The 60,948-nt window shown below is 57.8% G+C and overlaps 1 protein-coding gene across 1 annotated transcript; it reads left to right on the forward strand.

Moving 5' to 3' along the window:
* Positions 1–38,577: 38,577 nt before the first annotated feature.
* Positions 38,578–53,270, forward strand: SHISAL1 (shisa like 1). Its single transcript, XM_057743727.1, has 3 exons — positions 38,578–38,673; positions 42,267–42,480; positions 52,949–53,270. Exons 1-3 carry the CDS (start codon positions 38,610–38,612, stop codon positions 53,268–53,270), a joined length of 600 nt encoding a protein of 199 aa, XP_057599710.1. The 5' UTR covers positions 38,578–38,609.
* The last annotated feature ends 7,678 nt before the right edge of the window (positions 53,271–60,948 follow it).

The raw sequence follows: 60,948 nt of genomic DNA on the forward strand, positions 1-60,948 counted from the left end.
CCCATTCCTCCATGCACCACAAGTACTTGTCACTGAATGCCCAGTCCTCTGCTTGTTTCCCAGGATACAAAGATATGGAAACTTGAATCCTACACCAGAACTCTCAGTGTCATTGGGAAGGGCAAGCTCACACAGAGCAATCATCTGTCAGAACAAGGGTCTCTGTTCTAAAGGCCAAGGGAAGAAGAAAAGGCCAATCTGAGTGGACGAATCAGGGGGGTCTTCCTGGAAGAAGGAGAGTTGCCTAAAACTGTGATTTCCCAGGGCGCTCCCCAACACCAGTTCACCCAGCTAGCTTGCACAAACAGGCTCCAGTGCCGCCCCGCTCCACGCACCGCCCCTCCAGTTGCCTCTCACCTCTGCGAAAATTATCTTGTTATCTTTCCTGATGACAAAACTAAGCTGTTGAGACAGCAGGCTCGTGCTTGGCTTTATAATAACAATAATACGTTAACACTCTATCCAGAAGGTTTTGAGCCCACCTGCCGGCCCAGGGGAGGGAGAAGCAGGACTGGGAAGGGCCCAGGAGATGGGGAGAAGAGGGTTCTAATTACACCGTGGAATGAATCACAGCACCTGTACGGAAAAGACTTCACACATCGTTATCTGCCGTGGGAAGAGCAGCTTATCTGGGGTGTGGGGAGAATTAATTAAAGTTGGGGAGGTGCTCGGAGAGCTGAGGATGAAAGGCGCAAGGCAAGTGCCAAATGGGCTTATTAATAAAATATTGGTGCCAAGTTGCAGACGTGGCCAGACTGTGCGCTGGGAGCACTGGCGGGAGCTGGGAGAGATGTCAATCGCTCCTGGCCTCCTGGGCTGGGCCTGTTAGAACCACTTATGCAACTTCTCACATCAAGGCCTGCTCCAGGCTGGGCCCTGCGGTGGACAGTGCTGGTGACACAGAGCCAGGTCAGACTCAGGCCAGCCCTCGGGGAGCTCCTGGTGGTGACAGAAGCACAGACAGTGTCACTCGGTGTGACCAGGGCTGTGATGGGTGGAGAAGCCCAGAGGAAGCAGGGATCCAGCCTGGCTCAGAGAAGGCTTCCAGGAGGAGGAGACAAATGACCTGGGTCCTCAGAGATAAAAAGGAGCAAGTGAGACAGTCCAGGAAGAGAAAACAGAGAGAGCTGGGGTCTGGTGGCCTGAGAACACGGTCTGTTTAGGAAAGGAGGGAGGCAGAGCAAGCCTAGGCTGGCCTTGTTGCAGGAGATGGAGCTCGGTGGCAGGTGGAATGCAGACTTTATCCTGATGGAAGTAGGGAGCATAGAAGGGCTTTGTGCAGGAGAGTGATGCTGTCAGATTTGGGCTCCACGTGGATCTCTTCGGCTCCCATTGGAGGATGGCTCATTGGGTGGGAGAATGGAGTCGGGGAGACTGTTGGCTACTGTATGCATCCAGGCAGGAGACAGCGGGGCTTGAACCAGCAGCTCCAGTGAATCCTAGGAGGAACAGCTCAGGGGCTGGAGGTGGAGGGTTCTGGGGGCTCTGCCTGCTGAAGCCAAGACACCTGGTGACTGGTAAAGGTGTGAGCCTGCAGGATCGAGGGCAGAGTGCCCACACAGATTGGTCCATGGCCCCAACCCCATCCTGCTCGGACTGCCAGGCTCCAGGTCCCACGGTGGGGCCTTGGCCAAGGGCGTTCACGGACCATCAGCCCCGTGGACTCCACCTCTGCGGAGGTAGGTACCCAGCAACCTGCAACCTGCAGCTGTTGCCCACCTACATCCAGCCCCACCCACTCCCCACTGTGCTTGGTGATGACCCTGCTCCCTCCCTCCTCCGCTAGCCGGCTCGGGTGTCCACTTCTGGGTGGGGGATGAGACCTCAGCTTTTCTGACCAGAGATTCTGGCCCAGGTTTGAGAGCTGGGCTCCGGGGTCAGGCAGACCTGGGTCTGAGGAGCTTCGGGTAAGTTACTTCCAGCCTCAGTATGCCTGGGAGAGGGGTGTGTCTACAGTCCACGTCACGTTAGCCCATGTGATGCTTGTCAGATGCAGAGATCAGTGCCCAACACGAGGCTCTAAGACATTGGTTGTGGTTATTTTCATGATGCTGAAGATGCAAAGCGCCCAGTGTGTGAGTCACATACAGTAGGTGCCTAGTATCTGTTGTTATGACCAGTAAATACTAGACGATAGGCACTAGCCACTAGCGGGCCAGAGGGGGCCCTACTGTGTGCCAGGCTGTGTGCTAAGGCAGTTACTAATGCGGCTGCCACTGACCACTTATCACAGGATCCCTGGAAGGTAGGAATTATTGTCCTCATTTCACAGATGAGGAAATCGAGACTCAGAGAGGGAAAGTGACTTCTTCTGATGCGAGGCAGATCCGAGAGTCTGACTCCAAAGCTGGGTGCTTATTTTGTAATTTTCACATTAAAATAGGACATTAAGGTGGCAAGAAGGCTTAAAGTGCTGGGTGACCCTGGGCAAGTCACTGGACCTCTCTGAGCCTCTCAGTCTCCTCATCTGCAGTTAGGGTTAGTGCTACTGATCTTGGAAGGTTGCTCTGGCAGGCCATCATTCTGGGGTTCCGTCTCTGCAATTGGCATGCCAAGATATTCCCATGATGCTCTGCTGGCAGAAAGCAGCTCATCCTCTCTTTGGCTGGGCTCTGATACCAGGCATGCTGCTCTGGGGAGGCCTTAGAGCAACATGTAAGTGAAACTGGCTGCAGAGGGCCTGGCCCCTCACATGGTCTGCGTCTCAGATGGCGAGGGCTGAGACAAAGGCATCTCCTGCACACCAAAGCGGGGCCACATTTTCTCTGATCAAGAGTGTGATGTAGATGGTATAAAGGGTTCTGAACTTGGAAATCTAACACAGGGCAGGCAGCAGCTTCCACTTACCTGCTGTGTGACCCTGGGCAAGGTACTTAACCTCTCTGATCCTCCCTGTCCCCAGCTGAAATGGGGCAAAAATAATAGTGCCTTGCTTATGGGGGGCTGGTAGGGCTCATGAGGACATGTTTGCGGAGCCCCAGGCCTGTCACGGTGCATGAATCCAGGCTCTGAAAGCTGGAATTTCCTGCCCCTTTTCCCCTCTTCTAAAAGAACCAGGGGAGCCCTTGGGCAGGGCCGGTGGGGCCCAGCCTGTGGCTGAAGGCACACCCCTCTCATCCTTCTTATTCCAGCCACTTCCCATCAGGCCCCTGAGTAGCCCTTCGGAGGTTCTGATTCATCGCAGATGTTGACGGTGAACAGGCTGTAGCTGGCAGGCAGCCAGACAGGCGGGGCTACCTGGCCAGGCCACGGGCTCCACCCTCAGGCTAGGGCAGCCTCCCCACCGCTGGGAACGTCACCAGAACAGAATTCAGACAGATGCTGGAACCCACCACCAAAGGCTCCCTTCTCCCTGGGTTCTGTGGAAACATGAGATTTTGCAATAACAAAGGTCTCTCTGTGAGGCCGAGCCAGACCATGTACAATATCGGCAGAGGCCGCTCAGCAAAATCAAAGAAGCTTGGAATTCCGACCCTGGCCACGGGGGCCTGATCTAGCAAACCCCAGACAACCTGCCTCCCAACAGCTGGGCTGAACCCGCGAGAAGCCAGCGCTGGGCTCAGTCTGCCGGGGCCTCACGCTCGCTGAGCCAGAGGGGCCCGAGCGGCAGTGAGAATGGAGCAGGTGGGGAAACTGAGGCCTGGGGAAGCAAAGACAGGATGTGCTCCCATTCCAGAGCCCTCAACTCTGCTCCTCTTGGCGTCGAGGTCAAGAGCATGGGCCTGGGGCAGGGGCAGGGGCAGGGGAGGGACAGACCCAGGGTCAAATCCCAGCTCTGCCACTTCCAGGCTGTGTGACCCCTGGCAAGTCACTTAACCTCTCTGAGCCCATTTGTCACCTGTCAACAGGGAAGAATAGAAACAATTCCTGGGATGGTCGTGAGGATTCAAGGAGACTACCCAAGTGACATTGCGGGGCACAGAACACCCAGTAAGTGGGAGAAAAAGTAGACTTTTTTCGAGAGAAAATGTGGATACTCATCCCAGAGAGGTTAGGTGATTTGTCCAGGGCCTTATTGCTACAAAACAGCAAATCCTATTGTGGTCTGCACTGCCTTGCCCTGCCCTTGGGGACTGGAAATGACTATCTTTGGAGCAAAGCCCCACCCCAGCCCCTTAGACAGAGAAGGGGATGCCAGGGCAGTAGAAAGAGCACTTGCACTGGAGTCCTCAGATTCCTGCCCCAGGCCTGCCTCTCATGAGCTGTGTGACCTCAGGTCCATTATATAACCTCTCTGGGCCCCTCCCTACAGCTCTGAGATGAAGGTAGATCCCTGCCTTTACTCCCCGCATCTTTTTGGAAGTGTAAATGGGTGTGGGGGGCACGTGACTGAAAGGCTCTGCATATACCAATTATCCTGATTATCTCTGTTATTATTATTCCGGGGCTGCCCGTGGGGAGGCTCGGGGTGCTTGGCTCAACCTACCAATTTGCATCATATTAATTCTCGTCATCTGCGCGCTGGGTTTGAGAGACTCGTGAGACGCCGCGAGGCCGTGAGAGCCGCCAGCTGTGGCAGGATCCAAAGCCGGGATAGACACGGGGACGGATGCTGTCGCCGTTCCTATAAGCTGATGCCTCGAAGGCCCAGAGTGGGGGTGGTGCCCCGGGGATACCGGTGGGGGTCTCTCACTTCCCCCAGAAGAACCTCTCTGCCTTCTGCCATTGGCCTTGTGCTGTGCCTTCTGCGAGGCAGGAGGCTAAGGCCGGCATCATTCCAATTCAGAGATGAAGAAACGGGCTTTGGGAGGTGCCCTGATCTGCCCAAGGCCACCAGCTGGCACGTGGGCAGCCAGGGTTCAAGCCCAGGGGCTGTGAAGCCAGGGATCCCCCAGTCACCAGCTCCTCCTGCAACCCGAGAGCTGGGGTCACAGCACATCACCTGTCTTCTCGCCTCCTTGCCTGCGAAACTGTTACAATAACAGGATACCAGCTCCTACCCCACAGGCTTGTCATGCCTGAGACCAGAGCCTGGTGCTATCTGAGTGGAGGTTATTCTCAGTGACAGTGTACAGATGAGGAAACTGAGGCTCCAGGAGACCAAGTACACACGGAGTCCCTGGGGTCTCTTTTTCCCAGCTTTGGGAAGGGTGATTGGGCATCCACCCCACCTCACCCCATACACACACACACACACACACACACACACACACACTCTCCCGCCAACCCTTCCTGGTTCCTGCTGCCCTTTTGCAGCAGACACGTTCCCAGGGACCTGGGCCACACAGCAGTTCCTGACTCCTGGGCGCCAGCAGGCTCCGAGCCTCAGGGTCCAGAGGCAGGCAGGTCTGCAAAGGGGGGGTCTTTCGAGCTTTGCCGTTTTCTCTGGGATAGATTCCTGTTGCCTGAATCAGCTGACCCAAACTAGCAGCAGGGTCCTTGCTGCCAGCTCACTCCAGACTGACAGGAACGGTGTCTTTTCGTTCCCATTTTGCATTTTCTAAAACGTGGAGTTTGCAACTGTGCATAAAACATTGGCTGTCATCTCCCCAATATCCACACAAGCAGCTATCAGGAGGTGTATGTAAAGAAACAAATGCTTGGGAAGACGTAGGTGCTGAACTCGAGTATGGTGAGCCGTGACGACCCGTGACTCGTGCCTGACGAGGGAGCCAGGCTGCTCTCTGAACAGCACACATGGGGCAGGGCCACTAGTGGGGATGTGGGGGAACAGGGATCAGAACACAGGGGGCCTTGGATGCCAAACCAGGTGTGCAGATACCACCCTGAGAAGATGCCGCCATGGAAAGTCTGCAGGCAGAGGGGTGGCTAAGTCAGGCTGTGTAGTACCTGACTTAGAGACCAGCCCAGGGGCCTCAGGGGTTGGGATGGTCTGTAAAGATCTTCGTCCCCTAAACATAAAGGAATTGGCACAAGTGGTTACTGGGTATATTGGTTTCTCTGTGGCTGTGTAACAAAGTTAGCAGCTTAAAACCATGCCCATGTATTATCTCATGGTTCCGTGGGGCACAGTCAGGGTGAGTTCTCTGCTTAGGGTCTCATGAGGTGGAAATCAAGGCATCAGCCAAGCCGGGCTCTTAGGGGAGGGTCTGGAGAGACTCCAGTCTCCTTCAGGGTGCTGGCAGAATGCAGTTCCTGGTGGTTGCAGGACTGAGGCTCCTGTTTCCTCCTGGGTGTTGGTTGGGCACTGTTCTCACCTCCCTGCCCTGAGACCCCTCCAGCTCAGCAGGAGCCCCACTGATGTTGCATCCTTCCTTTTGCGGCCCTCTCTTTGACTTCCTCTCCGCTGACAGCAGAGAAAATGCTCTGCTTTTAAAGAGCTCCCCTGATTGGCTTAGGCACATCAGATAATCTCCTTATCTCCTGATCTTATTAATCCACTGATTAATAACCTTAATTACATGTGCAAAAGCCCTTTTGCCATAGCAGAGTAACAGCAGGGGGGAAGGTGATGGGGCCCTCTTGGAACTAGGTCTGCCAAGTGCCTTTTTGATGCAGACAGAAGCCCTGCTTCCTCTTGTCTCGGAGGGCTGTGAGTGGTTCTGCCGGGCCTCCTGCCAGGGCCACAGTAGAAACTGTGTCACACCTTGTGACCAGGAGGGAGGCAGGCAGGAGCAGGGAGGAGGCCCCTGGTGAGTTTACAGTCCCCGGCCCGGCACAAGTTGGCATCAATGCGGTGTGTCTGGTCGGGGGGCTTCTGGACCAGATGACCTGCTGGTCTCCCAAATCTCCAGGAAAACAGTCAGACACAGCAGTGGCTTCCACACACCGAGCACCTCCTATGTGTCTGGTCTGGAGCAGTCAAAACTCACATGTCACAAAAGAGCAAACGAGTCTGAGAGCACGGTCCCAGTCACTGTGGGCTCCCAGCTCAGCGCCCAGCGCCAGAGCCAGTGTTCCTAACCACTGGGCTTCCCTGCCGCCCACGTGACCCAGGCCTGCAGCCCCAGAGAGGCTGTGGCTTTGCTGCCACATGCGGCTCCCACGGCCAGTTGGGAGAGCGGGAGCGGCAAGGGCGTAAGGATGGCTGTAACCAAAGCCTCAGGCCTCAGAGGGGCAGGGCTGAGGGGCAGGGCTGGGGGGCAGGAGCCTGGCTCCTCCCAGGTGAACGGGCTGTTGCTAATGCCTTCCAGCAGCAGGCAGGCTGCAGCCTGCGGACCGCAGCCTCTTTGGATGGAGAAAGAAACAGGCTCAAAGACCCGAGGCACTGGCCGGCCACCTCCATTCACTTCCTTGAGTGGCCAGAACACGAGCCCCGAGCCAGGCCAGCAGTTCAAACCCCAGCTCAGCCACACCCTCCATGGGTGACTTGGTTGGGGGGTGGAGCCCCAGTTCCTTAAACCTCTTGAAGTTGGGAAATGGGGGCTTGGAACCCTGAGATCTCAGGTTGGAGAGGAAGGAGGGACTGGGGGGGGGGTCTTGGGAGGGTGGGGCTGCTCCCCAAGGGAGGTGGGGGATGCCAGATGCAGAGGCAGGGTGCCAGCTGATTGCGGCCCCTCCCCCTGCCCACCCCTGGGTCTCCCTCCTCCCTTCCCGAAGGGGCTCAGGGGCGTGGACCTCGGCTGCCCCCAACTTCTAATTAAATGGCAGCAATTTTGACGTGGCAGGTGATCTTCTCGGGAAGCCTGGCTTTAAATTTAGCTCCCTCCCCAGCCAGCCCTTTGAAAAGGCTGCTCTCGGCGGCGGCGGAGGGAGAGAGAGTGAGTCATCCGCCAGGCCGCCCGCCCGCCCGGGTGAGCAGCGTTTGCGGGGGAGCAGGCCTCCCGAAGGCAGAGAAATAGTAAATAGGGAAGGGATTAAAGGCGACGGAGAGCCGGGAGCACCCGGCCCGACCGAACTCACAGTAGGTGCTCAGAAACTGGGGGAACGTTTCCCACCAGGTCTGGGTAATTACCTGCAGAGCCCCGCCCTCTTCACCCCTCCCCCAGCCCCGCCGAGAATGGAGACACACAAATGTTTGTTGAATGGGTCCCCGTAGGCCAGTCTTCACGCTGGTCTCAGCTGATTCCCCCAGCCTGTCCAGATCCCAGGGATGCACAGAGTGTGGGAGGCCGAGAACGTTCCCCAAAGAAAGCCTCGCCCTAATCCCCGGACCCTGGGGACCTTACCTTATATGGCAAGAAGAAAGATGTGATTCGCAGATGCGATTAAGGTCAGGATCTTAAAATGGGAGATTATCCTGGATTATCCGCGGGTCCCAAACGCTAAGCACAGGTGTCCTGAGAGGGAGCAGAGGGGCTCGGACACAGAGGAGCAGCCACGTGAAGACGGGGCAGAGAGAGGTGGGAAGATGCTGGCCTTGAAGGTTGGCGTGACTCGGCCACAAGCCAAGGATGCTGGCAGCCACCAGGAGCTGGAAGAATTCTCCCCGAGAACCTCCTAGAGGCGGCCCTGCCCACACCTTCAGCCCAGTGAAACTGCTTTGTGGATTTCTGGCCTCCAGAACTGTAAGAGAATAAATACATGTTGTTTTAAGTCACCAAGTTCATGAATATTGGTTATGGCAGCCCCAGGAAACCAGTGCCAGGAGTTGGGAGAAGTGAACTTGCCCACAGTGACACAGCCAGTGAGTGGCCAAGCTGAGATTCAATGCCCATTCCGACCAGTTCCAAAGCCCACACATTTTCCTGCCCACTCTGCAACCTCCTGGAAGGACAGAAGGGACACTGATGCAGATCAAGGCACTCGTTTGGCATAATCAACAGGACTGTCTTCTGTTTGATACAGCTTCTCATCTAATCCCCATGTTGACTCTGTGATGGGTGGAATCATTCCCACTTGCAGATGAGGAAACTGAGACTCAGGGAAGTAAAGTGGCTTTGTCCAAGGTTGGGGAGCCTGACCGTGGGGAAGGGAAGGTGCAGGCCCCTGGGAGCACACTGAGGGCGGCTCAGCCCAGCACAGAGGATGGTGCTGGACTCTCAACCCAAGACCCACCTGCCTCCAGCACTGGGCCCTTCCGTCAGTTTCTTAACCTCCTCAGTCCTTGGTTTCCATCATCCCATAGGATGACCATGGTGCCCGCTCTTGGGAGGGTTTGCAGAAGCAGAGCAAAGTGCTTCAAATATCCTGCCTCATTTAATCTTCAAAACATCCTGTGAGGGAGATGCTGCTGTGACCTCTTTAGGGAAGAATGTCACAGGTGGGGAGCCTATGCTTGGAAGTCGGGGGGATCTGGGCCAGAGCCCTGGTTCTGTCCCTTGGCAGCTGTGTGGCTCCGGGCAGGTGCCTGAAACTTTCTGAGCCTCAGTTGCCTCACCTGTAAAATGGGGAAGACACTACCCAGCACTGTGGTGAGATCTAAGTAAAATAAGGTGTATGAAGGGCTCAGCCTAGTTTCCCAGGGAGGTAAAACTGGAGCCAGATGCAATGATGTGGTGGGGACACGGAGTTTGCACCGGTAGAATCGACCTGCCTCGCAGGGCACTCAAACCACTTCTCCCTTCCTGAACGATCAATGCACAATGCCTCATTGCCATTCCCTCTGTGGGGCCCTTGAAGAGGCTGCAGTGTCCCCCCACATGACCTTCTTTACCATCAGAGGTCACTGGGCCAGGGACAGGTGGGGGTGAAGGTGGGGAAACTGAGGCTTAGTGAGGTTGGCTCACTGGCTCAAGGCCACACACACAGTCTAGCAGAGTGTCGTCCTGCAGGTGAGGGGGGAAATGGGGGGGTGGGTGCTGGGGACGGGGAGTGGAAAGAAGGGGGGCCAGAACAGGAGAGGGGAGCCCACACAGTCGTCAGTGGCAGGGGAAGTAGGGGTTTTCTCATTGGAAACTGGAAAGAAGATCTTGCCCGATGTGAAGGAGTCTCCCACCCAAGTCTGATCCTGCCCTGGACCACCTCCCGCCAGGTGGGGCTGGCTGGAAGGAATGTCGTTTAGCGCCGCAGGGGGAGGCGCACTGCAGGTGGGGCCCTCCAGTGGCAAGCTGCAGGAGGGGCGGCAGGAGGGGGTCTGGTGTTCCCGCAGGGAGGGGCTGGGGGACCCCCCCACCGCACCCCACCCTCCAACAGGCGGGCCCGGCCGAGGGCTGGGGAGCAGCCAGGAAGGAGGCAGGTGAGTGCGTGCGGTGGGCTGGGGAGGCAGAGCGCCGGGAGGAGGACAGAAAGAAGAAAGGGAAGGTACAGAAGGAAAAGGAGGAAAGGAAACAAGGGAGGAGAGAGGAAAAGGAAAGGAAAAGTAGAAAGGAAGGAAAGGGGGGGAGGAAGGAGAGAAAGAGAGAAGAATGAAGCACTAAAGGAAGGAAGGAAGCGACTGCACAAGGGAAAAGGGGGAGAGACACACGAACGGGGAGAGAGCGCGCGCGAGGGGAGGAAAAGAGATTGCAAAAGAAAAAAATGAGAAGGGGGGAGAGAGAGAGAGGGAGAAGGGGGGGGAGAGAGAGGGAGAAGGGGGGGGAGAGGGAGGGAGAGGAGGGCGCTGGGGAGGGCGCGCGGCGCGGCGGCGGCGAGGGCAGGACGGCCGGGCGCCGCGAGCGGGGAGAGGGGGCAGCAGAGGGCGAGCGGCGAGCGGCAAAGAGTGAAGTGGGCACGGCGGCGGCGGCGGCGAGCGCGGGGCCGGCGAGCATGAGCGCGGCGGCGGGCGCGGCGCGGGGCTCGGGGCCGGCGGGCGGGCGGGCGGCGCGGGCCGCCCAGTAGCTGCGGGCGCGCGGCGGGGCGGCCGGCGGCCGGTCCGCGAGCCGGAGCCCCAGCCCGAGCCCGCGCCCCGCGCGCCTAAGAGCGGGCGCTCTCCCGGCGCCCGCCCCGGAGCCCCGAGCGCCCGCGGCCCCGCAGCCCCCGGAGCCGGGACAACTGTTGCGGCGGCGGCGGCGGCCGAGGGGGCACCGCGGGTCGTGGGCGGCCCCGCGCCCCCGGTCCGCGGCTCAGCCCCGCGGGCGCCGGCTCCCGGCGGCGGAGCGAGGAGCGAGCGGGCGGCGGGCACGAGGTGAGCGGCGCCCCGGGCGGGCCGGGCGGGGGCCGCGCGGGGGAGGGGCGCGCCGGGCCGGGGTCCCGGCGCGGGGCTTGGGGCTAGGGGGGCGGGGAGAGGGGTCGGGGCGGAGCTCCTGGCGGAGGAGGGTCGCGGCGAGTGGGGGGCGGGTCTTCGGAGCGCCGGCTCCCGGGAAGGGGTGCGGGCGCTCGGGGCGGGGAGGGGTGAGCGCCCTGGGAGAGGCGAGTTCGGTGCATCGGGGCTCCGGGGTGCTGTGCAAAGGGGCCGGGGCCGCCGGGGGTAGAGTCTTCGGGGCAGGAGCCGGGTCGGGCCGCCGGTGCCCTGGCTTTGGGGTCCGCTCCAGGGCTCACCAAGGTCGGGGTCGCTGAACCTTGCAGAGGACCGGGCCCGGGCCCGAGGAGCAGTCCAGGGCGCCCCGTGCAGGGACGCGGCAGCTGGGACCGGCATCCGCGTCCGAGGTGGGGACCGGCGTCCGAGGACCGGTTTGGGAGCGGAGCGAACCGGGAGCCCCGTGCGCGCCGGGCAGGGTTCCGGAGCCACGCTGGGGACCTGAGCGGTTCCGGGGATCCCAACTGGGCGGCGCGGGCAACCAGGAAAGCCCCTCTAAGTGCGTGCCCCTCGCTCCCCACTCGCCGCGTGGTCCCAGTGGAGCCGCCGCCTTCTCCTGGGGCCGGATCAATATTGATCCCGCACCTGGGGCCGGGTGGCCAGGCGGCGGCCTCCGGAGCGCCTTAGCGCCAGCGGCTGCCATGGCAACGAGACCCCAAGCGTCTTCAGGTTATATTTATTTCTAATTATTATTATCATTATTAGTATTAGTATTTGTTACTCAGCCAGAGAAAACCAGAAAGGAGGAAAAGAAGGCAGCCCATCCTGGTGCCTCCAACTGTCATCTCTTTAGAGAGAGCCGTGCTGGCTGGTCGGCCAGGCCGGATCGGTCCCCGGGTCTGGTGCCCTGTGCGGGTTGCCGGAGCGGCACCCCTGGGGCGGTGGGGCTGGGAAGGGGAGTTATATAATCTGCCGTGGGAGTGTGTCTGTGTGCCTCTTGTGTCTACCCAGCCTCTCTCGGCCTCTCTGATCCCTTGGCTTAGTGACTGCTCCTCCTGCCCAAGGAAGCCCAGGCCGGGATGGGAAGAGAAGAGAGTGCCTTGCACCAGGGATCACAGCCAGCGGCCTTCAACCCCCTCTCCCCTCTGCTGTGTGACCTTGAGCAAGGCACTTGACCCCTCCCAGCCTCTGTTTCCCCATCTGTAAAGTAGCACGGGCACCCTTCCCACCTCTGAAGGTTGCTGTGAGGTCACACTGCGAAAGCTCTGTGAGTTCTGATTGTGTGACCCTAGGCAGATGCCTGTCCTCTGGGGCTGTTTCCTAGTCTGTGCAATGAGGGCCTGGACCTCTTTAGTCACTGGCATCCTGTGAATTTCACTTTGGGCTGGGGTTGAAATACTGTTGAGCCAGCAAGTTGCGTTCAGACCAGGCTAAGGGGAGCTCCTCCGTCGCCCCCTGTTCCCTCTTCTGTCAGGTGGCGGGGAAGCAGGCAGCCCAGCCTCGGTCCTTGGTGTCAGCTGGTCAGGGTTGCCTGGGATTGCAAGTCCATCCCCCACCATCCCCCAGACCTGTGACTGCTCTGACAGGACATCTCCCTACAAGAATCCGTCTCCCCAGGGAGGCTGTTGGCTGTGCCTGTCTCGGCTGTGGGTTGAGTGTGGAGCAGGAGCAAGAGGTGGCCTGGAAGTTTGCTGCAGCCAGGCAGCCCCAGCCCCTGGTGGCTCAAGCGGAAAGCCCTAGGGAGGGGTTTCTGTCTGTTTCCTTACTGTCACCATCGTGCTGAATTCTCAGCTCTGTCTCAGGCATCTGGGAGGTATGATGGGGACATTGGGGGAGCAGATTGGCTTGGAGCCATGTGGTGTGTGTGTATGCCTGCATGTGTGTGTGTGTGTGTGTGTGTCCCACCTCCACTCTCCCAGGCCACCAGCCTGGAGCTTATTGGGGCAGCTGGACTGGAAAGGAAGGGGGGTAGTTAGGAAGGGCCAGTGCTGCTCAGACCTTGGTGAGTGAGAAAGAAACGGAGTGAGGCCTGTCCCTAGGGAGATCAGGAGACCGGCTGAGAGCCACTCCCTCAGTCCCAGTTATCCATCCATCCATCCGTTTATTCATTCCTTCACTCACTCCGCTTCTTCAGCCAACTCAGCGAGCCCCCTTGTCTGTCACTGAAGGGCATCAGCTCTGCCCTTGGCAGCTTTTAAGGAAACAGCTCCTGACAAGCCAGTGGGGATGGAGCCCTGCTGGGGGGAAGCTGAGTGGTGGGGGTGCAGGTGGGGAGCATCTTCCCTGAGAGCCTGAGGTGGGTTTGGGGCTGGGGGAGGCTGGTCTGGAAAACAGGCATGAATCAGCCAGAAGAAGAAAGGAGAAGAGGTGTTCCGGGGAGAGACCCTCCATGAGCAAAGATGTGGACACACAGCGGGGAGGGAGGGAGGCATCTTGAGGACAGGTGGGCGGGGCTTGGAGGTGGGGTGTGGTGGGGGGAGGGGAGGGAGCTTCGGGACTGGTGAGCATGGGGAGATGGTGCAGCTGGAGCAGGGCTAGGGCAGGAGAGCTGGAAACCACCACCACCCAGCCTGGGTGTGGGTCAGATAGTGGGGGCGGGGCAGGCAGGGAGGAGGGGAGGATAGTCAAGTTGAGCACTTGGACACATCCATGGCCCGTGGGTGGAGCCTGTGATTGGGGTCGGCAGAGGGAGGTTTGGGAGAACAAGAAGAGTCTGATTTCCGGCTCTCTAGGACAATCAGCCCAACCCTTGCCAGCCGCTCCCCTCTTCCGGCCAAATGGTGGGAGAGGACTGCTTCCCGGCCAGGCCGTTGGCTTCTAGGAGGGGAAAGTAGCAAGTGGACGCCAGAGCTGGCTGCTTCAAGTGTCCGAGTCTATGATAAACAACTTCACTGCCACGTGGCGTGAGGATGTACCTACACAGCAATAGGACTGCACTTGACCATGAAAGCCCAGAAGCCTACTATGATGCGCCAAGCACCATGTGGGGCAGTCACTGAGCCCCATCATCCCATTTAGTCCTCACACCAACCCTGTGAGCTGGCCATTATCAATTCTGTTGTCCTGCTGAGAAAACAGGCTCAGAGAGGTTAAAAATAACCCAGTTCCTCTCACGCTCCTAACCACTACACCACCACCTGGAGCCCAGCCCATGCCTGACGGCAACCTTCGTGGCTCTTCAGACACAGTGCAGTGAGCTGCTGCAGGTCAGGGTCTGCCGAACCCCACAGCTTAGCCATTGTCCTGCCTACTCTCTTCTGGACTGATCCAGAATGTGGCCTGTCTTAGGCTCAGATGAAAGATATCACCTCCCTTCTTGGGGACACTCTACCTCTATTAATTCAGCCTCTTCCTTTATCTCTTCTCCAGCTGAGTCACACAACAGATTCACATTGATCTTAGAATGAACTCAGAGTCCATCTCCAGCTCTCCCAGAGTAGCTATTCCCAGCCCAGCCATTCTTTCTAGAAGTTACTGAAGCAGTAGACAACCCCTAAGAATCAAGGGGCCTTGTTTCCTGAACGCTCTTCTGTAAGGTGGGGTTCTGAACATCTGGAGCCAGTGAAAGTGAGGAGGGTGACCAGAGACCCTGCCCACCCTGGGCCATGCTCTCCTGGGGTTGTCACTTGACTCCCACTCTGTTGGTGTCAGTTTCACCCTGCACAGGGTCTGGCAGGGAAGAGGTCCCGTCCCCTCCTCCCTCCTTCCTCCTCTCTTTTCCTCCTTCCCTGCTTTTCCTCCTCCAGCACACACATTCCTTGACCCCCCTCTCTAATGGTTGACCCCCTGGGAAGGTAAAGAAGAACCCAAGGTCCCTCAAACCTGCCTCTAGACGTGACCAGGGCTCAGGATCTGTTTGACAACTGACTATATGGATAAATAACTCTCTGAGCTGAGACAGTGGCTGTGCCAGCCCCCGGCCCTGCTGGCGTACCCCCCTCCCATGCCCCAGCTTCACCGGCTTGTGACCAGTCGCTCCTTCCCTTACCCCGTAGCTGCAAGCAGGTTGGGAATTTTCCGGAGGGCCGTCTCTGGGTATCCTGATGTTACCACTCACTGGCATAGCCCTTGTCCTCTGAGCCTGGGTTTTCCCGTTCAGCAATGCTGACACTCGGTGCCTGTCTAACGGGTTTCATGAGGGTTGAGGTTGGGAAGGGCATGGGCAGAGTATTCAGCGTGGGGGCCCCCACCTTCCACAGCCTATAGCTGGGAGGAGGGGCAGATAAAATCAGAGACCCCAGCATCTCCGAGGCCCGTGTGCTGTACCGTGATGGTGGGAAGCCTGAAGAGCTGCTGCTTTGGGGACCGAGAAGGAGCTTGAAGCTTGTCCACTTACCCGTGTATGGATGGGGACACTGAGGCCCAGGGCAGACACTGATGGCATGCTGAAGGTCACAGTAAATTGGGCATCCTTGAAGGCCAAGGGTGCTCATGGTATGATGCAGACCCGGGGGGTGTCGTCCAGAGGCCTCTGAGGCTGCTGCCCGGGGTGGGGGAGAGGAGTGCAAACACTCCTTGGGTGGTGAAATTTGCCCTGAAAACCCAGAGGCTCTCCCATCAGGAAAAGCTTTCAGAATCTGTCTCTCCCTGGCCATTCAAGCGGAAAAGCAGAAGCCGAGAGATGAAATGCAAATGCCTCCCGTCCCATGTTTCCAACCATCAGACATGAATGGAGTGTTCCCTTGGGGTGTTCTGGACCGGCTGCCCCCTTCCTCCCCTGCCTGGGGCACACACTCCCATCACCGCCCATCTGTCCGCACGCACACCTACCCCAGCAGAGCCACACAAACTCGCCTTCAGAAATTAAGAAATAATGCATGAGTTTCCCAAATTACACCCATTTAACACTGCATTAAGTTCTGGAAGCTCTTAACAGAGCCCTGGGAGAAAAAAAAAATTTTTTTTTTTTTTTTGGTTCACACTTCCCTGGAAAATGAGACAAACCGTGATCTTTTAAAACCCAGCTACATAATCTGATTATTCCTTCCTGGCAAGCATCTGAGAAATGCCCGATGGAGGGCGGAGATGGCCGCTCTGCCGAGGCTGCGAGATTTGCTTTGGGAAATCACTGGGAAATCAGGCTGGGAAAGTTTGTCTCCTGCGCCAGATTCGAAGCTCTTCGGCGCATGATGGGCTGAAAATAAAGTGCCGCTTTCTTAGATATTGGCACAAATTAAAAATAAAGGCAAATTCCTTCCATAATCCAGTGCGAGAATTTCCTCTACGGCTCCCTGAGCAGGTTACTGAAATGATCGTGATTTGCTTTCACTTCAGGCTCCTCGCCTTTTGTCGGGAGAAGCGTCCATGTGCAGCTGGATTTACAGACTGACAGAAAACGCATTTAAGCGTTGGCTTATCCCACAATTTCCGGGGCACCTATCCTGTGCCGGACACAGTGCCAGGCTCAGGGGAAAACGAGAGACGATTAAAACAGGACCCTGCCCTGGTGGGTTTTGTGGTGTGTTTGTTGGGGGCAGGAGAACAGAAGAAAAACAGACATCTGTGAGGTCCCATCCTGCCTGAGGGGTCAGGGAGGGCTTCCTGGAGGAGGTAACTTTAGGCTTGGCTCTTGAAGGGTGGATAGGAGTGTGCCAGGCAGAAGGGGGTAGAGGGCATTCAGGCTGAGGGGCAGCCTGAGGGAAGTCTTCAAGTGGGTCTCAGACAGGCATGGCCTCCCAGGGGCATCTTTGGATTTTAGTGTTTGCAGTTTCCTTTACTGCAAAGCCCCTTTTTTGTCCATTATCTACCAGCACCCTCAGGCCAACCTCCGAGTCTCCCTTTCCCTAAGGAGGATACAGTCCAGAGAGGGGAAGTGGGTGGCCGGGGTTCCAGTCAGAGCTCTGAAACCCAAGGCTCTGGTTCACATGGGCTCTATGGGGGTAGCAGATCAAGTATTGTAAGCTGCTAGATGGAAATGCCAAAAATTAAATCTAAGAATTACAGACACTAATAGCAAAGTCTAGAAGGTCCCCTTTCTCCCTCCACCTGAGCCCTGCTCCTCCTTCTGGGCTACAGCGCAGGCTGGACTTCGGGGCGGTGTCCCAGGATGCCCACTCCAGAGCTGCCACCTCTGAGCCTTGGTCTCTGCATCCAGAAAAAGGGGAGGTGGGGGGGATGGAGACTCTCTGCCCATTTGCCAGAAGCCTGGCATCATCACCAAGCCCCGGAGGCCTGGCCAGTGGTGTTCAGCCTTCAGCTCAGCAGGAGTCCCGCACGCCCTCCCATGGGCTTGCTTCTGAAGGGCTCCGTTGTTTAGATTTTTCTGGGAGCAGATCGGGAATACGGCATCATCTGGGTGTCACTGCCTGGAATCTGATCCCTGGGACCAGACTGGGCAATGAGCAGGGCCTCTGAGCTGAGGCCCATCGTCAGGGCGACAAGCAGAGCTGCAGGCAAGCTCCTGGCACAGATCCCGGGGGAGCAGCCTGGGATCACCGAGGCTGCGCTCAAGGCTCCACCTTGGGCACGTCTCCCCTCTGCTTGTTCCTAACTCTGTGACCCTGGGCAAGTTACACAACCTGTGAGCCTCAGTTTCCTCATCTGCAAAATGGGTTATTGTGCGAACCAGATAAGATAAATTTGCAGCTTAGTTAGGGCATCGTGTGTATTCAAAGACACATCAGCTCTCTGTATTCTCACTGTATTAACTGCTACTCTGTTAACATTGCTACAGCCCTTCGGGGAAGCAGCCAGGCAGGAACCAAGTCCGATCAGCAGGGAACCCCGAGAGCAGGGGATTCCGAGACTGGTTGTTGACTGAGTGAGGACAGGAACCAAGTGAGCCATTAGACTGCTCTGGTGCCTGCCCGGTGCCATGGCAACCACAGAGCAGGACAGCAAGGAGCCAGCTCTGCAGCTCACCTGCCTGGGTTCACACCCCAGCTCCACCCCCTACCTGTGGCCAATGCTGGGCTGCTTATTTCACTCTCCCTGCCTCAGTGTCCTCATTTAAAAAATAAGTTTGATAAGGTTGATAATAGTAATAATAACTGAGAAGGGTGGTTTTGAGGATTAAACATAGGGACGGTGATTTTCCAGGCCCCTGAATCAATTACAGTGATAACCATTATTTATTATACCCGAGTTCTCGGAGGGGCTGTGAGGATTTGAATCCCAGTCTCTACCCCTGATAGCTGTGTGACCTTAGGCAAGTTATGTCACCCCTCTGAACCTCAGTTTCTTCCTCTAAAAATGGGGATAGCCCTCACCTCACAGGGTCTTGCAGGAATTAAAAGAGTTGATTTGAGAAACACGTTTGGTGCAGAACCTGGCACATGGCAAGTGCTCAGTAAATCGTACTGTTTTCATTATCTCCACCACTACACCTAATAAGGGAAACACCCAGGGGGCACGGAAGCAGTGGAGTTTCTCTCTGTCCTCAAAGGGTAGAGACCACCTTGTTCCAGTTTAGCTCTGTAGCCAGCTTCTAGCTCAGGCACGCTTTGGATAGTTCTGTGAATGAAGGGATGGACTGATGGATGGGTGGGTGGGTGGATGGATGAATGACTGAATGGGTGTGTGCATGGATGTGTAGAGGAATGTATAGATAGATGGATGGATGGATGGATGGATGGATGGATGGATGGATGGATGAGTAAATGAATGAATGAGTGAGTGAGTGATGGCTGTCAGGAAACATCGAAAGCCGAAGATCAGGGAAGCTCAGGAAGGGGCCCAAGGACTGGGGCAGAGACTTCTCTTTGAGGGCCATAGCAATGAGATGGAATGAGTCTTATAGCCAGATAGGATCTCTCTTCTCTGCATGAACATTTGTCTCCCAGGGACCAGGGATGGTGGCCTGAGTCTGGGGACCCAGGTTGCTTGGTGTCCCTGACAGTTTGGTTTTGGAGCAGGACAGAGCTGCATTCAGACTGTGACTTCCTCCTCTTTAGGGCAGGGACGTTCTGGTGCTTCTCTGAACCTTTGTTTCCTCCTCCATAATATGGGAGAATGCTATCTTCTTTTGTGGGTGTGGTGATGTCCAAAGATCACACCTTGAGTGTGGTTTGTGATTTGTAAAGGTGCACGGGAAGTCAGAGGAGGTGTTTGGGCTCCACGTGGTGGACGGCAGGTTGCAGGGAGGTTCTGGAGCTGGGGGGAGGCACGGTGCATGCAGTTGGACCACCAGCCTGTGGGTCATCCGACTCTTTCCCGAGGGGGCACCAGGCACGGAGTCAGGGAAGACGTGAGGGAGGAGGGCATCTCCAACCTGCTGAGGCCATGGAATGGCCCCAGGCACGGGGTCTGGGCCCAAGGCCCCTGGAGCCCTGACCTGCTGGGAGGTCCTCCTGTTCTGGCCAAGCCCTGTCCTGGGTGCTCTGCAAACACCACGTGGTTTAATTCTTGGAACACATCTGAGCAAGGACAGATTTGCCATTCCCACCCAAGGCTCAGAGAAGAGCTGTGGCTTCCCCGGGGCACACGGCTGTTAAGGAGCAAAGCCAGGGCTGGCATCTTCACACAGGGGATGGGAAGGCAGAACACCCTCGGTGGTCAGGAGGGGCGCTGGCATGGGGATACGGGTCACCACACTCCTGTGCTCACCCCTCGTGTCTGGGTGGTCTTGCCCAGCCACCTCCGTCCTCTCTGCCTCCGCTTCCTCCTCTGCAACATGGGGTCCACAGCAGACCCTCCTGCAGTGCGTCAGGGTGAGGGTCACAGGGGCAAAACCCTCCAGGAGGGAGCCCTCCATGTGTTCCCACTCATTTGTCACTGTTATTTGAATTCCTTCTTGGCGGAGAGGCGTGGGGTAGCAAGCCCCTAAGGACGGGTGGGACCTGGCAGGAGCCAGTGAGGGTCTGCCCTGGGGCTGTCCCAGCATCATCTGGACCTGCAGCTTGAGTTGCAGTGGGGTCCTTAACATTTGGAGTCTGGTTTCTGCTGCCACCTGTGGCCTCCTCCAAAGGAGCTGGTGTCAGACAGGGAGTGGGCAAGCCATTCCCCTGGGTGTCTGTCATGTGACTGTTCCCTCCCAAGACTGTACCCTGGGCTTGTCCTCGTGGGGTTCCAGTTCTGCAGGAAGACTGGGACTAGTCACCTGTTCTGCCTGGGTCCAAGTCCCATGTAAGGGACTGCAGAGATATGGGTGAAAACAGAGGACAGGGCAGCGACTCTGCCTGGGGGAAAGGGGCCAAGCATCACAGAGGCCTTACCAGAGGAGGTGGCACCCAGGAAATGGAGGATGAGTAGACCAGACCGGTGAGCAAGGGGTGGGGGGGTCTTGAGGCAGAGGAAACACTACATACAGAGCCCAGAGGAAGAAGTTTGGGAAACTTCTGGCCAGCATGGCTATCCCGTGGTGTTTGTGGAACGCTGTGGAGGTGAGGCTGTAGAAGTCAGCAGTGGCTTGATCTCTGAGGACCCTGGCTAGTTAAGGAGTGTAGACTTTACTCTGTAGGTGCAGGATGGCAGATATGTGGCTTGAGTGCCACCACCAGCCACTGCTGTGTCTAGGGCAGACATCGCTAATCAATCCATCACAGCATGGAGTCAGGATGTGCCTTGGCCCAGCCCCCAGGCAGTCCCAACCAGTCGATCCTGCAGGCACCCAAGATGTTTGCCCTACTGCCATTGTCAGCAAGAATGATGACGGCACTTCACAGTTGCTTACACTGTGTGGCTCATCCAGCACCCAGAGTACTTTCCTGATGGGAGAGGAGGCAGGTGGCAGCCTCCAGTTCCAGCCAGGCCCCCGGGCTCCCGTGTGGTCCACTGCCCTGCAGCGCTCAGTGAGTTTGGTCCTTCCTGGGAAAACAAAGCCTTTCTTTCCAGGGGGTCCGGGCATGTGCGCCGTCTGAGAACGCAGACCCATCTATTCCAGGTGAGCCCCTGACCATCACCTACAGGTCCACAGGCCAGCAGGCAAGCCCAGGGCAGCCCTGGACGTCCAGCTGGGGTCTGGCCGAGGCGGGGGGTAGTCTCCAGGGGAGGGCCGGGGCCTCTCAGAATTCTGGGCAGGACTAGGGAAGGATTAGGACTCCTCTCCTGAAATTCAAACAATTGGACAATCTGTTCTGGATCGATTTAGAAGCAGTGAAGTGAAAAAAAAAAATCAGAAAATATAGTGTGAAAGCTATTTTCTCTCTCAGTTGGGAAGAGCGATGAGCTGGAGTTTATTTGTGGACTGTCCGAGGCTGTGGCCAAGGCCCCTGACCTCGCTGCCCCCTCCGCCACTGCCCTGGCGCCCTCCTACCCCCACTTCCCGCCGCTCCGTCCTCCTCCGTGCCCAGTGCTGGGCTGGGCAGCCAGGGGTCTCGGAGGGGCACCCTCCCCGGCTGCAGCCTCAGGGAGCCAGCCATCTGCAGGGGCCTCAGACAGGGACATAGCAGGACAGGCAGACCAAGGCGCCTCCGTGCCGAGGACCGGGCTCGTCTGTCTGGTTCTCTCCTGTATCCTCAGGGCCTAGAGCTGGGACTGGCACCTGGTAGCTTTCAGCACCTGCCTGAATGATGGATGGAAGAGAGGGAGGCAGGGAGCAACAGAGGCTTTGCATAAAGTGACCAGCTCACGGTCACCTGTTTGTTAGTGCTGGAGGTGGGACTGGAACCAGAGCTGTGACCCCAAGACCTGGGTGTAGCCCCCCAATCCCTGGGGCCAGGAGTTGGGTCTGAGGCATCGCAGGGCCTCCCCGCCGAGGATGCTTTCCTTTCCTCCTGAGGTGACTCTTGAATGGGGTCTTTCACCACTGGAGTCAAATGCCGATTGTTTTAAAATAAGCTTGGGAGGGGTTGCGGCCGGAAGGGAGGCAGGAGTGCATATTTTCCCTTCCCTGCTTTCCAGTAAGAACTGTCCCCCGAGGGGAATGGACTCCCGGGGACTGTGGTGTTTGGAGTTCCAGGGGGAGTTCAAGCAGGGGCTGGGTCTTCCGGGAAGTCCTGAGCGTGGGGGGAAGGGGAGGGCCCAGCTGATGACAGTCCCCAGAGACCAGTCTCTTCCTTGTCCTCCCCGGCAGGGAGAGAGGGGGAAGGTCCCAGTGATTTGGTTTGGAGGCGTGGCAGCTCCCCCTGCCACCACTTCCTCCCCAGATACCCAAGGCCAAGCGCCTAAGTCCCAGAAAGAACCTTGACTTGGAAACGAGACTAGCCTGGGCCCAAGTTGCGGTAGCTCAGCAGCTGTGTGACCTTGGGCAGGTAACACAACGTCTCTGAGTCTTAAGTTTTCTCATCTGCAAACTGTGAGCAGCCGTCCCCCTTTTCGAAAATTAAAGGAGACGATGTTTGTCAAATGCCCGTCGTGGGGCTGGACCACACATAGTAAGTGTCTTTCTCCTGTTCGCACTGTGTGGAAGGCCAGTCATTAGAAACAGATTAACTCTTGTTTGGGTCCTGTCTGCACCCCGGGGCCCATGAGCTCCAGTCCAGGGCAGGTGGCCCGAGCTGAGAAGGGGGGCGATGCCACAGCACAGAGGGCCCTGTGAGCCCAAGATGTCGTTGCGCGCACCCTTAGCCCCGCCGGGGACAGGCAGATTGTGTCGGGCGAGGCCAGCTTGGCGTCGTGGGAGGGAACCCTGTGCTGAGATCCTGGAGACCCGGCTTCTAGACCCAGGTCTGCTCTGAATGAGCTGTGTGACCCTCAGAAATGACAGCCTCTCTGAGCCTCGCGGCCTCATCTGAGGCTAATAACCTCCCCCAACCACTTCTCAGGGTCACATGCAACTCACCTGAGAGAATGGACATGACCGCGTACGTGACAGCTCTAGGCAAACCCCTGGCCAGGCAGTGGGTGGGAAGGGAAGCCCTGTGTACGGATCTCCTACGGAGCTCTCAGCTCAGACCGGATGTCTCATCCACTGTCTCATTTAATCTCACACCGCCCACGTGAGGCCGGGGTTAGCACCCTACTTTATGGGGGAAGCCCAGAGAGGCTAGGTGGTGTGTCCAGGGTAACAGGGCAACCACGTCCCACTCCCTGCAAGCCCGCCTGGCCTCTCTGACCTTTCTCTGGCTGCCCTCTGCCAGGCACGGGCCCAGCACCCACCTCCCCTTGAAGTCCCGCCCTCGCATCCCAGTTCTGATCCAGTTTCCTGTCGACAGGGCTCTTCCATAAATGCTTTTTGATGTTACCCCTCCATTCTCCAGAAATTTTGGAGCTAGCATTCCCCACCGCGGCACACTAATTAGACCTCCATATTACTGTTTACCTAGATGTCAACTTATGCTATAAAATATAGCGATTTTCTCTGCATTAGAAGCAGTGTTCAGTTTTGAAAAGGAGGAAGCCTGCTGTGATGGGCCCGGGAGTCGCGTTTGGCCCCTGGAGGTCGCCTGTGATAGAGGCTCATTCTGCCAGCAGACTCTACCCCAGAGTGGAAGGGACCCCCTGCTGGGCAGGGTGCCGTCAGCCTGCGGGCGGGGCCTTCTCTCTGGTGGGGGCCTGTGCTCGGCCCCTTGCTCCCTTCTCCTTCTTCAGTGTCTTAGGTGTCAGGGCATCAGTGTCAGAGCCCACCTGGGGGATGGTCAGAAGGCCCCGGCCACTCTGACCGCCTGCAGACACATTTCTTAGCGATTCTTTTGTTTCCAGAGCACAAGCCCGGCATCGGAAGGGGTCACCAATTTGGGGAGGACAGGGCGAAAGCGGGGTTTAAACAGAGGAAGTGCGGGCTGATACTGGCTCTGCTGGGGAGCTGCCCCCAGGCTGGGAAGAGAGGGCAGCAGACAGGAAGAGAAAAATGCCGGTGAAATGGCTCCCAGCGGTTGGGTGTGATTCCAGAACCCAGCCTTTAACCAGACACCTGACAGCATCTGGACATGATGACCTCGGGCCTGAGAGCTGGGCTTCCCTCTCATCTCTTAGGACAGATGCCGCTGCCTTCCTCCCAGACCAGGCTGAGGACTCAGAGACTGCATCTCAAGGGGCGGGCGCCAGGGGGGGTCTTCCCTCTCTCCCGGGTCCCCCCCCCACCCCAGTCCAGTGTCTGACCACTCAGGGGCGGGGCCGGCAGAGGTAGGCAGCAAAGCCGAGTGGGCGAGGGTGGCTGAGGAGTTCCGTGTGGCGTGCACCAAATGTGGGGTGCCGGGGTCCTGGGAATGGAGATGAGCAGGAGGCCGCGGTCTGTCCAGGTCGGGGCCCGGGAGAGCTGGTGGGGGTGCACAAGTGCTCGCAAGCGCTTGGGGCGGCTGGTGGAGAGCCACCTCCTGCCGCCTTTGGAAGCATCCCGTTTTCCTCCACGTTCAGCCGTTGCCACCAGGGAGCCCTCTTGGTGTGCAACATCCCCGGCCTGGCTCCGGCCGGCCTGGTGACCCAGGCCTGGCTAACCGGTGGGGCAGCCGACGCTTTCAAGAGGGGGGTCCAGGCCAGTGGCCAGACTCCGGGAGGCTGCAGGTCCACCTCCAGCTCAGCTCAGCAGTTTTGGTGCCAATTTGCAAAGCGTGTGGGTGGGAGGCTCGTTAACCCCCAGAAGTAGAGCCGGGTCCAGGGGAGATGCCTGGTCGTGGGCCCTTCAGGCCAGCCGTGGGGGGTTGAGTGCCAGGCCGAGGCGGGGCGGGGGGAGGGGGGGAGCCCGCGGCACACCATCCCTGTGGTCTCCGCTGCGCCCTATTTGCATAATTTTGAAGTTGATTGGCCTAAAGGCAACTTCGCTTAATCACAGCTGACAAGTCTCTGGTTGCAACAGCAGCTGCTTCCAATTAGCCACGTTGGTGCCTTCGTTTGTTAGACCTGCTCAGCGGCTCCTCTCCCGGTTCCCCCACCGCCCAGCCACCCTTATCAGGCCCAGAAGGGACCCGCAGGGCCTGTAGCTACCTGGAGAACGCACCTCCTGCTCCCTGAGTGTGGACAAGTTAGCACACAGCCTGGGATGCGGCAGGTGGGGGCCCTGCCAGCTCCCCGGAGATGCCGCCAGGCTGGGCTGCGGACTGTACTTTGGGTACCAAGGCTCTAACGCAGGGTTAGAAAACTGGGTCGCCTGGCTTTGTCAATAAAGTTTTATTGGCACGTGCCTCCACCCTGCAGCCTGTATTGTCGAGGGCTGCTTTCTTGCACTCATGGCAGAGTTGAGTGGTTGTGACGAGACCTCCAAGCCCACAAAGCCCGTGATATCTAGTGTCTGGCCCCTCACAGAAAAACGGCCCCACCTCTAACCTAGCCCAGTGGTTCTCGTACTTGAGCGTGCATCAGAAACACCTGGAAAGCTGGTAAAATGCAAATTCCTTGCCCTCATCCTGGTTCTAATCCAACAGATCCTGGGGGCCCCAGGTCCCGCACTTCTAACCAGCTCCCCAGTGGAGCGTGGGACCCCATTCCCAGCAACCTTGGTCCAGCCCCCTCCAGGGTCCCTCACAACAGGTTCCATCCACCTCATCCTACTCTGAACACCATTCTCATTAGATAGAAGAGGAAACCAAGGGTCTGAGAGGTCCCCTGCTTCTCCAAAGTCCTGAGCTGATCAACTCTGGCTCTTCCCCACCACATGCTATACTCTTGACCCAGGCACATCACCCCAGGTACACCATGAGCCAGGGAACACCACACCCTAGGGTACACCACGTCCCAGGATACATCAGACCCCAGGGTACACCACGCCCTGGGGTTTACCAGGCCCCAGGGTACACCACGTCCCAGGGTACATCAGGCCCCGGGGTATACCAGGCCCCAGGGTACACCACGCACCAGGGAACACCACACCCTGGGGTACACCAGCCCCAGGGATTACACCACACCCCAGGGTATACCAGGCCCCAGGGTACACCACGCCCCAGGGTACATCAGGCCCCGGGGTATACCAGGCCCCAGGGTACACCACGTCCCAGGGTACACCAGGCCCCGGCTGGGTTACTTGGCTGGGTCGGTTCCGTGTCGGGTTCCACAGCGGGCTCTGCCGTTAGTCACAGTGACTGCTCGGCAGTCAGGATGCCGTCCTCCTCCTCGGGTTGGGGGAGCACGATCAAGGAAGTCGGGGTGTCAAGGGCACGGCTGAGTACACTTGGCACCTAGCAGGGGCTCTGCTGCCTCCCCCGCCCCGACGTCTGCGGTTTGCGGTGCTTTTAGTCACCAGCGTCTGTTTGGTGGCATCATCCCACGCGGGCAGGACCCATGCTGCCACCCCCAAATCACCGGATGTCACTCTGTGAGTGATCAGGGGTCCACAGCACCCTCTTCCTCACTCTTCTCCCTGCGACCTGGGAGGGATGGGGAAGGGCCGGACACCCACTCACAGGGGAGAAGCGGAGGCTCCCCGAGGCCAGGCGACCTGCCCGGGCAGGCACAAGGTAGCGGTGGGGTTCCATGCCTGGGTTAGCTCACAGGGGTCCACCTGGTGGGGTCACGTTGCTGAGAACAGGAGGACCGTTCATGACCCCAGCCCCCAACTTACAGATGAGGAAACCGAGTCACCGAGAGCTTATGGCCAGGAAGTATTTGAAGGGACAGAGTGTCTGGGGCTCACCAGGAGGAGGCCGGGAATCCACATGGAGACAAATCCTTGCTGGAATCAGAAAATCCAGGGATAAACATCCTTGAACCCACCAGCCACCGTGACGGCTGGAACATGGGCACCACGGGGTCTCGCCCACCCTGTCCCCTCGGGGCCACCACCGTTACCCCCACTCCCCTCTGTGCCCTTGTCACAGCTGCATGCATTCTGCAGTACATTGTTTAACAACTCTTTTTAGCTTCCTAAAGTGGATCACGCGGAGTTTGATCTGGGGAGCGAAGTTTCTCCCTCGGCCCTGGGTTGCTGAAACGCCCCGTGACGTTTGGGGTGGCTGTGGTTCATTTCGGCGGCTGTAGAGCGTGTTTGGACATCAGTGTTTGGACATCCTGCGATGCTTTCTCCTGTCTGTCCAGCTGGGCCATCTCCAGGGTTCTCCTCTCATAAACAGGGTGGCCGAGAACATTCTCATACCTGGCGCCCGCGGGTCAGCAGGGCCTTTGCGGAGCCCAGGAGGGGTGTTAGAGCCGCTCATCCCACACTCGCTGAGGACCCACTGTGCACAAGAGGATGCCGTGACAGTAGCCTCCCCGAGCTTGCTGTGCGGTCGTGCTCCCTCCAGCCGCTCCCCACCCCGGCCCGCCAGGCAGGCTGGTCTGTGATGTGATTGCGGTCTCCGTTAAAGAGGAATAACAGAATTCCTGCTGCATCGGGTCATCCCCAGGAGGAAATGCAATGATACAGCTGCACTTTCATATGACGTCGGTGCCCAGGATCTGGCTGACGTAGCCCAGCTCAGAGAGGTGAAGGCACTTGCCTGGGGTCACACAGCTGAGAAGGGGCAGAGCCCAGATGTTCAAACCCCAAGGTCAGAGCCATTCCTTCTGGTTCTCTGCAGCTGTGCTGAACCTTAGACCAGAGGCCGGAGGGGAAGCCCCGTCACTGAGTGAGCACTGCGCCCAAACCCGTCCCGTATTGGCGGCACTGGATGAACCCTCCCTTCTCGTGTGTCCTAGTCTCTCTGCAGGGGACACCCTCCCTCTCTTACCTGTCCTTCGGGAGTCGACTGCCAGACCCTCTGATGTGAGTCGAGTCCCAGTTTCACCTCAACGAGCTGGGTGACCTGGGGCAAGTTACTTAAACTCTCTGTGCCTCGTTTTCCTCATCTGTAAATTGAGGATAATCGCAACACCTCCTAATTGTGAGGGTTAAATAAATACCCACCCCCCCATCCCACGAGGCTGGGTTGGCCCCCTGGTTTCCCCATCGTAGCACCAGTCACCCTGGGCTGCCACTGTCCACCCGGATGGTGACTAGATAAGGGCCACCCAGGCCAATCTGGACCCTGTGCTCTGTCTGCCATAAGCAGAGCACCTGTGACTTCAGGGGACAAGAAAGGAGGTTTATCTCTGTCCCGGCTCAAGACAGGCATGGTCCAGCCATGAGAGGGGGGAAGGAGCTGGCCTCCCTTGTGGCCTGGCTTTAAATGCCACCGTGGCACTGGCCACGACAGAAATGCCAACCACGGGCAGAGCAGACGGGCGAGACATTAAAAGCCCTGAGTGTGGAGGTGGTGCCCGGGGGCAGGGGAGACCTGGCTGTAGAGGATGCGAGCCCTTTGACGGTGTCCAGATGGTCACGTGATGTGTTTCCAACAGCAGCCTGAGCGGACAGGCCTCCCTGGCCGAGAGGTGCTCTGCTACCGGCTGGGGATGGGGTGGGGGTGCCTGGAAGGGGGCAGCCAGGCAGCCCAGCTTTGGAGTCAGGTGAACGTACCCCTCTGTGGGCTCCGTGGGCCTCGGTTGTCTCCCTCAGAGGGCAGAGGGCTGAATGCACTCACTGGGCAGTGCCTGGCGCGGAGGCTGGCCTCCAGCAGCGGTGTCACTGACTCCCATCTAACCAAGGGCCCCGAGGGTCTCGGGGGGCACCCGCACACGAGGTCTCTTATCCTGTGACGTGTTAGCCCAGATGTGCCCCTGTGACCCCAGCTTGGCCGCTTCCCCGCAGTGAGACCCCCCAGAGAGCAGCCTCAGTTTGCTGCCCTGTAAAAGGGGACTCTTGGTGGGGTGCTTTGAAGACACAAAGGCAGCAAGACCTGAGCCTGGCCCCGGGGACAGGCCCCAGACGTCGGCCCCAGGCCCCGGGCCTGAGCTGGGCCCCCACTGCTGACGCAGGGCCAAGACCCTCTGCAGCTGCCAGCCTCCTTCCGGCCCCGGAAAAACCAGCTGAGTTCCTGTCCACTCAGGCCCGCAGCCGTGCTCCTTTGTCTATTACGAGGCCGCACTGAGTCGCTCTCATTTATTGGGGTGTAGTTGATCGTGGTGGGGAGTGAGGAAGACCAGTGGCTGCGAGGGACAGGGTTTCTCAATGTTCCCAGATCCACGCCATGTACAGCCACGACCTCCTTCAGGAGCAAACCCTCCGAGCCCGGCCGCCAGCCAGGGTCCCTGTCCTGGACAAGTGCCTGGCCTGGGGGAAGAGCCGGGCCGGGGCACAGAGGGACCCTCAGTCCCAGAGGATGTGCGGGGGCCCCAGGGAAGGCTGTTCCAGGCAGTGAGGGGAGAGCAGGCTCTGGGAGCCCTGTGTGGGGCGCACAGATGCTGGCCCTGGACCGCCCGCTCAAGTTCCGGCTCCTCTGCCTGCAGGCTGTGTGACCTCGGCACGTCGCCCACCACCTCTGTGCCTTAGTGTTTTCGAGAGCTTAGTACAGACGGTGGGTGAATAGAGGGTCCAATGCCGGGACAAGCCCCATCCCTTGTGGACCAACAAGGAAGCTGCGATGGGAGGGAAAACAGGGAGTTGGGAGGGAATCATGAGGGTCCAACCTGGACCAACTCCAGCCCCCTCCCCCACCCCCACCCCATTCTGCCTTCAAGCTCTTTCGCCAGTAGCATCTCCCTCTCTCGCCCTCCTCTTCCCGCTCCCACTGCACCCTCCCACTGCACCGGCCTCCTCCCTGAGCTCGGTCCCACCCCTTGGCCTTTGAACGTGCTGGGCTCACTGCTGGCTGCTCCCGCCGAAGGCCCACCTCACCTGGTCCAGACGAGCCTGCTGACCTGTCAGGTCTCGTGTTCCTTGGGGACGTCCCTGACCCAAACCAGGTCAGGGCCCTCCTCTGTGCTCAGATGTCCCGAGTCACCGCACATGGGAATTTGGTTGGCCCCATGGGGGCGGGACATGTCTGTCTGCAGTCCCCAGCCCAGTGCTGCCTGGCATCACACTCAGCAAGGAATGAATGAATGAATGGATGGATGAATGTCTCCATCACCTCCTTGGCCCCTCCCAACACCCCTTCAAAGGGGGCATGTTATCCCCACTTACAGATGGGAAACTGAGGCTGGGCTTTGGCTTCTGTTCTCCCTAGTGAAAGAGGGTCCCTGGGGCCAGAGCCCCCTCCCACAGAGGGAGGCTGGAGTAGAGGCCTCCAGGGTGTGGAGAGAAATCCAGGGCTGCCCTCCGACAGTCTGCAGGCCTGTCTTTCCTCTTCCTGCCCTGACACTTTAAGTGATTCATTCTTCATGTGATACTTTTGTGTTTCTCCAGTGGGAATAAAAATGCCACTGGGATTTCCAGGGGTTGTTTTATCTCCATGGTGTAGCCAAATCGGGAGAGCAGATAGAGGCAGAGGGCCTCACGAGCTCTCAGCTAAGTCCTCCCCTTAACCAGGGGCCAGGCCATCCCGGCCTGGACTTCCTTGGGCAGGAGGAGCCGTCACTGACCCTGTGATCTGGTGTGGCTCTGAGCTGGGAGCAGAGCATCCAGGCGTCCAGCGGGACCGGAGTTTCCAGCCCAGCCTCTCTCGGCTGCATGCCCTCGGGCAGATCTCTCCCCTCCCTGGGCCTCGGTTTCCTCACCTGTGAAACGGGAGAGCAGCAGTGCCCACCTCAAACATTCAGGAAAGGGACATGCACAGAGGTCTCGGCGAGGTTCCCGAGAAGGGATGACGGAAGCAAGCCAGGTTTAGAACTTGAACCCAGGGCCCGGTTGGCAGAGGTGGGGTTAGGATGGCACTGAGGAAGGAGAGCCCTTTTGAGGATCAACTAGAATGTCCTCTTGAAGGAGGGACTTGGGGGGCAGTGGTTTCCAAGTCAGTGGTGACCTGCACACCATCCCGTGGTCACACCCACCCCGACTCCCCACACAGCACTTTGCAGAGCTTGCCTCTTCCCTCCTGAGTTGACCCTACAGTGGCTCTGTGAAGCAAGTATTATCATGCCTGCCTGATATGGGGGACAGTGGGGTGGGGTCAAGGAATGTGGATCCAGGACCCTTCCCTGTCCCACCTGGGCTCCCCAGACTCTGGAGTTGGGGTTCTTGGCTGAGGAGAGTGGCATCTACTGTGAGGCTGATGCCCAAGGTCAATGCTGGTGTTGGCAGTGAAAGTTGACACCCCTTCTCAGTGGGAGTCGCACTCAGTCCTCTGCCTGCATCTCCGCTCTCCCCATCAGAAAGTGTGCTCTTTGCAATAAAGTGAACCCCACATCCAGACCAATGAGTGTTGACAGAGTTCCTGCTCTTTGGGCAGCAAACATTTATTCAGCACCTGCTGTGTGCAAAGCATCCTCTGTGGGGGATAGAGAGGCCGAGAAGTCCCCCTCACCCCTGCTCCGTTCAAGGAGCTTATGCCCTGCAAGGAAGCAATTGACAAGCAGGCAGGGTGGAGGGAAGTCAGTGCTAACTAAAGGCTTGAAAGGAGGAGTTCAAACACACTTTCCTTTGCTCAGGGGCACACAGCTATTTGGGATTTTTTTTGCTATTTGTGCCGGATGCCCTGCTAGCACTTCTGGTGCTTTCCATCTTTCTTCAGTACCCCAGCAAGTGGTGGGGGTCATGGTTCCCATTTTACAGATGAGGAAGCTGAGGCCAGTGAAATAACTTGCCTAGAATACTCAGCTACTTAGCCACAGGGCTCAGATTCCAGGCTGGGGAAGACTGACTCCAAAACCTGTGCTGTCACTCCCGGCCTCCACTGTGAGCCCCTGCTTGGAGTCAGACAGACCTGAGTTCAAATCCCAACCCTGCCAGCCTCCAGTTCTGAGCAAATCCCTTAGGCTCTCAGAGCTGCAACTTATTTATCTGAAAAATGGAGATGATAATGCCTGTACTCATTCAGCCAATCCAACAAGGGTTTATAAAGCGCCTACTGTGTGCCGGGCTCGATACTGCATCGTGACGCGTCAGAACCGAGTCAGCCGGGCCTGCCTCACGGTGCATGATCTGTGCTCAGCAGGGCCCGTGCTTGGTTTAATGCTCCACCGTTGCCGTCTAGAAATGCTTGATGATTTTTGAACAAAACTGGTTCTCTGCATTTTTCATTTTGCCCTGGGCCCTGCAAATGAAGCCGCCGGTCCTGGGTCCCAGCCCTTGTCCTGCTTACAATCTAGGGGAGCAGACAGATGCAGCCCAGAGAGAGCCACTATGCAAGCCGACAACTGTAAACCGCCATCTGTGTTCAAAGGAGAGGTGGGCAGGCTGTGAGTGCACACAGCAGGGTCCTCGACCTCAGGTGGGGGCCTGGAGAGGCCTCTTGGAGGACATAGGTTCTGGGGGAATCGTCTGAATCTTTTCAGGTGCGGGGAAGGCACAGGATGGGGTGGGGACCGTGGTGAAGGGGCTGCAGGGCAGCCAGTGTGGCTGGAGGGTGGGCCTCCCTGGCCGGGGAGGGACCAGGACCCTGGCAGGAGTCTGGTCTTCCCCCTCCCCCCGGTGCTGTGGGAAGCCACTGGAGGGTTTTAATCCGCAGGGGATGCGATGGGATTTGCGTTTTGAAGGGCAGCTCTCTGACTTCAAGGTGAGGGTGAGTTTCAGGGGCAGCAGTGCAGGGAGGCCCGACGTGCTTGACTGATTCACGGGGAGGGGTGCAGGCCATCGAGATGGGAGCACCGTGGACCTCAGGGGCCGGCGTGAGGTGGATGTGGGAAGGGGAAGGGGCTGACCTGACACAGGCTGGGCCCCAGCAGGGGCGCACTTTGCGACGGCCGTGACTGCTGGCTGTGCAGCCTGGAGCCCGGCTGCAGGAGAACCTGTCGCTGTCTGGCCCGTGTCCGTCCTGTTTCCTGCTTCCCGCCCTCCCGCGGCTCCCTCCGCAGGCCCCAGGGATCAGGAGGACACGCTTTGATCTTGCCTTACACCGGCATCTGTTCTTGGACTTCACGTTTCAGGCTGAGGTTTCATAACCTCTAAGTGGATGTTGTCCTAAAAGCAAAAGTTCACAAACTCAGGATTAGGTCTGCACCACCAAGGAAAGGCCCTGGAAACTTGGGGACTTGCTGGAGGGTAAAGTCACCGTTGATACCGTGTGTGCCTGTCACGTGTGTGCCTCTGTGGACTGTGGGGGGGGTGTGTGTGCGTGTGCACACACAAGAACGTGTGTGCCGTTGCAGACACATGTGCGCGGCCGTGTGCTGCCTGGGGTGTGAACACGTCCATCTGCCCGTGGAGACAGGGCACAGGAGCAGAGGGTGGGCTTTGAATCCTGGCTCTGCCCAGCCTGTCCCTCCATCCGCACCCCAGGGAGGGCAGGGGTACAGCCTAAGGGTGTCAAGAAGTGAGTGAGCTCATCAGAGTCAAGTGCTCCACCCGCCTCCTGGCCCAGGGCGCGCGCCCAGCGGCTGTCTCCAGAGTTAGTTCCTGTACCTGTCCGTTAGGCACCTGCTCTGCCCGCGCAGGACTGTTTCTGAGGCCCCAAAGGGAGTTGCCCTTGTTTAACTACTGGTTCAATGTACTCACACTAGGACTAACGATAAGAAGAACGCCCCAGCTTAGTTACGAATTCATCATAGACTCAGTCCCACCCAGCCTGTAGTCCCATGGCCGCCAGACCTGGTGCACCTTGTCTGAAGGAGTGCATGTGTCTGAACCACATCCCCACCCAGCACTGGGTTTGGCCCCCAGTAGAGACGCGTTGATGGGTTTGCAGAAGAGGACTCACTCCCTGGACAGTGGCGGTGGGGAGGGCGAGTCGCCAAGGCGGCTTCATGGACCAGGTGGCATTTGAGCTGGGCCTCGTGGTGGGTCTGATGTGGACGTTTGAGTTGGGAGAAGAGATGGCCCGAGAAGGGCCAGCCCAGAGCGGAAGGCCCGGCTCTTGTGCTCTACCACCAGCACCCGGCGCCCAGGAGGCTGGGACGGGACCCATCCTCACCCCACCACGGGGCTGACTGCAGCGCTGCGTCCCTGCAGGGGTGGGGCAAGGTGGGACGTGTTCGGGTGACGAATGTGTAACTAGTCATGTGACCTTCTTTGTTCTCAGTGCTGGGAAATGCAGGGCGCAGGTGGCCAGGTCTAAAGAGGCCAGGCCCCCGCAGCAGGGGGTCTGGGTTCTCAACGCCCCCACCTGCCGCCCATTTTCTCTCATCCGTTTGCTCTCAAGTCAGGACACAAACCAAGCAGGCAGCGAGCTCCCGCCCATGCTAGCCTCGGGAGCCCGCCCAGGGGAGGGAGAGAATTATAGGGAGAAAAGCTTTGCTGAGAGGTGGGCACCCCGGCTGAACCTCGAAAGCTGGGTCCAGGCTGCCCGCCTGCAGGAGAGGGGAAGGGTGTCCCCTACGTGGTGAGCAGCGTGTACAAAGGCCCAGAGGAGAGGCACATCCTCGAGAGCTGAACCTTGAGCAGCAGAGAGAGGAAGAGGTGGCAGCAAGGGCCAGACCACCTGGGGCCCTTGACTTAAAGTCCAGGTGAGCTTGGACTTGAACCTGGAGCTGCCAGGTCCTAAGGAGGTGGGTGGGTGGTCAGATGGGCACTTCAGGAAGCTGGCTCTGGGCGAGGAGGACCTGGATTGGTGGGCGCGGCTGGGGCCGAGGCAGCTAGCAGCGCGAGCAGTCCCCACAGACACTTCTGAGTGCCACCCCCGTCCTGAGCACTTAGATGCATCGCTTCATTCAATCAGCACAAGGACTCTATGAATTAGGTACTATTTTTATCCCCCTTTTAGGGCCAAGGAGACTGAGGAAACTTGTCCCAGGTCACACAGGGTGCGGTTACGAAAGGTGGAGCCAGGCAGTGTGGCCCAAGGCCAAGGCCCACCCTCCAGGCCATGCTGCCCTTGACCTGGTCCAGGCAGGAGGTGATGCTCTTGGCCACGCCCAGGGGAGCTCATGGTGGGCTGAGCAGGGGTCAGGGGGAAGCCAAGAGAGGATGAGGAATCTCCAGGTATTGGGCCAGTGGCCGCCAGGCATGGGGGGTCCTGGAGGGTCCGTGGCAGCGCCCCCTGCCCCGCACCATGGGCCCGCCGCCCCCTCCCTCCTTCCCCAGCCCTGCCTAGCCTGGCTGATGGAGAACAGATCTGTTGTTGTTGCCGGTGGGGTTTAATTCATCTTCCCCGGCTCTGTTTCTCTTCACATGCCCTCCTTCCTCTCCACTCAGGCCTCGCCAAATTCGGTGTTTAAAAATAATCCTCAAACCTGGGAACAGCAGTCCCCGGCTGACCCAAGGGGTGGACGCAGAGATGCGTGCCTGACTCGTGATTCTGGAGGCAGTCAGCTGGGGGAGTCCTGCTCATCCAGAATGTTCTCCCTGTTGTTTGAGATTTATCGTTGGCCACCAGCTGCCATTGTGGGTAGTTTACCAATTTTCAAAGAAATAGAACCTGGGTCGATAAATGGAACCTGTCTGGGGTAAATGTGCTTCCTAAGGGGTGGGGATGGAGGACTTGGGAGGCTGTGGAAACTAGTGCCAGGAGGGAGAGTGAGTTTGGAGGCTGGGCTTGCATCTACGGAGTGGCTGTGTGACCTCGGGCAAGTCGCTTCACCTCTCTGAGCCTCAGTGTCCTTTACCAGATGGGAGTTTGCTATCTGCCTCATCAGGCCGTTGAGGACTATCTGAGATAACACGGGGAAAAGCCAGCGTCCAGCACCTGTGAAGAACTCAGCCGGTCTAAGCCAGACCCGAGGCACAGACTCCAGAAGCAGGGCCAGGCCCAGTGGGGCAGGATGAGGGGCGTTCGCTGTTTCAGCCCCAACTCCTGTCTCTTCTGGAGGCACGTCCCCCAAAATGTCACCAGGGTGGGGGGTCCCCGTTGGTGGCACCTGACAGCGTGACACGCCCAGGTCCCCCTCTGCAGATCCCACGGAGGGGCCAAGGGGAACATCAGTGCTGTGGATGGCGTGCTCTCCAAGGCTGGCCCCCTCGTGGACACCTCACAGGGATCGCAGCCGAAGCAGTTTCCGAAGCAGCTCCCCGACCCGGCTGGGCATAGAGACACTGGCTTCTAGCTTTGCTGTCTCGGGTCGTTAGAAATGGAATTTTTACGTAACTTCCCAGTGACGCACAGTGGGGTTTTCTTTCCACCACGAATTCCGCCTTCAGTGCCAGCACCTGAGCGGCCCCGGGGGCCTGGGGAGGTAGGGCAGCCCCCACCTTTGTCCCACATACAGGGCTGTGGCTTCCGTCACCGGTTGGCTCAGCCCAAGGTGGCTGGGCGGGCGCAGGGGGAGGGGCAGGGCCTGGCAGAGGGGACTGAGCAGATCACGGGGAGGGCCCCGCTGCGTGCGGCACAGGGCATCACGGTGGCGGGGTAACCTGTGCCGTGCGGGACCCACAACAGGCCCTGAGGCCACCGTTGCTTCAGTGCCCCCAACAGGCCAAGGGCGTGAGGCCGGTGCCCGTCCTGCTGGGAGTCTGACCCAGTCTGCCTGACCCCCAGCTGGCCAGGCCCTGGCCCAGGACTCTCAAGGTTGATAGAGGAGGGCGTGAGGACCCGTCCCGTAAGGTAGAGCTGCTGGGCTCCATCACCCAGCACACCCTGAGTCCCTAGAAGCCAGCCCAGGCCCTGAGCCGGAGTGCGGGTCTGTGAGTGGACGTTGAGAGAATATGTGGGTGAATAAATGAATTAACACATTAAGGACAGGAGAGATAGAATATGATAAGCTTCCGTGGAGGGACAAACGTCTTCCTGCTGATGGAATCAAGGAAGGCTTCCTGGAGGAGGTGGCATTGTAACAGCTTCTAAGGTGGTGCAGGATTTGGACTCACAAGAAAGAGAGGAGGGCAGCCCAGGTATGAGTGATAGCCCCTCAATATATGCAGGGCTTTGTCGGGAGTGGGAGCAGCAGGAAGGAGGGCTGGGCACCTGGCAGAGGGGGACACCCACCCCTACCCCAGCATTTGTTCAATGAACCCACCAGCTCTCAGGCTGGAGCCCCAGCTTCAAAAGTGAGCAACCCCACCCTGCAGGGGCTAGAAGGGCCCAGAGGAGGCAGGAGACCCACCTTGGCCCTGGGCTTCCCTATCTGTGGAATGGGGCCACGTGGCAGGGGGGAACTCATCTCAGAGGCTGTCACTCCCCACCCCCACAGCGCATTTTCCAGGGTTGATCCTTAGGTATCCCCCACCCCCAACGAAATCCTTTCCTAAGCACTTTCAAATGCTTTAATCTCCTTCATCCTCCCAGGAGGGCCCTGAGGGAGGCAGGGAGGAGGTCCAGGCTCAGAGCAATTAAGCAGCTCACAGCCTGTGGGGGCAGAGAGGCCTTGATGGAGAGGTGGGCAGGGGGCCTCCCCAGGGGCTGACACCGAGGGTACCGTGAGTAAGCACCCTATGAAGGCGTTCCGACTTCGTCTTTCAGCCCTGCCACCCCCTTTTCCTATTCTAGCTCTACAGCCTTCAGAGCAGCATGGACACCCTGGGTGCCTCCTGCCGCCCATGCTGCAGGTGAGAAGCCCGAGGCCCCAGAGCAGGGGCAGGGCCTGGCCGGGAGCACCGTGTGTTGGGCCGTGAATCTGGCATTGCCTCCTCCGTCTGAAGCGTCTGGCCTCTGGGTTGACCCCCCCACCCCCCACCCCAGGGCTTCCTGCTCCGCTCGCCACCACTCAGCAGGATTCAGAGCTTCCTTGGACCCAAGTGGAGGCCCTGGAGCTCTCCCTGATCAGGGGCACTGTGAGGGGAGAGGGTGGTGTGCGGGACCTTGCTTGGCCCGGCACATAGTAGGTGCTCAGCAAATTAATCCCCAGCCGCAAGCAGCTACAACCCAGGTGGGGCTGTAGCAGGCCACGCTGAGTACACAGAGGACACATGGTCCTCCTCCCCAGCTTCCTTTCCCAAAGCCCTGGAGGGAGGGGGTGATGAGAGTGTGGTAACCTGTCCCTCAGGTTTGTCCTGAGGCTACAGCACCCTGATGTACAGTAGCCACCGAGGGCCAAGGCCCTGCCTTAGGTGGCCTGCTGCTACCTACCCCTCCACCCCATCCTCCACTGGCCTCCCTGCTACTCCCACCTCAGGACCTTTGCACATGCTGCTCCCTCTGTCTGCAGCACTTCTCCCCATCACCCCCATCCATCTCCAGAACTCGGTCATCTTCCCACACTGAAACTCTGTCCCCATGAAATCTTCACTGCCCATTCCCCCTCCCCCAGCCCCTGGCACCCACCATCCTACTTCCTGTCTCTGTGGACTTGACTGCTTTAGGGATCTCGGATGAGTGGCATCACACAGTATTTGGCTTTTTGTGTCTGGCTTATTTCACGGAGCGTAATGTCCTCGAGGCTTATCTGTGCTGTCGCCTGTGACAGAATTTCCTTCCTTTTGAAGGCTGAGTAATGTTCCGCTGTAGTGCGTGCCGGGGAGTGCTCATTCGTCACCCGTGGATAGACTTTCGGGTTGTCCCTTCCTTTTGCGGTTGTGAATCGTACTGCTGGGGACATGGGTGTGCAAGTATCTGCTTGAGTCTCTGCTTTCAGTCTTTGGGGTGCGACCCCAGGGGACTCGCAGCCTTCGAACTACTCATCTGTTTGTGCGCTGCCAGCCCTGCTCACTAGAATGAAAGCCAGGGCCGGGACGGTTTCTGTTGAGTTCCATGTGGAGTCTGTCCAGGTCACTGCAGCGTCCCTAACGCCTGGAGGTGCCAGCTGGATGCATGCTGGTGGGGGGTTAATGGAAGTCACCGCTAGTGACACAGCAGGGAGCCCCAGGCCCCGCGAGCCCCCGCAGGTGCAGGAGCTCGCCTCCAGTCCCCGCACTCGCCGCCGTCCTCATTTCCCTGCCCACCGGCCTCAGCCCGCTGGTTATTTCCACCACCTGAGCCATCCGTCCTCCTTTGATTAAGTCTCATTTTGCCGTGAACAGAAAGGGAGGTGACAGTTGACTGCTGGGGGGAGGTCATTCATTTCCGAAAGGAAATTGGAAGGCGGCGTTTCCATCGTCCGCGGCCCGGCACCTGCTCCCGGCAAGCTCGCTTCCCTGCCCGCGCCCGTCCGGCCCCGCCGTGGGGAGCAGAGCCCGTGTCTGCACCGCAGGCAAGACAACCCACAGCCAGCCCTTCCTGGCTCTCGTTCGACAGGCAGCGCTCGACGGGTCGATGCAAGCCAAACGATGACCAGTTGTGGCCAGCAGCCCTGGAACGTGCTCGCTGTCCTCTCGTTGCTGATTTCCGCAGGTAGACCCTCCGTGATGCTCGGTGGGAGGTGGGCGGGGTGGGGGGAGGGCCAGGTGGTCCCTACCTGGGGTCAGTACTAGCCCAGCCTGGGTTCTGGGTGCTGATGGGGGTGCCTGCCACCCCTGGCATTGGCCTCGTGAGGGGCTCATGTTTGGTGCTATTTGGTGAGGACCTCCTGTGTGCTGAGCCCCATGTGCCTGCCTCCGGAAGCTCAGCTGGAAGATTCTCGAGGGGTTAACAGTGGCTGACGGCAAGCCCTGGGAGAAGCCCTTAGGTGCGGTGAATTCTCTCCTGACCCCAGCAAGTCAAAGGCAGGTGATCATCCCATTGTACAGAGGAGGAAACTGAGGCTTGGAGAGGGAAACTGACCAGGCTGAGACAACACAGCTAGGGTAGGGGCTGGATTCCAACCCAGACAGCGTGATGCCAGCGCCCTGCCTCCCAGCACCCGACCAGTCCCCCAGGCGGGCCCCCTGATCCCAGCAGGGGGGCTCGCACGCTCCTGTTCACAGAGATGAACATAAAGCACGTCCTTCGGCTGCTTCAAAGTGGAGCTGGCCGCCTGGAAAAGCGCACCCTGCCTCCTGCCAGTAGGGCTGCCCCAGCGCCAGCCCTGGTCTCAGCAAGGTGCCTGCTCTCTGCATCCCTCCCTCTGTCTTCCTCTCTGTCTCTCTGTGTCTCTGTCTACTCCCCCATCTCTGTGTCCTTCTGTCTCTGTTTCTTTCCTGCTCTGCCTCTGTCTCTGTTGTGCATGTGTACCGCCCCCATGTCCTCTTGCTCTGGCAGGGCTGTGGACACCGGCCTGCAGCTTGGCCCCTTGTCCCTTTGTTGGGGGTTGTGGCTCAAAAGGAGGCCATGAAGGGCACTGGGATGGCAGAGCCAAAGCCAGGCCAAGGCCGGGGGTCTGGGGGCCACTGTGCAGAGAACTCCTGCCCCACGGCTTTCCCAAGTGTTAGCCTATCTTGTCCCCTGGGAGAGAGAAACTCCTCGCTCATTTACAAATGAGGAAACTGAGGCTCAGACCAGGAAAGAGACCTGCCTGAGGCCACACGGTCCGTGGACACAGTCACCTGGCTGTTCAGTGATGGGCACGCAGACCCTGAGCCTTGCATACGTGTGTGTCTGTGTGTCGGGGAGGGTTGTGGTTCTCTCGGACCCAAGACCCCGGGACCCAAGGGAGTGGCTCTCTCCTCTCCACGTGGGCTGGTTTTCCTGGTGACTCGGGACACGCTGGCCTCCTACTAACCATCCCATCCCTCTGCCCTCTGGCCCCAGGCACAGGAGTCAGGGGAGCTCTTCCGACTTCCGACTTTGAGCGCCTGGAGGCTGGAAGCACTGCCCTCTATCCTCTGCTCTTTCACTTACACCCTCCCCGCTCTAAGCGGACACTATGCTTTGCTGTTCACAAATTCCCCTTGGAGCCCCCAGCCCCTGGGAGACCACTGGTCTTCCATGGTTGAGGACAAGGAGGCACAGAGGGGCCGTGGTGGCCCAGGTGACCCCGTGTGCTCCAGGATTCAGACCAGCTGTCCTGGCTCCGGGCCAGGGCTCCTTGGGCTCCGGCACATCCTTCCTCAGGAAGCAGCAATGACCTTGTCTTTGCCAAAGGGTCAAAGCAGGTGGTGCTGGCCGTCCAGGAGTGGCGGGATGAGCCACTGGGGGCGTCTCTGTATCTCCCTCTCTGGCTGGGCCTCCCTCTCCGCCTCCATCTCTGCACATCTGGCTCCTCCAAAGCCTGGCTCAAAGGCCCCCTCCCCCACCCTGCCCCTTCCATCCCTGGGTCCTGCAGCCACCGCCTCTCAGCCTGGCCTCGGGGCCCCAGCTTGTTTTCCTAACACTGGGTATTGATGACACACCCAGCCTCCTGTGAGCTGAGTGTGAGCCGACCCCCAGCAGGGCTTTCTCATCGACCTGGACTGGGGCTGGACAGTGGCTGGAATTCACTTCCTGCCTCTACCTCTCGCCTCCAGCCTCTGGTACGTTGTTCCTCCAGGCCAGTGTGTCCCAAACCAAGTCTATTGGCATCCCCTGCAGGGCTTTTTAAGACTCAGACTGCACCCTCATCCCCAGAGTTTCTGATTCAGAATGTCTGCTGAGGCGCTCGAGAAATTGCGTCTGTGACAAGTCCCCTGGGGATGCAGATGTGGGTCAGGCACGGCACTTTCAGACCGGTGTTCTCAGCCTCAGTTTTCTCCTCTGTACAATGGGAATACATGAGATCCAGTGAGATGGTGCATCCACCTGGGGCTTCCTTGATGACCTCTGCATCCATAAGAGGGTTTTCTGTTTCTCAAAGTCGGAAGAGCTCCCCTGACTCCTGAAAGCCTGGGACCCTTCTCCTGCAGTGGTCCTGCCCACCCCCCACGAAGGAGGGTGCTGTTCTTTGGGGAAGGGGCCCAGGATTTCATGAGGCCACCCAAGGCAGCCTCGGCGCTCCAGCCCACGAGGCCCGCCCACCCAGCAGCCAGCACAGCCCAGCTGGGATCCCCTCGGCAGCCCCGGGCGCTGGGAGCTGTGTGGGCTGGAGTCTAATAACCTCTCAGCAGAGACAGAGCTTTCAACTAACTAAGGCGCTTCTGCAGAACCAGAGCCTTTGTGGTTGGAGAAATGTATTCAGCCTACGAAGCCCCTTTTGAGCGATACAAATTAGATACAGCAGTCCCTTTTATGAAGATACTAATTAAGCTGGAGACAGCGGGCTCCAGGTTTTTTTCCATTGTTCTATTTGTTCAGGCGTTCACTCCTGTTTGTCAGCATTACCACGACTAGTAAATACTGTCCTGGGTTTACAGCGTCATCGGTGGCTGAATAGGGGCCTCTGGCCTTGAGCCAAGGGAATGAGGGTCCACGGCCAGGGCAGCTTTGTCACCGTGAGCTGGGGCCACCAAGGCAGGCCCTTGGGGACCTCTGGGTGTGTAGGGCATCAGTTTAGTAGAAACCAAGATACGAGGGGACATCGCTTTCTCCATGAGTAGGACCTGGTTCTCACACGCAGGCCAGCCTGGACTTGTGGGCGCGTCCACCACCCGTCCGCACACTGATGGAGGCGTGGAGAGGCTCCTGGACCTTGGATCCAGAGGCCTGGGTTGGATTCCTGCTCTACCCCCTCTAACCGGCTCAGGCAGGTCACTGTAGGCCTCTGAGCCTCGGTTTCTCCCTCTGTAAAGGGGGATCCCAGACCTGCCTGCTAGGATGGCCAAGTGGATTAAATCTGATAGAACCTGCGAAGCACATAGTAGGTGCTCAGTTAGTGTTGTTTCCTAGTTGAGTGCCTGCTGGGTGCAAAGCTCTTGGAGGAGATGCACGTGAGGCTTAAGCTCAGCCCTGCCTGCAAGGAGCTTCCAGTCCGGGCAGCACTGTATAAGCAGGATGGTAGCCGTGGGGGGCCTGGGAGCGGACAGGAGCAGAGCAGGCTTCTTGGCAGAGGTGGGGCTCACACTGGACCACAAAGTCTTCCTGGCAAGGCAAGAGGTGGACAAAACCCTAGACTAGGCCAACCAGGCTCTGCCCGTGGTCCTCGTGGATGGGTGGGGGTCTCGGGCCAGCTGGGCCTGATGAGGGACCCCACCAAGCCTGGCGACTCTGTTTTCCAGTCTTGTCCGCGCATTTCCGGGTCTGTGAGCCGTACACGGACCACAAAGGCCGCTATCACTTTGGCTTCCACTGCCCCCGGCTCTCGGACAACAAAACCTTCATCCTCTGCTGTCACCATAACAACACGGTTTTCAAATACTGCTGCAACGAGACAGAGTTCCAGGCAGTGATGCAAGCGAACCTCACGGCTGGCTCGGAGGGCTACATGCACAAGTAAGTACTGCACTGGGGCCACAGCCCCACTACCTTGGGCCCCAGTCAAGTCAGGGCGCCTCCAAAACACTGCAGTCTCTGGGCCAGCTGCTGGGCAACCAGTGTGAGGATGAGTGGACCTGGAAGGAAGTCTGGGAAAGTGTTCAGGTGATAGGTTTTCTGGCCTGTGCTGCCCTCTGGACTTTAGCCTTCTTACCTGAGAAATGGGCATGTGATATCTACCTCTCAGGGCTGCTGCAGAAGTTAAATGAGGTGAAGGATGTGGAAGACTTTCAGGCACGGAAGGTGCTTGGACCCGGAATCCATGGGGCCCAAGTTCCTTTTTCATTCATTATTTATTCAACAAGTATAAGTTGACATTCCTGACGCAGAGGTTAATCCTCGCAGCCCCTTTCCCTAAGGTGATTAAAACACATGAGACCAGGGCCCTGATGGAGGGTGTATGAGTGTAAAGGAAGAGGAGGAGCTTGCTGGTAGAAAAGCATTCAGAATATCCTAAGTAAAGGCACATAGGATCAAAACAGCATCCACTTACTTCTCTTATTACGAGTGACACTGACCACATTTCAGATGTTTGAGAACCATTTGTATTTCCTTTACTGTGAGCTAACTGTTTATGTCTGCTGCCATTTCCTATTGAATTTTTGGCCTTTTTCTTATTTATTCACAGGAACTCTTTATATATGAAGGAAATAGGATGCATTGCAAACATTTTCTCAGTTTGTCTTTGAATTTGTGATGCTTTTTTCCCATGCTTAATTTTATGTAATGAAATTGTTATGTAATGAAATTGTACCCATTTTTTTGGTCTTTTATGTCTGGTGTGGTTTGTATCATACTGAGAAGGGCTTTCCCTACTCTGAGATCATTAAAAAATCCCCTCATGTGTTCTTTTACTTCTTTTATGTTTTGATTTTTTGCCTTCAAATCTTTGATCTGTCAGGAATTTATTTGGATGTAAGATTTTTTTTTTAATTTGGATGTAAGTAGTTTATTTGGATGTAAAGTAGGAATCCAACTTTATTTTTTTCCCAAATGGGTAGACAATTATCCCAACAGCAATCAGTGAATTGTCCATCTTTTCCTCACTGATGCGAAACACGAACTTACTGTATACTATAATACATTAAATTTAAGTATCTGGGTAGATTGTGATGGCTTTCATTGGTCTGTTTATACATTTGCTGGTACCTCATTGTGTTAACTACTCTTGCTTTTGATATTTTTTAATGTCTTCTTAGTCTATTCCCCCAGCTCTTTTGTCATATGAACTTTAGAATTAGCTTTTGTAGTCTCCCTGCCAAAAAAAAAAAAAAAACTAGTTAGTATTTTTTGCTGAGATTGTGTTGAATTCACAGATTAATTCAAGGAGAATGAACTTTTCATGACATTGAATATTTCTATCCAAGAATACAGTGTCTTTTCATTTGTTCAAATTTTCTTTCATAGTGTTTTGGAATTGTCTTCACATAGATACTGTGCATATCTTTTGCTTTTATTCATATTTCTTTTCATGCTACTACTCTTTAATGGGGTCTTCTCTTCTATATCATCTAATCAACTGTTGTTTAAATGATAAAACCTAATGATTTCTAAATACGAATTTTTTTACTCAGCCGCCTTACTGAAATTTCTTATCTTTGCAATACTTATACAGTTGATTCTCTTAGGTGTCCAATTATGCCATTTGCAAAGAATTTTCATCTCCTTCTTTCCAATTTTTGTGCCTCACTTCTTTTTCTTGTCCAATCATGTTGGCTAGTACCTCTAAAGCCATCTTGAAAATTGTCAGGCAATCTTATCTTCTTCCTGACTTTAATGGGAAGGCTTCAGATATTTTCCCAATAAGCCTGAGGCTGACTCTTGGGGTAGGTATATTTTTTTCATGGTGAGGAAAAATCCACTTGGAAGGAGTGTTTGTTGAGTGACTGTTGGAGGGATTAGTGGCACCACTGGGAGTAGCGGGGTGGGGGTCTGAGCCTCACTCTCTCTGTCTGATATTGGGGCGTGGATGTTTTGCCACCATGCCATGCTCACTTGGGGGAAGTTGCCTCTTCCCTTTGATCAGGCAGAAGATGCAAATCCCTTGGCTATCATCCGAATCTCTCCTCCTCCCACCAAGGCCAGCTCCCCAGCCTTCCTTCCTCAAATGCACGGGTGCTTCCCCTGAATATCTTGCCATCTGCTCAGACCTTAGAATAATTCTGTGTGAAGTAGTTCAGCAAGCCTTGTCTGTCACGAGGACTGGAATCAAGCCTGGAATTTGACCCAAGCCTTTTATAAGACCAGAGACTAATTCCCTGAGTGAGGAGGGCGGTGCCAGGTCTGGGGTTAGGACCCTGAAGTGTTGTCGCTGCTGGCTGAAAGCCAGACAGAAGACGGAGGCTTGGAAAGACGGCCAGACCTCTCCACGGCTCTGGTGACGGGTGTCTGGGGTCCTCGTTTGGAAGCCCACAGGTTTCTGTGATCTACACATTTGCAGAGGATCCACACGGAATTCTCCATCGTTTCAGCACAGTGGGTCCTGGCTGCAGATGATGAAGAATCAGACCACAAAACAGAGCCCTTCCCTGGGGAGGTGTGGACACATTGAGGAAGTTTAGCTTGGGTTTCTTACTGGAACCTCGGCAAGCATTTACGGAGCAGGCGGCATGGGGCCGGCTCTGTACTAAACCCTCTGAAGTCACCTGGCAGCCCACCCTTAGCCCCCTTTACACACAGGAAGGTGAGGTGTGGAGAGGTTGATAACTTGCCCAACTGAGGCAGCCAGTCAGGGTGGAGCTGAGAGCCAGCCTGGGTCCAGAGCCGCTTTAAGAAATCTGGGACTTCCACTGATGGAAGGCCTAGGGCAGGGACCCACACTGCGGCCCCATGGACACCTGGGGCCTGATCCTCCTTTGTGGGGGCCACTCTGTGCATTGTGGGATGCTGACCGCTACCCGCTGGGAGCACCCCCTCCCCATTGACTGGCTGTGACAACCAACCATGTCTTCTGACACTGCCAAGCGTGGGGTGCGGGACTTTCCTGGTTGAAAGCACCGCTCTGGAGGGATCCCTCCTTGTTATTCTCCACCAAGCTTCCCGCCATCTCCCTTCCCACAGACGTGGATGGAAGCCCAGCAGAGCTGGGCTGTGCTCCTCACCCAGGCTGTTCTGCTCTCCTGGGCTTCACAAAGGGGGCGTGGTGCTTGGTCTCCTTCATCCAAAAGTGTTGTAGAAGGTGGGAGCCCCACTGTCCAGAGGGATGAGCATTTCCAGGCAGAGTTCCCTGCAGCCCGAGTGTGAAATGCCAGAGGAACCATGGGGAGAGGCAGCAGGGGCTTGTGGGGTGGGGCAGAAGGGGAGGGGCTTGGGCATCCTCTTGAGGACGGTAAGGGTCCCTGAGGGCTTTAAGCTAGGTTTGTGCTCATGGACGATGCGTGGGACAAGGACTTAGGACACTGCAGGAGCCATGAGGGTGACCTGGGCAAGACTGGGGCCCTGCAGAGGGAAGGGGCTGGGGTCACTCAGGAGATGGCCAATCCAAAGCTCAGATAAGAGGCCCTGGAGACCCCCGCTTAGCTACCTGAGCTGGGGGATCTTGGGGGGAAGGCCTGAGTCCAGGGAGCTGGACCAGGGCCTTGCGTCCAGCCAGAACTTGTGGCAAAGAGGGGACAACTGGAGGATGGGCCACTAGGAGTGGGAGGATAGGTCAGTGAATGTGGTGGGACAGGCCTACCTGGCTGAGAGGTCCTGAGTGCCCTGGGTATGTGAGGGGAGCCAGGTAAAGTCTGCCTCTGGGACTGTCCTGCCCTTTGGGGCTCTAACCCCTCTGGGCAGGATGCCTGTATTATCTCATTAGTCCTCACAGCTACTTTGAGAGGAAGGAAGAAGGGGCTGGTCCCAGGCGGGTGAAGTCACCTGTTCCAGCCACTATCAAGGCCAAGGGATGCCAGGGCCCTTGTTCAGGCCTGTGGGCTCTGCCACCCTCTGGGTGCATCTGGAAAGCCAGGACTTGTCTGATGCTGGGGAATGTGCCAGACCTTAGCCAAGGGGCCAGATGTTCCAACATCCCAAAAGGTTAACACCCGCTGGCAGCCCATCTAGATGGACTAGCACAGCTATGACCCCCGTTGGGGCTTTATGAAGATGCACAGGGCTCATCAACAGCACAGGCTGCCTGGCGTTCGCCCGCCCCGCCGGTGAATCAGCCGGGAGGCGGGGCTGGTGGCAGGGAAAAGGAGAGTGCGTCTGATGACTTATTTATTTGTGTTTTTATGGAGGAACAGAATGGTCTGTTTTGGTTCTGGCTGTCTGGCAGCAAGGCAGACGGAGCAAGGGAAGCAACCTCTCCAAGCCCACTGCCATGGCGAGACGCTGCCTCTAGCCACTCAGACAGAGGCCCTGGTGTTCAGGAGTGTACTGCACACCCTCCTAGGCCAGGTTCTGGGGGGGACACTAGCAGCAGTGACCACTCAGGGCCCTGGGACAGGGTATGTGGGCTCAGAGGTCAGCTCCCTCTGGGGGCAGGGACATCCCTCTGGCAAAGGTGGCATGGACTACAGTCTTGTGCAATGTGTGGGAGTTCCTTCACCAGGCATATGGGCTGCTGGGGGCGGGAGACTGGGATAGGAATTCTCAGAGGATGGAAGAGTCCTCGAGGTCTCAGAGTGGGAAGTGATGGGCTGTCATTCTTCCCTTGGCTTCAGTGAAACCTCTTTCCTCCAAAAGCTTTCCTTTCCCAGCACCTAGGGGTGCTCCAGCCACGCCGAGGGCTGACGTGTGGCAGTTGTCCAGGCCTGAGGACCTGAGAATCCCAGTTCTGTGGGTCTCCTCCACCTGGGTCCTGTCCTGCAGGCCTTACATCACCCTCAATCACATTTCAAGCTCTGAAATCAGCTCCCGAGTTGAGTCAGAAGTTTCTGGATGTTCTTGTCAGGTGCTCAGCCCTATTGAGCCCTGTTAGGTATAAAACATACCTACACACTGTCAGCCTTGTGAGGCTGAAGAGATTCTAGAGTCCATGAGGTTTCCTAATCTGAATCCACCCCTCCACGCCAGGGGGAGGGACACATATGAAAGTTTACGAGCATTTACTGGAAGGCGAAGGGCCTGACTTGCACTGACTCCTTTTATCCCATTAGAGGTGTCATCTATGAAGAAGGTCCTGCTGGCCTCATGACACCAGGACTGAGGCTCAGAGAGGGTGAGAACTTGCTTGTAGCCACACAGCACACAAGTGGCACAGCAGGGTTTAGGATGGGTTTGTGGGTCATGTGGGCTCAGGTATACTAAGATAAGGAGCAGCCCCAGAGTCACTGGGGCTTGAGACACAAAGGCTTATTTTTGATTCACATTCCATGTCTTTCTTGGTCACCGGTGGCTCTGTGCAGGGAGCATTCTGTGACCCGGGCTGATCAGTCCCCATCCAGGTCAGGACATCCCATGGCAGAGGGAAAAATTACAAGGTAACTTATAAGCTTCCACTCAGAATCAGCCTGATACTTCTGCTGACATTTTTTTGGCCAGAGCACATCACTTGGCCAAGGCTGTTACCGGCAGGGCAGGACCCTGTGGGTAGGCCTGCAGGGAGAAACAGTGAATATTTTGGTAGCAGTGGATGCTACTTCATTAGCCCCAAGTCCATGCTCCTCCACGGCACTGGACAACCTCAGTCCTGCTGTGTGACCTTGGGCGAGTCACTTTGCCTCTCTGGGCCTAGATCTATTGAGTATTCCCTCTGTACCTTAATCACAGGAGCCGGCATTCACTGGGTCCTTTCTCCTCCAGGCCCCATGTTGTCTCATGAAGCCTCATAATTACACCGCCAAGTAGGGCGTATTGTTATCCCCATTTTACAGATGAGGAAAGTAAATCTCATTTTTCTAAGATCACGGAGAGAGAATTTTACTGAGATGGGATTTGAATCCACACAGGCCTAACCTCTTGGGCCCAGAATTTAGTTCCCAGGATTATCAGCTTGTCACACTGACTGACAGGCCACCCCGTGAGCAGGTTCAATGCTCAGATATTTTAGGTGAGGTTGGCTGAGGGGCCATGAACCATCTCCCAGCCAGCCCAGGCCCGGCCATGAGCTCTGCAGCCAATGTTCCTCTCTGACACGATGGCCTCAGGAACTCACCTCCTCTGTCCTCACCTGGAACTGCTCATAGGTGATGATGGGTCCTCCATCTGACCTCTGCCAGCTGACATACCTGTTCCTGTCCCCGTCCCCAGAAGGTATTCAGCGAAATTCCTCCATCAGAGAAGGTTTTGTTTACTTCTTAGGAATCACCAAAAGAATTTGAATCATTAAATATTCCAAAAGATACTGAAAAATTGCTATCTGTGGCTTTGGCTGGCTTCACATCTTGCCCCATAAAACAGCCTCTATTTTATCTTCTGCCCTTTATTAGACAGCCACCCACACACAGTCAACAAAGACCCCTGCATCTGGATGAAATCAATTTCCAGATCACATTTTTAAATTAAATTTAAAACACCAGAACGCTTCCAGCCAGCCAACCGTGGAGAGGGCAGGCCCTGGAAGGCAGGGAGCTGCTTGGAGACGCGTCCGTGGCCCAGGCTTCCCAGCCGGCTGCCACCTCCAGGGTGGCCTCCCTTGCAGGGCAGAGGGAGTCAGCAAAGGTGGCACCTTCTGCAGGTGTGCCCTTCCCTTCTCTGAGTTGGGGGGGCAGTGCGATCATGCTACTATGCCCCCCCCCGCCCCCGCCACTGCATGCCAGTTACAGCGAGCTGGCTACAGAGGCCTGCAGGACCGGCAGTGCCCACGCACACTATGGCAGTGACACACTGAGATGCAGGATGCTCTTGGTGGGGAGGTTGGGACCTGTCCTCAGTTCCTGGTAGAAGGTGAGCCAGGATGAGTGGGCCCAGCAGATGTGGGGAATTCCTACCTGGACATCAGTCTCAGACTTGACCTTGGGATTTCCCCCAAATTCAGTACACTCTTAGGTCAGTTGGACCTGTGGCCACTCCCCAGCTGTGTAGCCTTTGGTCAGTGACTTTGCCTCTCTGGGCCTCATTTCCTTACCTGTAAATTAGAGATACCGGCTCCGAACTCACAGTATTGTCGTCAGGATTTGGAAACACAAGGCACGGGCATGCTGTGATTGCTAGTATCACTATTAACTACTAGAGAGTATGCACAGAGAAGGTAAAGTCTAGTGAAGAAGTTATTACTATCAAGGCTGCCATAGTCACCAGCTCGCTGTAAGCACTCAATCAATATTAGCTTAAGAAACATTGGAAGCAGACCCAGGCTGAGCGTTGGACTCTGACCCTAGCTCCAAGGAGCTCTGATCTCGAGATGCAGACAGTCCTACAAGACAGCAAAGACAATACAGTGTGTTCTGGGAAGCCCAGTGGCTTTGGGAGCCCAGGGGAGGGATTGGACTTAACACAGGACATCAAGGAAGGCTTCCTGGAGGTGGTGATAGCTGCACTGAGACATGGGGGCGGGGCCAGCTGCCTGCACAGGATGTGGGCAGCAAGTTCCAGGCAGAGGAGCAACATAGATGCAAGCCTGGAGGTGGCTTGTCTGCACAGAGAATGTGGGTGGCACCTGCCTTAGGCGGTATGTGCAGCGGTTAGGAACATGTGCTCTGGAGCCAGAAAGCGGGGCCCAAATGCTGGCTCTGCTACTTAGTGGCTGTGAGATCTTAGACACCTCTGTTAATTCCTCTGAGCCTTGGTTTCCATCTCTGGGATGGGGACGAGAGCAGTAACGCTTCCTTCCCTGTAAGGGTTGCGTATCGGACGGGCTAAGATGTGTAAAGCATTTAGAGCGATGCCCAGGTGTTTCGAGCTGCTGCTTTGGTTGCTGTTATCACTTCTTAGTCCTGGTGATTTCAGCCCAGACGTTGTCCAGCTCCCACCCCCCGCTGACATCGTGGACTCCCTCTCAGCGGGGCAGCATCTGCAAACAGCTGCCCCTGCCTCTCCCTCCCCACCCGCCTCCCTCAGCCCCCGCGGCTGCTGCCATGGGAACCACTGAGGAGAAGCTGATGCTTGGAGCAACTCTGTGGGGGCTACAGGAGAGGCTGGAGAGGGGGTGCTGGGGAAAGCAGGGGTGACGGGGGCTGGAGCCAGGTCCTCCTCCCCCTCTGTCCACGTGGACTCCTGCCTTGGCATGCCAGCCAGGGCTGCTGGCCTCTGTTCCCTGGCAGCAATTCACATGTAGATATCTCCAGGCAAAGCCAGCTTCCCCTGGAAATGAAGCAGCTGAGGGGGGGGGGGGGGCAGGGGGCCTGGCAGTCAGTCATTCACATTTTAGCATGAACAAGCCCCTGGGATGGCTGCGGGCCTCATGGAGGTGGTGGCTGGAGGTGGGGCCCCATGGGGGCTCCAAGGGGCCATGATACAGAATTGTTGGGTTACTCGTTCCTCAAGCAGATACTGAGCCCCGAGCACCTGCCATGCCTGCTCTCGGGACACGCAGGGTACCCCCTGGAGGAGCCCGCACCGCATGCAGGGAGGGAAGGGGTTCCAGGCAGAGGGCACGTGTGAGTGAAACTCAGCATCCCCTCCCTGGGCCCAGCCCTGCTGCGGGGCTGGAGGACCCAGAGCGGAGCAGCCCCCATCTCACTGCAGAGGCCAAGGCCGCGTGGGGCTGAACCCAGCTGGGAAGATGCAGAGACTGGAAACCGAGACCGGGAGGGGCTTCACTTCATCTCTTCCAGGCCCAGAGACACACAGGCATCCTCCTAGGCCACACAGCAAAGCCAGGCCAGGGAGAAACCAGAGCCAGGCCTCCTGGGCCCAGGCCCGTGCTCCTTGGCTTCAGACGGCATCTAGAGGAACCTAGATGTGGGGACCATCTAGAGGAACCATCTAGACGAACCAAGCTGTGGAGACCCAGGATACAGAGGGAGCCTGTCTGCTGGGAGCCTGTCTGCTGAGAGCTTGGGCGAGTCCCTCCCGCGGGGATGTGGGTCGGCGAGGCTGGACACTGGCTGTGCCTCCCGGCAGCGCCTCCTCTCCGCCACCCGCCAGCGCACACCCACCTGAACAGATGCCTGCAGCAGGGAGCAGATGGAGGAGGCATTTGAGTGATTAATAAATCGGCCCCCTTAAACAGCCGCAGTCCCAGGCGAGCACTGTTTGGAGCTCAGCTGGTCCAGCTGCAGTGGCGAGGCCAGGAAACGGCCCTCCCCGGGCACCCAGGGGAGACTCAGAGCCAGCCTGGGTGGAAAGATGTACACAGACCCTGCCAGCATGGCCCTGGGTGGTGGGGGAGGGTTTGAGGGGCACTCGGGCCAGAGGGAAGGTCTGACCCAGCGTGTAGGAGGGCAGCATGTCCAGGAGGCTTCCTGGGGGATGCAGTCTCCAAGAGGCGGTGGGAGGAGTCAGGCAGGGGAGGAAGGAAAGGGTTGGGGGGACAGAAAGGGTTGGCCAGGTAGAAGGCACAGCCTGTGCAAAGGCCTGGTGTCCCAGAGAGCTCAGGGAGGAACCAGCTTCCCTTCACAAAGGGGCATTTGCCGCTCAAACACCCCCATCATCACTGCTTCTGGAGGGCAGACTAGCCGTCAGCATGGAAATGCTGGGTGAAGGAAAGAGGAGAACCGAAGTCAGGGGGCCCTGAGACCCCCAGCTGCGCAGTCTGGGGGAGCCTGGTAGAGTGGACTGCCGGGGGCGCGGCCTGAGGGCAGGTCTAAAACACGTGTGGCTGGTGGAGCAGGCGCACCAGGGTCTGCTGCGTGCGGTGTGGGGAGGGCAGCTGAGCTGCAGCCCTGATTCCTGGGCTTCTGAGAGAGGGAGGGCTGTGGAACAGGCTGGAAGGGAGCTGGCCCCAGGTGTGGGGGTGCCCCGGCTGAGTTCCACGCAGAACTTGGGGGTGCGAGGTGGCCCAGGGTGGATGCCGAGGGGCAGGAACTTGGGTCGGTTTGTCCTAAGACGATAGACTTCCTGCATTTGCCCTGGGTCCGGAAAGATGGGGAGGGACTGGAAGGGGAGGGGAGGAGGTGGCAAGAGATGCCTAGAGAGACTCCTAGGTGCCGGAGCCAGGAGGGTGGGCAAGTGGGTGGGCACCCCCGGGAGACAGCTGGCAGGTCTGGGAGCAGCACCCGTGTGGGATGGGGGCAGGAGGCTGAAAGGAGGGGCCACCGCATCATGAGACCCCCAGATGCCCAGGTGAGAATTCCTTCCACAAGGCCTAACGCTGCGGGGGCCCCCCGGGACCGCTGCACAAGGCCCTGGGGGTCTTGGAGGGGATGCTCGGGGACAGGCCCAGGACAGTGGATTCCAGGGGTCTGGGGGGAGGCAAACAGGGCAGCTGGGGGAGAGGAAGTGGGGGGTGGGCATGAGAAGAGGGAGCCAAGATTCCCTGCCCCTGAGAGGGGCTCGCCGTGCTCTCGGAGACCCCGAAGTAGCCTCTGTGCCACGTTTTCTAATCAACCCTGTTGATTAACTCTGGCCGCAGCGGGGTCGCTGTCCCGGCCTCTCTCAGCCTCTCTCTGTTTTCCCGCAGCAACTACACCGCCTTGTTGGGAGTGTGGATCTATGGCTTCTTCGTGCTGATGCTGCTGGTCCTGGATCTTTTGTATTACTCGGCAATGAACTACGACATTTGCAAGGTTTACCTGGCGCGGTGGGGCATCCACGGACGGTGGATGAAACAGGACCCCCGGCGGTGGGGGAACCCTGCCCGGGCCCCCCGGCCAGGGCAGCCGGCACCGCAGCCCCAGCCTCCCCCAGGCCCCCTGCCGCAAGCCCCCCAGGCTGTGCACACGCTGCAGAGAGACAGCCACAGCCCACCGCTGATGAGCTTCCAGAGTTCGTCTGCCTGGTGAGTGGCTGCAGTCGCTTGTCTTTGATGAGCTTGGAAAATACCAGGTCGTTTTTGCTGCTGTGTTTGGCTTGTCGATTACCGGATTATTTGCTTATCTTATTTGTCAAGAAAGATGGGAAGTGGCTCATGGTAACAACGTGTGCCTGGACAGAAAAGTTGAAATGAAAAGTGGGAGTGGAACTTAGAAACAAAGCTTTCAAGTTTGTTTTACTTAGAATCCAGTGTGAGAGCTGTTGCCACTGAGCATGAAATGGAGTTGTGAGTTTCCTGGCTGGCAAGGCAAGAACGGAAATTGGCTAGCTTTCCAAATTTTCACTTGATCTGGTCAAAGGAAACAGATAGGTCTGTCAGGGGCCGGGGGAGAAGCTTTTTCAGCATAAATTTAGAAAATAAGCATCTTGCTGGGTTCCATTGTGCGTATATGTTGAGTCACAGAAAGGCATCTGAGGGCAATGGAGGCAGGCTGCTCAGTGATGACTCAGGGGAAGGGAACCAAGCTGGCCAGGAAGGTGAGATCGCAGCTGGCCTTATAAGGTGGCTACCCCAGCAGAGCTCAGTTACCCTTTCCCAGGGGCGAGTTTGTGATTTCCTCTACTGCAACTCTCACATCTGTCCACCTCCAGTCTGGTGGGAGGTGGGGAATAACCTAGCCAGGGGGTCCCTGGTCTGTGTAGAGCTGGAGAAAGAGACGAGGGTTTGTGCATTTTGGAGCAGGAACCCACTGTGCAGCTGGCCAGCACCAAGGACGGGCATCAGCCCCTGGCAGGAGCCAGGCTGAGTGCAAATACTCAAGTCCAGGGCTCAGGTGTGGGGTTCAGCTGCTCTGCAGGGGCCGAGTTGCAACCACGGGCACACAAGGCAGGGGGCACATCATCCCAGGACATGACATTACTGATCCCAGCCTGCAAGATCCAGGTGCTAAAACCTACAACACACTGACCCTTGCCGAGTCCGTGAGCTTTGCAGGCAAACCAACCCAGGCTCAAGTCCCAGCTCTGCCAGTTACCAGCTCTGTAACGTCAGGCAAGCTCCTTCACCCTGTTGACCCTCCAATCCTTGTGAAGGAATGGAGAGTAAAATGCACACACACACTGCCCCCGCCCCGCCCCCCGCCCCCCCGGGGTTGTCCTGCGGATCAAACAAAATGCCCACCGCACAGTAACCATCGCAGGTAACCACTGCTGCTTCCTTGCTGGAGATGCAACAAAGCCAGTTGGTGATGGTTTAAGTAGCTAACAGATAGCGACCTTTTCAATAATGAATGACTTAAATAATTAATAAGATACACTTAAATCAGTTTGTGCTTATTGATCGAATAATTGCCCCATCTGTCATGCAGGAGACAAAGACGCAGCCTTGCTCAGCTCAGTTGGACAAGTGTGGACTGAGCAGGGCCTCTGGGCGGGGCCCCCTAGCCGGGCTCCTGGTGATGTGGAGGTGATGGCTGGAGGAGAGCCTGCTCTTCACCTTGAGGAGGGGGAGGGAACACACAAGCCCACCCAAAGCTACAGACCATGAAACAGCTGTTGGCTCCGCCCCAAAGGTGGGGTTTCCTGAAATGTGAGTGTCTCGCAGCAGACACACCTGGGGTGTTTGTCAAAATTAATTCCTGGGTCTCAGCCAGAGCCTCCTAACCAGGAATCTCTGGGGGTGATGCCTGTAGGCACTAGTTTGAGAACCACTGGAAAATGTCATTACCAGGAGCCAAGTGTTTTGAAAGCTGAGAATCTACCATGTAAATGAAGGTGCCTCCCCCCCATCCCTCCCTTCCCTGCTGTGTTCTTGACAAGACAGTGATGTGAGCCAATGCTGCAGGGTTGTTGCCATCCTGCCTGCAGAACCCGGGGCGGTTTGCCTGCACCGAAATGGACCACACTGGTCCATTGCTGAGTCCCTGCGTCTGGTCCTAACTGTTCTCAGTCTCCCTTGCTGTTAACCCTTGTCTGTCACCGAGGTCTCCCCTTTCCACAATGCACACGTTGTGTGCCTACTGAGTGCTAGACCCTGTGCTGTGAAGTCCAGATGGGGTTCAAGGACATCAACTGTGGAGGGGAAAGAGGGTGCAAGTTTGTTGGGATTGCACGTAAAGTCTGAGTTCATGGCAACTGCATGAGAGGCTGAGCTCACAGCCCACAGGCTCTGCCGTCTGCACGGGAAGACAGTCCATTTCGGAGCTCAGAGCCTCTTTGTGTCCTGGTTCTCATAGGGGCAGACTCACCATACGAGCGTCTGTTTATTCAAGAACAAGCATCAGGAACCTGCAAGGGCGCGATGGGGGATGGGGTGTCCCCAGGTGCCGCCCAGCTCCCGTTCTGTCCTTGACTGTTCCCTTGGGCCGGGGGCTTCCTGCTTGGGCTTCTGGTTTGCCAGCCGAGGGGAGAGGGGATGGACTTTGAGAGCAGAGCAGACCTTCACCTTGCTGGCCTTCCTGGCGGGCGCCCATGGGTCCAGCAACATCCACTGAGCACTTGCTGTGTCCGGGGCACTGTTTGTAGTCTCGCTGCGACCCCATAGGCTAAGTGCCGGAAGTACGGAGACACTTTCCCGACGTCACCAGTCAGGAGGGTCAGTGCGTGACGGGGGTGGGGGCGGTGAGCCGTCTTGGCCACTGGCTTCCGGCTCCCCGCCCTCTGTGCCGGCAGGAACCCCCACTCCTCCCATGTGTGAACCTGTCTTCCTTTACATCGTTTGGTTTGGCTGAAGTTTCCCAAGCAGCGCCCCCTCCCCCCGGCTCTGTGCTGGGTGCCGGGGACACAGAGGCAAGTGGGGCCAACGAAGACCTGGGTGACTGTCTCAGGATGGTGGGGTACAGCCTGGGGAGGCCCAGGCGGGATGCGGGGCACGGCCAGGCTGTGCGGCCAAGCAGTCCGAGGTTAAACACGCCTCACCTTGTGCACAGGAGGGGAGGTGGGGCGGCTCAGGCCGGTGCAGGTCTGCAACCAGGTATGGTGGTGGGTGTGGTCATGGGGTGATGTCAACCTGGAGGTGGGGGAGGGTGGAGAGTAGGGGCCAGGGGGGCTGTAGTCACTGTTTCTTCCAGAACAAGAGCTAGAGTCTGTGCTCCTTTATTTACCCCACATTATCACCTGGGTCTTCCAAACACCCACGTTCCAGCCCCAGGGCGTCGCTGAGATATGTCCCCTTGAGCACGGATTCCATCAGCTGCTCCCCAAGTGCCTCTCTTTCTCTTTCTCTCTCTCTTTCTCTGCTTTCATCTCCAGAACTCTTCAGCTTTTGTGGCCTCTCTCTCCCCTCCCCCATCACAGCTCTGTATTGGGTGGGTGACCCCAGCTTCTCCAGCTCCTGGACGCTTCTGCCCGCACGGGAAGCAGGACCAGAGTTCTTCCTCTCGGAAGAGGGGCCGAGGAGGAAGAGGGTTGCAAGTGCGCACTCAGCGCCTTGGTTCCTGGGGCCTCCAACATGAGGTGCATTCCTCTTCTGGGGTCCCCACATGCCTGTTTGGAGCCTTCTTTGGGGATGGGGGACTCTGGAGTCAAGATCTAGCCCTGGACAAGTCCAGGGGAGACTGAGGCAGGTGGCCTACCATAAGCTCTCCGGGGGAGGCCCCAGGGGGCTGCAGCTGCGCAGTCCAGCGGCTGGGAGTAGATGCTGGACCTGGATGGCCGGCAGCAGACTGGGCCTGACCCTCGGCACCGCCAGCGGACTCCTGTGTGGGGCCAGGCACCTAGTGGAGCTCTGAGAACACTCAGAAACCCACAAAGGAGGCTGTGGGCGCTGCTCTCTGCACCCTCCTCCAGACAGCCGGCATTGATCTACTCAGGGTCAGGCGCTCAGGGCACAGAGACAGAGAGGACAAAGATGGGAGGACAGGAAGCAGAGGCAGTAGCCGTTGCTGAGTGCCGACGGTGCGCCGGGCACCCGTCGCTGGCTCCATCAGCAAGTGGGTACCAGTCAATCATAAAGCCATCACCCTTCCTCAGTGGATATTTTTAATGTTAGCATCACTGTCTGCATTATTGGAAACAACACATCTGTTTAGGGCGGGAGTCAGATGGCTCAGGTTCAAGGCCCACCTGTGCCACTTGCAGGCTCTGCGACCTCAGGCAGGCCGTTCCACCAACCTGGGCCTCCGTTTCGCCATGTAAATACCGGGGGTCGTGATCATCCTGAGAATTAAATGGGCTGATCCTCGTGCAGGTCTGATGCCTGGTCCCCAAGTGCTGGCGATCCTTGAGGTCATTTCATATTCGGGTAAATAAACGTGGTAGGGGTCCTGCCCTGCCAGGATTGACGGGGGGCGGGGGCCGCATGCACCCCACACCCCGCACGGGCCAGCCACACGCCGCTTCTTGTGTAGGGCTGTTGAGCCCCATTTTCAGGTGTTGAAACTGAGGGGCTCGGAGGAGTTCATTGACTCACCCAGGTCAGCCAGCAAAGGGGAGACAGAGGCAGGGTCCCACCCCAGGGCCGGTGGCCTCTCTGCTGGGGGCTCGCAGAGCCACTGGATAGGTGGCCTGGTCCACAGGGGGAGGGAGGAGCCTCTTCATCAGAAGCTCCTCTGGCAGCGCGTGGGCGAGGGTGGCCCCCAAGCTGCCACTTAAAAAGCAGCATCAGAGGCCGTGCATCAGGGGCTCCACATCTCAGAGCAGCGCCTGCCTCCGTGGTCCCCGCAGACCCTCACTCCTTCCACCTCCATCACCAGAAACGCCTTTTCCTTGCTGCCTGGCGGGGCCGGGCCCAAATTGCATCAGCCCTCGGGATGGCATTGTGGTGACCCCGCCTTGGACCCCACAGTCGCTGAGTCATGGACCCGTCCTGGGTCCGGGGGAGGGCAGTCTGAGGGGTGAAGCACAGCCGCTTTCAGTTAATTCCACGGAGAAGCTGGCTCTCCCTTCGTTTAGAACACAAGGACCTCGGACTGCAAAGTTTTCTGCTAAAATCCCATGGGCTCAGTCTCCCCTGGTGCCCGCCCCCACCCCCCACCCCCGCAGCTCATTGCCTTCTGGAGAGTGGTGACACCGTGCCCTGCTTTTTTGCTCATAATGTCTTTTTGGCACACTTGACATGCTCTGTTTTTCTCCCGCGTGGAGGGAGCGTTCCACCTTGGCCCTCCTCGCACACTTGCCGGCTCACAGGCGGCAGGAGGGCACTCCTGGGCTGTGCGCCTCCTTCCTGCCTCCCATCCGCGCCTCTCCCTCCACCTGGCTTTCTTTTATCCCCAGCTTAGGGTCTACCTCCTGGCGAATCACGTCTCTGTTGTGCTACACTTGCTGCTCTCCTGCAGGGTTGGAATGTACGCCCACCACGGGCATCTTATCTCTGGCGGTCAAGGCACATAGCAGGTGCTCAGCAAGTGCTGTTTGATTCACGCAGCAGCGGCAGAGCTGGAGACACCCCTGCCGCACCACCCTAACCCGCAGGCTGCTTGCTTTATCGCCAGAGCCCTCCCCCCTCCTCTCCCCCGCCACCCCCCCCACCCCCCCACCGGTGCAGTGGGGCTAAAGGAGCAAAGGGAGGCAGCCTGAGGTGCTGCAGGTACCACCCAGGCTCCTCGCAGCAGCTGCGGGGAGAGGGGTCTCCGAGGCGCAGTGTCATCCCAGCTGCCTCGCGGCTTGTGTGCGCCATTGTCACTGTTACAGGCCCAGGGGAGCAAGCAGGGACTCCAGGTCAGACACACTTGGCTTTGAATCCCAGCTTGACTCCTCAAGACCTGCCTGAGACTCAGTTTCCTCATCTGTAAAATGGGGACAATCACAGGCTGACCTTACAGTGTGGTCTCAGGACCAGATAAGGTTTGGGCCGCCCTCCCAGGACCTCAGCTCCCACCCCCCCCAACCCCCACCACGTTGCCCCTGTCTCGCTCCCTCTGGTTTGTCCCGCCCCTCCCCATCCCCGGGAGGGCTTCAGCTCCTAGCCTGGCCCCCCAAGGCCCTCCCCAGCCCACCTCACTGTCTCTGAAGCCTCAGGCTGCTGCTCGCCTCCCTCTAAGACACATGGGAGCGAGTTGAGTGCTGGGAACCGTGGTTACGCTTACTGTTTAGACCACCCCCATCGTTATTTCTCTTGGCCCTTGTGCCTGCCACCCTGGGCACTGAGCTGCACAGCTTTACCATCCCTTTTACAGAGGAGCAAATACAGGCCCAGAGAGGCTAAGTTACTTACCCACGGCCACACAGTAAGTCCATGGACCTGAGCCAGGGTCTCCCTAGTCCAGAATCTCCTGGAACCAACTTCGACCCTGAACCAAGTGCCACAGCCCCTGCCAACCTCAGAGCTTCCTCCCGCCTCATCCCTGTCTCACCTCTTCCGCTTCAGGCCTGGTTCCCCTCCAGGTCTTGCCCATTCACACCTCCCTGCTTTTGCACACAGTTCCCTTCTCAGAATTCTCCTCTTCCACATCTCCCTGAGAAACTCCTAGTCATCCTTCAAAACCTTCCCTGAGGTGGGGTCCCTGGCCAGGGCTAGGAGCTGGGGGTGGGTTGGTGGGGGGAGGAGTAGGGTGGTGGCTAGAGGAGAGATGAGGCTGCCCGGACCCCAGCCTTCCCAAGGGAAAATTCCTGACCGGGCCTGGGAAGGGGGTTGTCTGTGTATCGCAAACTTTAATGGGCATTTGGTCCCGCAGGGTCCTGTTAAACTTGCAATTTCTGATGTTCATGGTCTGGGCTGGGCCTGGGATTCTGCATTTGTAGACAAGCTCCTGGGAGATGCTGATGCTCTAGGGACCAGCCTGTGACTAGAGGACAGAGCCATGGCTGTGAGAGCTGGGAGCCTCTCTGCAGGGTGGGCTGCCTGCCTTCAGGGCCCAGATTGGCAGAAGGAGCCCCAGAGGCCTGAGGGGGCTGGCTCTGGAGTCCAGAGGGGACACAGGAGAGGAGCAGCTCCCCCGGTCCCCCTTCCCAGCCAAGAAAGCCCCAGCTGGGGAGGGGCTTGGGTTTGCACAGGACGTGTTCCCATCACTCGAGAGAACAGCCACAGTAACACGACGTGCCCAGAGGATCCAGGAGAGCCCATGATGGACTGCGGGGGGGGGGGGGGGGAGGAGTCAAGGCATGCTTCCTGGAAGAGGAGGCGATGTTGACCCAGGCCTGGGGCGGCGAGGGGAGGTCACCTGGGTGGCCCACCGTGGAAAAGTCACTTCGGACAGAGGGAGCAGCATGAGAAAAGGCCACGGTGACCCTGGAAATCATGTGACGTTTGCAGACTTCGTGTGGGAGAACCCGACATTCTTTCCTGATGTTTGTTCAGAGGCCCCCGTCTCAGCCCATCACCCTGCCGCCTCCTCCCTCCTCCACCCAGCTCAGTGCAGAACTGATTCGTGCCTCCCCCGTGGAGTCCCCAGAGTGCACCCGAGCCCAGAGCCTCCCCACGGACAGGGTCAGGCATCACGTCTTCCCCAGCTCTGCAACCAGAGCCTCTGGTGTGTGGTTTCTGCAGGGACACCAGCCAACAGCGAGAAATTCCAAAAAATTAGGAGACAAAGGGAGAGGACCAGATATCGCCTTTCCTCGGCCTCACATCAAATAGCAAGGAGGCCTCCGTGACTGGAATTCAGAAGACAGGGAGTGTCCCGGGTGGGGCTGGAGTTTCAAATGCTCGGGGCTTCCAGCTGTATCAGGACACTCTGGCCCTGTCCCCTCCGACCCCTGTCCTTCCCGCTGGGCCCTGGCTTCCTCCCCTCAGCCTAGTTGACAGGAAGGCGCTTTCTGCCAGCTCTCCTT

The sequence above is a fragment of the Hippopotamus amphibius genome, chromosome 7 (genome assembly GCF_030028045.1).
Source record: "Hippopotamus amphibius kiboko isolate mHipAmp2 chromosome 7, mHipAmp2.hap2, whole genome shotgun sequence".
NCBI classification, from domain to species: Eukaryota; Metazoa; Chordata; class Mammalia; order Artiodactyla; family Hippopotamidae; genus Hippopotamus; species Hippopotamus amphibius.

What these genes read in the sequence shown, in the direction of transcription:
- SHISAL1 (XM_057743727.1), top strand. Translation starts at nt 38,610, where the DNA reads ATGACCAGTTGTGGCCAGCAGCCCTGGAACGTGCTCGCTGTCCTCTCG. An exon ending in CTCGTTGCTGATTTCCGCAG is followed by an intron (nt 38,674 to 42,266) that starts GTAGACCCTCCG and finishes TCTGTTTTCCAG; the next exon opens with TCTTGTCCGCGCATTTCCGG. An exon ending in TCGGAGGGCTACATGCACAA is followed by an intron (nt 42,481 to 52,948) that starts GTAAGTACTGCA and finishes GTTTTCCCGCAG; the next exon opens with CAACTACACCGCCTTGTTGG.